Here is a 53,772-nt window from a genome sequence, read left to right as displayed (position 1 = left end):
CCTCGGATGCTGCCTGACCTGCTGTGCTTTTCCAGCAGCACACTCTCGACTACAAAACCCCTGTGGCGGTTACAGTAATTAGAGATTAGCTATTCCACAATACGTGAAGCATTTTGTGACTCCTTGAAGCTTTTCCATCATCGACAAAGCGTAAGTCAGGAGGGTGATTGAGTACTGACTATGGCCTGGTCGAGTGCAATTGCAATAATACCAAGAAGTAAACGACCACAGCTTTTTAGATTTTAATGTTTTCAGGACTAAGGATTGAAAAGCTGAAAAATTGACACTGACTTTAAAAAGGGGAGAATACACGGAGTTATTTGCAGCTTTAGACAAACATGTGAAACTCATTATTGTATTTGAAGTCATACCTGGTGCATAGGAAGATAGTTGTGGCTGTTGGAGATCAGTCACCTCAACTCTAGGGCATCTCTGCAGGAGTTCCTCAGGTAGTGACCTCAGCCCAAACATCTTCAGCTGCTTCACCAATGACCTCCCCTCCATCATAAGATCAAAAGTGGGGATGTTTGTCGATGATTGCACAATGTTCAGTACCATTCTCAGCTCCTCAGATACTGGAGCAGTCCATGTTCAAATGCAACAAGATCTGGACAATATCCAAGCTTGAGTTGACAACTGTCAATTAATGTTTGCCCCACACAAATCGCAGGCTATGACCATCACCCATAAGTGTCAATCTAACCATCACCACTTGACATTCAATGGTGTTATCATCACTGGATGCCCCATTATCAATATCCTGGGGTTACCATTGACAAGAAATTCAACTGGACTCACCACATAAACACAGTGGCTAAAGAGCAGGTCAGAGGCGAGAAACACTCCTGACTCCACAAAGTCTATGCACCATCTGAAAAGCAACAGTCAGGAGTCTGCTGAAATACTCCCCACTTGCCTGGATGAATGTAGCTCCAACAACACTCAACAAGCTTGACATTTTCCAGGACAAAGCAGCCAACTTGACTGGCAGTACATCCACAAACCTCCACTCCCCCCCACCACTGAAGCTCAGTAGCAGCAATGTCATATCCACAAGATGCACTGCAGAAGTTCACCAAAAATCCTCAGAAAGCACCTTCCAAACCCCACAAACTTCCACCTAGAAGGACAAGGGCAGCAAATATGTGGGAACACCCCCACCTTCAGGTTCCCCTCCAAGCCACTCACCATCCTGATTTGGAAATATATTACCGTTCTTTCACTGTCATTGGGTCAAAATCCTGGAATTCCCTCCCTAATGGTATTGTAAGTCAACCGACAGCAGATGGACTGCAACAGTTCAAGAAGGCAGCTTATCACCACCTTCTCAAGGGCACCTAGGGACAGGCAATAAATGCAGGGCCAGCCAGCAATATCTATATTCCGTGAATGAATAAAAGATGAAGTAACATTGCTTCTGTAGCACCAGGTCCTGACAAATTAGCACGACCTGGAAGCACTCAGGGTACCTTTACCCAGAGGCAGTTTTTAGATTGGCTTTTAGTTTGCAACAGTTGTGGGTTCAGGAGAGCTCAGCATTGCAACAAGCCTCTGATTGATTGGGTTTCAGTTTAAGACAGATTCTCGGGGAAGAGTGAACTACCACAAAGTCCAAGAAGATAATTGTATCAATCTTTCTCTATTCCTTTCTTTGTAAAGTTGCTTTCTCAAATTGTCCACCAAAAGAACAGGCGAAAATACATTCAGAAATACTGAAAGAAATAGCTAAAACCCAAAGACAACCAGAAAGATCCCAGATCCCAGTACTGTAAATCAAACACTGATTATCACTGTGCAAGCTATGTTGGGGCATCATTGAAGAAAAGAAAAGGACTGAAGAACAAATTCATCTAGTTTGGTGATTTTTGATTGCAGCAATGTTTTTCTGAAAACTTCTTTTTCTTCCTCCAATCACAATAGTTGTGTTTATTTCCCCCACTGTGTGTCTCTTTCATTTGCATGAGTGGGAGGTTAAAAGAGATAAAGTTTAAGTTACGCAAATTAAAACTCCTATTTTGTTACTGTACCTTTTAAAGAGTACTTTTATGTAACCGAGGACAACCTGGTATGCCTTGCTGTTATCCAAAAGGAGCAAACACACAGAGGATCTTCAGGAATTTCAATAACATTTAATGCTTGTGGAGATGCTGGGAATTAATGGGTCTTAATTTCCAGTGCACTACCCAATGGGTTGTGAAACGAAGAAGTAAATACCACCAGGATGAGGCCTGCCAATCCACAAACATAAATATCTATCCACACCATTAAAGACACAATGCAGCTGCAATGTACATTATCGAAAGGATGCAGAACAGGTTCTCAATAGTTCCTCCCAAATCTGCAACTCTCACCACCAAGAAGAGAAGAAATTGCATAGGAGCAATTACTTCATCTCCAAGTTCTCTTGCAAGACACACACTAGCCCAACTTCAGACAGTATATTGTCATTCCTTCAACATCACTTGGTCGGTATCCTGGAACTCCCACTTAACAAGCTCATAGAACAACTTCCACCTCAGGGGCAGCAACAATCCAGAATGAAAGGTCACAGCCTCCTACTTAAGGCAAACAAGAAAGGGACATTAAATGCTGATCTCTCGAGCAACATGCAAATCCCAAGAACTAAAAAAAAAACTCAATTAGTCAATGTAAACCTTATTTGTGAACTGGCACCAGATGCAAAATTGAACCTAATTCATCAAATTCACACCCATTACATTTTCTTTCCTGGAAGTTTGCTTGATTTGTTGAGACTGTACTTCAGACAAGCTCAAACATCACTTAAATGTATTCATTTTATTAATTAGATTGCTTGTTGAATTTCACAAGTTGTTTTAAAAGTGTAATCCTCAAAGCATTTAGCAGTCTTATACTTTTATTCTAGGCTTACCCATCAAACTAAGAAAGCTGTTGCAAATCTGAAACCAATTCCATGTGGAAGACATTAATTGGCAAGCAAATAACCAAAGCACTCAAACATGAGCTAATGAAGACTTGCACCAGACATTGGTTTCAGTCAGTTAATTACTACTGCCAAATCTTTGGATTTAAAGTTATGATCAAAAATACTTCAGCCTGTTTACAACTTGTTCCATTCTTGTTGTGCCCTGCCATGACTAGACACACTAGAAAATGATCTCCAGATAATTTGTTGCCAAACAATGGACACAAAATGTAAGCTTCTTTAGAGCGGTCAGTTGGAGACCAGAGTTAGGTGACTACAAGCTGAAGGAAACCAAGAAAATAATGGAGAAGCAGCCTTAAGTTCCATCAAAGGTTGCAAAAATAGTCATCAGTCAAATGATACAGTATTTAATGTCCAATGAGTGAAGAATATGATAATTTAATGAAAGAGGGGAAAAAAGCCTTAGTCATCTGGAGTGTATTTTCCAGCTTTAAATTTGGCCATAGGATACCTATTTCATTTGAGGTTGATTAACACCCAACATAAATGCCTCTGTGACAACAACAAAAATAATTTCAGTGGATGCCTCTGGTGTCCAAAGAGATGAGGTCAGAATTTCAAAGGAAAATGTATCCTTTGGGCTCTGATCTCTCAGGGACTCATTATGAAAAACAAGAAAAGAAAGGATGCAAAAATATTCTTCAACATAACAAGCTCATCCTTTTACATATCTTGCATCATGTTCCATGTGTATCTATGTACAAAAGAACTGATTTTACTGAAGAGTAAGAGATTCTGTATTTCCATGCAAAGAAATAAATTACCTACTTTTAAATTATCCATGACTCTGGGTAATGTAAAGATCTTTCATGCTTCATTACCATTCCTCAAACTTATTACTCGAAAACATGTTCATCTCTGGAAGTCTGGCTAACGTAGTAAAGCTCTAACTCCTGAAAGTTTGATTAGATTAGATTCCCTCCAGTGTGGCAACAGGCCCTTTGGCCCAACAAGTCCATACCGACCCTCTGAAGGGTAACCCACACAGACCCATTTCCCTAACACTAATGCACCTAACACTACAGGCAATTTAGCATAGCCAATGCATCTGGCCTGCACATCTTTGCGACAGTGAGAGGAAACTGGAGCACCCGGAGGAAACCCACGCAGACACGGGGAGAATGTGCAAACTCCACACAGACAGTCGCCCGAGGCTGGAATTGAACCTGGGACCTTGGTGCTGTGAGGCAGCAGTGCTAACCACTGAGCCACCATGCCACCCTTATTCTGATTACTTCCTGCAGAATGGTGATGATAGTATCGAAAACTCTGAATAATAACCTTAGCACAGAGCATATTAAAACAATTTGTTTAAACTTACAAACGTCCTTGAGATAGATCATTTTACTTCATAGCTTTGTTTGCAGCTTTCCATAAACAGGAAACTTTCAGTGAATGATCAATAGCATAATAAGTGAGAGTTGAATATTATAGATTGTAATGTTAGATTAATATCTTGCATGGTCACTGACCTTAGCTGAGACAAGCAGCACCTTACAAAGGAAATAACATTATGCAGCTACCACAAAACTATTATGTTGCTTTTTGGGGGCACCTATATTTGCAATTATTGAGAATGGTCAGGATGGTCTCATTCTAGTTACAATACTATTTCCAGTACATAATACTGAACACTGTCTGATGGATAGCCACAGTGGCTGTGGCTGGCACAGATCCAAGTAAGCTATGTTAATTCTGGTTTCCCTGCTATAGAAAGGACGTGTGAAACATGAAAGGATTTAGAAAAAAAATTGCCAGTGTTGGTGGGTCTGAGCTAGAGGGAAAGGCTGAATAGGCTGGGGCCATTTTTCCTAGAGCATTGGAGGCTGAGGGGTGACCTTTCGAAGTTTGTAAAATGATGAGGGGCATGGATAGAATGAATAGTCAAGGACTTTTCCTCAGGGCAAGGGAGTTCAAAACTTGAGGATATAGGTTTAAGGTGAGAGGGGAAAAATTTAAAAGAGGGAAGTTATTCACGCAGAGTAATTGGTGGAAGCTGATACAATGACATTTAAAAGGGATCTGGATGTGTATGTGAATAGTTAAGGGTTCAGAGGAATATGGGACAAATGCTGGCAAATTTGACCAGATTAATTTAGGATATTTGTCGGCATAGATGAGCTGGACCAAAAGGTCTGTTTCTGTGCTGCAAAGTTCTATGACTCTATGAGTCGATTGAATGCTTAATTTAAAGTATTCACTCAAATTGCAATTAAGGATCCTGACATTCTCCACTATTGACCTACAAACAGACATTTTTGGGTTTTACTCTCTGTCAAGAATGCCAATCGATCATTGATAGGATGAGATTTGCTTTTGAATTTCCTCCTTAAACCTTTCTATCTCCGCCTCCTCCTTCAAACCCCTCTTTTAGTAGGTTTTTGATCACTTGTTTTTATACCCAGTTTGGTTTGGTATCAACGTTTGTCTGATTACTTTTATGTGAAGTGCCTTACAGAAGGTTATGGTGTTAAAGTTGCTGCATAAATGTAGCTTATTTTTAATCTGCTGTTAGATATGGGAAAATGTTTCCATGACCAGAGTCCAGTGTTGCTAAAGTTGTACAATGGAAAATATGTGGCACAAGGTCATTCAGTTGTAATTGTTCTATTTGTACTTGGCTGCCTATATTCACAAGCTCACCACCTCTTTGTTTTTTTAAGGGCAATTAGGGAGGGTCAACAAAAATTGTCATTGCTACCAATGCCCACTTTCCATGAATATTTTTAAAAATTCTTAAGCAGAGGTAATGCCAGATAATTGTATGGGAATTAATGAGCAGACAGCCTTGCACAAGTTCCTATTTTTTGTCACCATGACTCTACTGCTTCCTTTTGAATTCTTCTGGTTTCCTGTCACAGTTGTGTTGGGACTCTGGAAGAAATCTCATTGTAATATGTCAGCTGTAAGATGCAAAGTAAACCACAAAATACAATGAATGGATGAGGACTATGAATCGAGATTGAATTGCAAATAAAAATTGTGTGAGTTTTCTAACCAGTTTACCAACCAGGCAATGAAGTAAAAATTACCACAAAACAGTCAAATCTTTCCCTTCCTGACATTAGCATCCAATGCTCTCATAACACGATGGAATGCTTGACTAAAGTTTAGGTTAAATGACTCACTTTCTAGAATTCTTCAAGAAGGTTCCTGGTCCTGTCAAAACCAAAGGCATAATGGGCTGAATGTTGTCATATTTTGGCTGCGTCAATTTTGTCAAACTTCCCCAAAGGGTTTTTTCCACCAGGCCCAATGAGGTTTCTCCCTATATCGTGTCAAACTTACCTCATTAAATACCTCATTACCCTGCATCATAGCATGCTTTCATCTTGTACTGGCATGCTTCTACCATTTACTGTTTCCATAAGAAACCGCCACTGCCAGGTTACTCCAGAACAGACTGGCATCCCTGGCACTAGCACTGTGTCAGCCTGGAGGTGCCCTGCATGTGATTGCCGTTCACTCTGCACATCATGGCAAAGAAGGGAATTGATGCCTCACTTTGTGGCAAGGGACAGTGAAGTCCTGAAAGACAGGTTGAGGAGGACTATTGCCTTTCTCAAAGTTGAGTAGGGGATGCACAACACCTGATCATGCCAGCTTAAGCCAAGGCTGCCATCCAGTTGGAGCACTCTCATCCATCTAGAGGAATGCCCAGCACTGCAGCAAGAAGACCATTCCCTCTCTGCCAAGGTAAGAGCCACTATCTCCTCTCTGATACCTCATGCTCGCGTGCTCTCTCTCTGTCTCTCTGCTATTGGTACCCATCTCTCATCAAGACTCAAAATTCTACCATCCTATTATCTGCATTTTCTCTTATTCACTATCGCCCACCTCCAAACCTTGCACTATTAAACATCTGTGCTGCCTATTCACTCATCAGGAATACCTCACCATTTTTCCCCAGCCTGCACCAACACCAGGTGCTGTGCCAACCACTTTGCTCCCACTCAATCCCTCTTATTTAAGGACAAAACAGTCCACAACAGCAGAAGAAGAAAAAATGGGCAATGGGCTGCCCAGCATTCAGCTGCTCACTCCTTGCAAGAAAAGAATTTCTAACTGGGACTGTTCCAAGTGGTCGACTGAGCAGAAACAAACCCGGGACTGGTTTGAAGGCTGCCCTTGACTTATTGAGCAGGGGCCCCTGACTGAAGACTGCCTCCTTTGAGGTGACTGAAGCCTCTCGAGAACCACAGCAAGCTTTCTGGCTTTGTGCCTGAGCTACATGGCAAGGCAGGGATGCTGTGACTATCCAGATAGGATCAAGGTGAATGAGCACTCAGAGCGTGAGTAAGTAGCTCTGAAATGCAGTCTTGGCCCAATCTGTGAGGTTTATAAAATCATGAGGGGCACGGATAGAAAGAGTAGCCAAGTTTTTTCCCCCGGGGTAAGGGACTCCAAAGCTACAAGGCATAGGTTTAAAGTGAGAGGGGAAAGATTTAAAAGGCACCTAAGGGGAAATGTTTTCACGCAGAGGGTGGTGCGTGTATGGAATGAGCTGCCAGATGAAGTGATAGAGGCTGGTACAATTACAGTAATTAAAAGGCATGTGGATGGTATATGACAAGGAAGGGTTTTGAGGGACATGGGCCAAATGCTGGCAAATAGAACTAGACTAATTTTGGATAACTGGTCAGCATGTACGAGTTGGACCAAAAGGGTCTATTTCTGTGCTGTACATCTATCTATGATTCTTGGAATGTTGTAAGTTATGAGCACCACATGAGTGACACCAACATATCGCAACTTGTACTTGAGTAAATGAACACATTATGGAGCTAGACAATGTTGTAATCTTGCTTTTCTAGACTCACCTTTCAATTTTTAAATGTAACACTCATTTCAGTTGCATTGTGACAGATTGAAGGAAATTCCAACCTGACTAGTTTTATCATGGCAGATTGAATGGCATTACTACGTATATTGGATATCTGCTCCCTTGTCCACTGTGCATTGGCACAGCATTATTCTACAGAATCAGCTCTTTGCAAATTGTGTAGATGTCTGGTGGAGGGTACCCTGCAGAGTCAAAGAGGGCAACTATTTAGCTTCTGCAAAACCACCTCAAAATCAGCAGTTGCAAATCTAGCAGCACTTTCACCAATCTTTTGTGTCTTGCACCATTTCTTTAATTAGGTCACACAGGACCAGGACTAGCCCATTCAGCCTTCTCTGCCATTCTAGATCATCTACCTCAGCACTATTTTCCCATGTTATCCCAGTGGTCTGAGAATTGGCAAATGGAGTTTAATTTAGAGAAGTGTGAGGTGTTGAATTTTGGTAAGGCAATTCAGCTCTGGACTTAATGGTAGGCCCCTGAGGACTGTTGCCATACAAAAAGACCTAGATATACAGGTGCATTGGGTCATGAATAAGGCATTTGGTAAGGTTGCCTTCATAGTTCAGTGCACTGAACATTAGGGTTGGGACATGATGTTGCAGCTATACAGGACGTTGGTGAGGCCACTTTTAGAATGTTCCATTCAATTCTGGTCTCCCTGCTATAGGAAAGACGTTGTCAAACTTGTAAAGATTCGTAAAAGATTTCCAAGGATGTTGCCAGGGTTGGAGGGTTTGAACTATAGGGAGAAGCTGAAAAGGCTGGGTTTTTTTAACGTAGAGAGACAGAGGCTGACTGAGGGGTGACCTTATAGAAGTTTAAAGAATCATGAGGGGCAAGGATAGAGTGAATAGTCCTGGTCATTTCCCCCTAGGGTAGGCGAGTCCAAAACTAGAGAGCACAGTTGAGTGGGGAAATATTTCAAAGAGATCAGAGGGGCAACTTTTTTTATGCAGAAGACCTGTTATGGAAAGACCTGTTAGAGGAGGTTGTGGAGGCTGATAAAATTACAACATTTAAAAAGCATCTGGATGGTTATATGGATAAAAGGGTATGGGCCAAATGCTGGCAACGGTATTTCATCAGTTACGGATATCTGGTCAGCACAGACAAATTGGACTGAAGGGTCTGTTTCTGTGCTGTATGACTCCATGACTCTATATCTCTTGATGTTATTAGTGATTAGTGATACATAAATCTCTATCTTGACTTGCTAATGACGGAGCTTCCACAGCCCTCTGTCCTGCCCCTTGAATGAAGAAATTCTCCTTCATCTCAGTCTGAGTGGCATGGTGGTTAGCACTGCTGCCTCACAGCACCAGAGACCTGGGTTCAATTCCCACCTCAGGTGACTGACTGTGTGGAGTTTGCACGTTCTCCCCGTGTCTGCGTGGGTTTCCTCCGGGTGCTCCAGTTTCCTCCCACAGTCCAAAGATGTGCAGGTTAGGTGAATTGGCCATGCTAAATTGCCCGTAGTGTTAGATAAGGGGTAAATGTAGGGCTATGGGTGGGTTGCGCTTCGGCGGGGCGGTATGGACTTGTTGGGCTGAAGGGCCTGTTTCCACACTGTAAGTAATCTAATCTAATCAGTCATAAATAGATTGTTTTTTGTTCTAAGATTTTGTCCTCTGGTTCAAGACCACAAAGATACAGAAAATCCTTTCTGCATCCAGTCTCCATTCATTCAAGAATTTTGTAAGTTTCAGTGAGATCACCCCTCATTCTTCTAAACTTCAAAGAATGTAGGCCTATTTCCTCAATCTCTCCCTACCAGAGAGTGTTACCATCAAGGAATCACTCTGGTGAAACAAAACCAAAAAGTACTGGAGAAACAAAGTAGGTGTGGCAGCATCTGAGGAGAGACAAAGAGTTAATGTCCAATGACTCTTCTTCAGAAGTAGAGACCATACCTGCTAAGTTTCTCCCACTTTCTTTTTTATTTCAGAATCCCAGCATCCACAGTAACTTTTATATTATTCTGCCTGTTATATTTAAGACCATAAGACATAGGAGTGGAAGTAAGGGCATTTGGCTCATCGAGTCCACTCCACCATTTAATCATGGCTGACAGGCATATCAACTTCACTTACCCGCACCCTCCCCGTATCCCTTAATTCTATGTAAGATCAAGAATTTATCAATCTTTGCCTTGAAGACACCCAATGTCCCAGCCTCCACTGCGCTCTGTGGCAATGAATCCCACAGGCCCACCACTCTCTGGCTGAAGAAAAGTCTCCTCATTTCCATTCTAAATTGACCCCCTCCAATTCTAAGGCTGTGCCCATGGGTCCTAGTCTCCCTGCCTAATACAAAACTGTTTGTATTACAGAAGAGGAAGTGTTAGGGGTCTTAATAACATAAAGGTGGATAAAGCTATGGGGCCTAATCAAGTGTATCCCAGAACCTTGTGGGAAGTTAGGGAAGAAATTGTAGGGCCCCCATCAGAGGTATTTGTATCATCTGCAAATCGTCATCAGCCACGAGTGATGTGCTAGAAAACTGGAGGGTGGCTAATATTGCGCCTTTATTTAAGAAAGGCTATAAGGTGAAGCCTATACACCTGAGAGTCTAAAGTCTGGGTAGTTAAGAAGGCATTTAGCATGCTTGTCTTCATTGCTCAACCATTCAGTACAGAAGTTGGGATGTCGTGTTGCAGTTGTACAGGATGTTGGCTGCCACTTTTGAAGTACTGTATACAGCTCTGGTCATTCTGCTATAGGAAGGATATTATTAAATTTGAGAGGGTTCAGAAAATATTTACAAGGATATTGCCAGGATTGGAGATTTGAAATATAAAGAGAGGCTGGATGGGCTGGGACTTTTTTTCACTGGAGCGCAGGAGGCTGAGGGGTGGGGTTATAGAGGTTTATAAAATCTTGGTGGACATAGATCAGGCAAATAGCCAAGGTAATTTCCCCAGGGTAGGGAGGTCCAAAATTTATGTGGAATAAATTATCAGATGAAGTGGTAGATGCAGGTACAATTACAACATTTAAAAGGTATTTGGACAGGAAGAAGAATAGAAAAGGTTTAGAGGGATATGGGCCAAATGCAGGCAAGGGGGACTGGTTTAGCTTGGGAAACTTGGTCAGCATGAATGAGTTGGACTGAAGGGTCTGTTTCTGTTCTGTATGACTCTATGAGGAAGGACACCTCAGTTACTTTGAATATCAATGCTTTATAATCTCTCACCATTTAAAATATACTCTGAATCTCTGTTTCTCCTACCAAAGTGGACAACCTCACACTTATCCACATTATATTCCATTGACCAATCTCTTGCCAATCACTCAACTTGTATAAACTTGTCTAAACTCCTTGAAGCCTCTTTACATTCTCTTCACAACTCACATTCCCCTCAATAATCACATTTCCAAGAAGTTTTATGTCACCTGCAAATTTGGAAATATTACATTTGGCCCCATGTCATTAGCATAGATTATGGACATTTGGGGTCAGACACCGATCCCCACAGTACCCCATTGCCTATTTATCATGAAACTTATTTCCAATCCAGCACAGCCAACTTCCTCCTTCTTGATTGCTCATGCTTACATTTAAGACGCTAAACACAGACTGAACAACATCTTTTTCAAACTTAATGGAAGACTATGAGACTATGGTCACTCTTACTTAAAGATTATCTTACAACAAAATTACTATTGAGCCCTTTACCATTGCATAGAACTAGATCCACAATAGCCTGTACCCTAATTGGTTTCTCAACATATTACTATGAATTATCAATATGTTATTGTAAAACTGTCAAATACATTACAGGAATGATTCATCCACAGCACAGATACTCTTTAGATTTACTAAGTCCATATTGAAGTCACCCTGATTACTTCATTCCCCTAATTACATGCACCTTGAATTTTCTTATTTGTACCTTCCCTGCAATATCGCTCCTGACTGATGGCCTATAAAGCATTCCTACCAATGTTGGCTGACACTTGCTGTTTCTATGTTTTTTTCTAATTAGGGATGCTTTCTCACTAACACACTGATTCTGTCCCCTACTATCAACACTACCCCAGCTCTTTCCCCTTTTTGCCTATCCCTCCTACATGTCAAATGCTTGCGGCTAGCAAATTCCCTTATTTGCCAGCAAAAATATAATCCCTTTAACCAACTGTCACAGCTGCAACCATTTCCCGACCCCTGCAGGCACTGAGCAAAAGCCAACTGACTCACTTGAATCTCTTTATGAATATTTAATCAGGCTGACATTGAGAAAATGGGCAAAGTCAGTTATGTGCAATTTTAGCAAGTACAAAATTCACTATGACTCAGTTCTGTGACAAGAAAATACATTTTATCTTCTCCCTTTAAGCAAATGCTCTTACAGAGGGATCACAATACCTTGTTGGTTAAAGAGTATGAGGGGTTTCAAATTAGCATGCTTGTCCCCTTGTCAGAACATAGACAATGCTATCTTGCAGATTACATCAAGACTGGAAGTGGCTACGAATCATAGACAATAGTTCAAATATATTGGACAAAATATAGTGAACAGATAAGATTGAATTTAATGTAGGCAATTGTAAATGTTGCACAAAGAAAGAATAAACAAATCATCTGTACCATGAATGAACAAAGAACATCTTAAATTTCACTATCGTTCCTGCCCATACCACCTCCACTGGCAATGCATTCCAGCCACCCACCACCCTCTGTGTAAAGAACTTTCCACGTAGATCTTCCCTAAACTTCTCCCCTCTCATTTTGAACTTGTGATGTCTAGTAATTGAGCCTCCACTCTGGGACAAAGTTTCTTGCTATCCACCCTGTCTACACCTCTCATGATTTTGTAGGCTTCAATTAGGTCCTCCCTCAACCTCCTCCTTTCCAATGAAAATAATCCTAATCTACTCAACCTTTCCTCAAAGCTAACACCCTCCATACCAGGCAAAATCCTGGTGAACTTCCTCTGCACCCTCTCCAAGGAATCCACATTATTTTGATAATGTGATGACCAGAACTGTACGCAGTATTCTAAATGTGGCCAAACCAAAGTCTTATACAACTGTACTATGACCTTGCAACTCTTGTGTTCAATACCCCATTCAATGTAGGCCTTCTTGACCAATCTACTGACCTGTATTGCCAACTTCAGGGAACAATGGACCTGAACACCCAGATCTCTTTGTATGTCAATTTTCCCCATTTACTGTATAGGTCACTCTGGAATTGCATCTTCCAAAATGCATCACCTCACATTTGTCTGGATTGAACTCCATCTGCCATTTCTCTGCCCAACTCTCAAATCGATCTATAGTCTGCTGTATTCTCTGACAGTTCCCTTCACTATCTGCTACTCCATCAATCTTAGTGTCATCTGCAAATTTGCTAATGAGGCAACCTACACCTTCTTCCAAATCATTTATGTATATCACAAACAACAGTGGTCCCAGCACAGATCCCTGTGGGAGACCACTGGTCACATGTCTCCATTTTGAGAAGTTCCCTTCTACTACTACTTTCTGTCTCCTGTTGCCCAACCAGTTCTCTATCCATTTAGCTAGAACACCCTGGACCCCATGTGACTTCACCTTCTTGATCAACCTACCACTAGGAACCTTATCAAACACCTTACTAAAGTCCAAGTTTATGACATCTACATCCCTTCCCTCATCAATCAACTTTGTCACTTCCTCAAAAATTTCTATTAGGTTTGTAAGACATGACCTTCCCTGCACAAAACCATGTTGCTTATCACTGATAAGCCCATTTTATTCCAAATGGGCATATATCCTATCCCTTAGTATCTTCTCCAGTAGCTTCCCTAGCACTGGCGGCAAGCTCACAGGTCTGTAATTACCTGGATTATCCCTGCTACCCTTCTTAAACAAGGGGATAACATTAGAAATGGTGCTGAAATACATATGTGAGAAGTTAAGAGACCAAGGAAATCAACATAGATCAGGTATCAAACATAACCAATCACACAAATCGTGATCAACAAGGTCAATATGATATTCAAATACGTACCTGAAACATTGGTAAATAAATCAAAAGATGTAATAATCAAATTTTATATTGGGCTTGTCAGAACACACATTGAATATTTTACCTAGTGCTGTTCTTAAAGAACAAAGGAAATATTTAAATACTGGAGGATTTGCTGAGAGCAGCCACAAGGCTGCATTATGAGGAAAACTTGGAGAAACTTGGGCTTTTCAATCTATAAAAGATGCATAAAGTTGTGATGGATACAGATGAAGTGAACTCAGAATATTACAGATAAATTTAATTCTATAATGGGGGGGGGCTACAGTTTCAAATCGAATAAAATGCAATTTCAGGGAAAATATTTAACATATAAAGTGGCCAACATCTGGAACAGACCTCCAGCTAAGGTCATCAAAGAAAAGAAAATCATGAAATGATTTACAAACAATTTGATACAAAGGTTGGGGAGATGTTCTTATTTCACCGCATGTGTGAATGAAAATGGTTCAATTGACTTTTCCCCTCTGTAACCATCTAGCGATCCATTTAGAAGTTTGGTTTCCACAAGAAATGGGGGATGCACGAAATAGGGAAGGGATCCCAATTGTCTTCCATATTGTCAGCAAAAGATCCACAGAATTTTTAAAAGTGACATTTACTGTATACACTTTTTTGGGATTGCATGGATTTCCTGTTGAAATTATAGCGCAAAATGAAGAAAAAAACAGCAGAGGTTAAACTATAGTGAGCCTCGAAAGTGGCTCCAACTGAATTGATGCAAATGCCTATATGAATTAAATTTAAGAAATATTAATCCATTCCTGAACTAACACTACAATAGATATCCACGTTGTCAGAAAACAGTTCAATACTTGTGGATGAACAATGCCAGTAATTAAATGTGTGGTTTGTGCTTTACTGGCTTGTAAACATGATACCAGCCACAGTTCTTAGAAAGATTCCATCCAGCCCAATAGAAAAAAAAATATTTTATTTGGCTGACTTGACAACGGTACTGGTCTCAGCTGAAAGTGGCAGAAGATAAAACAGGTGAAGGAATCAAAGTGGAAAATATTATACATGGACAAATTGTTGGACCCTAATGGAACACTGGATCAAATTAGCTTTGTACTTATGTTAGCTTCTGATTTTTGGTCTAGTTTCTTCAATTACTTATAAGCCAGGAAAGCACAACTATTTCAGTTCTCTGCTTCAAATCAGGTTATACCCATAGTTTCAAGATATCCATTTAAGGGGAGATAGTGGCATTGGGGCTTTTTTTTCCTTAGGGATATGGGTTTGAATGCCATTGTAGTACAATGAAACTTGAATTCAATGAAAATCTGGAATAAAAATCTAGTTTAACAGCTACCAAATAACCACAATTGTCATAAGAAATAAACATCTGGTTCATCCACATCCTTTAGGCAATTATATCTGCCTGGTTTGGCCTATATGTGACTTCAAAACTACAGCAAAATGGTTGACTCTTAACTGACCTCTGAGCAATTACGAATGGGTAACAAATGCTGGCCTCGCTAGCAGCACCCACTACCTGTGAACAAACTTTGAACTAAAACATGACTAGGGTAAAAAGGCAGCTCCTGAAGCCACCTCAATTGGAATTGGGATTGATCCCTGTGTTATTGGCACCAACCTAATTCATATTGGCCATCCAGCCAACAGCCCCTCAAAAGACCATTATTGCATTTGTAACTGTGGTTGTAAACAGGCAAATTCAATCTATTCATGTGCATGATTTTTTTTTAAGTATGGTAACAATAGTGAGCGTGGGTGAGACTCCATGGACCTATGAGAGAACATGCTGATTTCAAGAAATGCATGTTTGTGAGCCTTGGTTCAGTGGTATCACTTACATGTGAGAGTCATAAGGTTATGCAAGAATGAGACAACACCCAACATTTAACCAACTTATGTTCAATTTCAACTTTCTTCACCTCTAGTTTTGTGCCAGAGTTCAACGGGTATGGGTGTTCTACTACTGCAGTTGTTGGTTCAATCTTTGCTGATATTTCAATGCTGTTATAAAAAAGCTAAAACTGTCAGAGATGCTGTTACATAAAATGTTAAACCACCTGTCTGTTCAGTTGGTCACAAATGTAAACTCGGTGAGTAACTCACCTCCTGACTCCCCAAAGCCAGCAACACCATCTACAAGGCACAAGTCAGGAATGTGATGGAATACACCCCACTAGCATGGATGGAGGCAGCTCCAACAACACTCAAAAGGCTTGACACCATCCAGGATAAAGCAGGCGACTCGACTGGTACCACAACCACAAAACTCACTCCCTCCACCATTGATGCTCAGTGGCAGCAGAAGATCTACAAGATGCACTGCAGAAATTCACCAAGGATCCTCAGACAGCACCTTCCAAACTCATGACTACTTCCATCTCGAAGGACAAGGGGCAGCTGATACATGGGAACACCACCACTTGCAAGTTCCCCTGCAAGTTACTCACTATCCTGACTTGGAAATAAATCACCATTCCTTCACTGTTACTGGGTCAAAATCCTGCAATTCCCTCCTTAACAGCATAAGGCATAAAAACAGAAATTAGGCCATTTAGCCCATCAAGTCTGCTCTGCCATTCAATCATGGCTGATAAGTTTCTCAACCCTATTCGCCCACCTTCTCCCTGTAACTCTTGATCGCCATGACAATCAAGAACCTATCTATCTCAGTCTTAAATATACTCAATGACCTGGTCTCCACAGCCTTCTGTGGCAGTGAATTCCATAGTTTCACTACTCTCTGGCTGAAGTAGTTTCGCCCTATCTCCGTTTCAAAGGCCTTACCTTTACTCTAAAGCTGGGTCCTCAGGTCTTGCATATGGAAAAATCTTCCAAATATCCATTCTGTCTAGACCAATCAGTATTCTATCCTTCTAATCTCCATCGAGTATAGACCCAGAATCCTCAAACATTCCTCATATGTTAAGTTTTTCATTCCTGGGACCATCCTCTGAACATGCTCCAGTGTCCTTCCTGAGATATGGAGCCCAAAACTGTGTACAATACTCCAAATGTAGTTTGGCCAGAGTCTTAGGGAGCCTCAGAAGTACATTTCTGCAATTATATTTAAATCCTCTCAAAATAAATGCCATAATTGCATTTGCCTTCATAACTACTAACTCAATCTGCAAGATTACCTTGAGAGAATCCTGGATTAGAACCTGCAAGTATCTTTGTACTTCACACTTCTGATTTTGCCCCCCATTTAGAAAATAGTCCATGCCTCTATTCTTCTTACCAAAGTGCTGACCTCACACTTTCCCAAATTGTATTCAATCTGCCATTGCTTTGCCTGCTCTCCTAACCTGTCGAAACCCGTCTGCAGCCTCCCCACCTCAATACTACTGTCCCTCTACCTATCTTTGTTTCATCTGAAAATATAGCCGGAATGCCCTCAGTTCCTTCATCTAGATCATTACTGTATAAAGTGAAAGTTGTGGTCTAAGCACTGACCCTTGCGGAACACCACTTCTCACTGGCTGCCAACCTGAGAAAGACCCTTTTATCCCCATTCTTTGCTTTTCTGCCAGAAAGTCAATACTTGCACCTTTCCTCTAACACCATGGGCCCTTATCTTACTCAGCAGCCTCCTGTGCAGCACATTGTCAAAGGCCTCCTTGAAGTCCTGGTAGTTTACATTCATTGGCTCTCCTTGATCTAACCTGCTCATTACTTCCTCAAAGAAGTTTAGCAGATTTGTCAGGCATGACTTCCCCTTGATGAAATCATGCTGACTTTGCCCTATACTGCCATAAAATTCCAAGTATTCAGTAATCTCATCCTCCACAATCTTACCTACAACCAAGCATTCTGTGTCAACCCACAGCAGGTGGACTGCAGCAGTTCATCACAAACATGTCAAGGGCAACTCTGGCCAGTCAATAAATACTAGCCAGCCAGCAAAGCCCACATCCCATGAATGAATTCGAAAAATAAAATTTGAACAAGAATAGGGGGTCTTTGAATGTTGGCTGAAAGCATATAGCCTGCTCAAAAGCCACCCAGTAAAGATCAAAGGCTTAGTTATCTCACTGTTGTTTGTGACATTTTTTTGTGCACAAGTTAGTCACTGTGTTTGCTGGCATGGCAGTGACAACACTCCAAAAATAACGTATTGATTGTGAAGCACTTTTTTTATATATCTAGAAGATATGCAAGGTACGAAATACACAATTTCTTTCTTCAAAATGCTATAATTTGGTGAACATATTGACACCCAAAATGAGTACTTTACGACATAAAATGCATTTATACCTGGTTATCCTTACAGATCATTCTTTTTTACCAACTGTGCAAATTCACATTGCAAACTAGATGCTTAACGCCGCTTCATAGTCATGCAGGTTGCAAAATTGATTTCATCCTTTTCTGTCCACTTATGTGATTCCGTGTTATATCGAAAGACTTACTAATTAAATAATATAGCTAGAAGTTAATATTTTGTTGTCTTTGAAGTTATACTTACAATTAGTAAATTATTATTTTTTTCTAGTGGGTTTTAGAAGTTCAGCTCATAATCAGAATTGAAGATTTTAGGATGAATAGAAATATATTTGGGAAAGAAGAAAATAAAAATGGAACATACGAGAGCTGAACAAAATAAAGTAAATCTGCAAAATATTGTAATGGTGTTACAAACATAGAGAATTCATTTATTGGATAAAAGAGTTTTAGAGTTCTTGGACAACGTAGAGCACCAAACTAAAATATTTTTCTAAGATCAAATGGGTAGTTCCCTTGGCCAAACTGAATAAAGTACAGATTCCTTTTACATACAATCCATTCTCAGATCATTAAACCTAAAACAGCTACTTCAATTTTAACTTTAACTTCCTAGCTTAAAAATACATATCAGAAAGATTATTATAATTTCCAAGGATCATGTTGACTTGTCTAGATTGACAGGAAAAATAAAGGGCACTTTAACAACAAGTTAAAATGTGGATTGCACCCACACAAAACAATGCAAGCTGTCCCCACGCCAGCTGGTAATCAGAGCATAGCATTAGCTATCTCCCAGAAGACAGCATGCAGGAGAAATGTCAAGGCAGTTGAGTCAGATTTGACTCCTCGAGTCTTTCGGTGTGACAGCATTAACACAAAAGAATGAAGTTATGTGCCTATGCCTACTGCAATGTGAGTCTTGCAATCATATACTGGAAACTCATCAGCATCCCAAGGAAAGAAAGTGGGTGTTAAAAGAAAAATCTAGAAGTGTGGGAATTTGCAACATTCCCTCACCAGCAGGAAGTTTCCCCACGTAAAAGGAATGTAACCTATACGAAACAAGTAGCTTGAAATTACCCTGATTCATTCTGTAAAAACTAAGACTGAACTGAATTAGTAATTTTCCTGTTTTAAATTTGGTAATGCCTTGTTGTAATTAACTAGAGTACAAAACAAATCATTTGAAAATCAAATTTCTAAATCAAATAAATTTTAGTTGAGGATGTAAGTTTGTTTGCTGATCTGGTAGGTTTGTTCTCAGATGGTTCGTCACTATGCTAGGGAACATCAGCAGTGAGCCTCTGTTGAAACACTGGTGTTCTGTCCCACTTTCTATTTATGTATCTTGGTCTGTTCAGGTGGGTGATATCATTTCCGATTCTTTTTCTCAGAGGTAGTAAATGTTGTACAAATCAATGTGTTTATTGATGGAGTTCCGCTTTGAATGCCAGGCCTCTAAGAATTCCTGTGCATGTCTCTGTTTAGCCTGTCCTAGGATGGATGTGTTGTCCCAGTCGAAGTGGTGCCCTTCTTTGTCTGTGTGCGGTCATGTCTTTTGGTGGCTAGTTAGTACTCGTGTATCCTGGTGCTAGTTTTCTGCCTGTCTATCCAATGTAGTGTTTGTTGCTGTCCTTACATGGTATTTTGTATATGACATTTGATTTGCTAGTTGTTGGTATAGGGTCATTCAGGTTAATCAGTAGCTGTTTCAGTGCATTGGTAGGTTTGTGAGCTACATGATGCCAGGAGGTCAGAATAGTCTGGTAGTCATCTTTGAGATGTCTTTGAAGTATGGTAGTGTGGCTAGAGTTTCTGGGCGTGTTATGTCTTCTTGTTTGGGTTCTTTATTTAAGAATCAGCGGACTGTGTTTATCAACGAGGCACAAGTGAGGATTGCAGATGCTGGAAACCAGAGTCGAGATTAGAGTGGTGCTGGAAAAGCACAAGTCAGGCAGCATCCAAGGAGCAGGAAAATCGACGTTTCAGGCAAAAGCCCTTCTTTATTGGGTACCTGTTATTCTTGAACACGCTGCATAAGTAATCTTCTTCTGCTGCTCATAGCTCCTGAGCGCTGCAGTGTTTTGTGGCCCATTTAAATAATATCCTGATGCAGCTCCATTTATGGGTGTTGGGATGATTTCTCCTGTGGTTGAGTATCTGGTCTGTGTGTTTTGCTTTTATGTAGACGCTGGTCTGCAGCTTTCCATTGACTGTCCGTTCCACTGTGACATCTACGAAGGGGAGTCTGTTGTTGTTCTCTTCCTCTTTGGTGAGATCTATGCCAGTAAGGATGTCGTTAATGATAATGTACGTTTCCTCTAATTTGCTCCGTTTCATGATGACAAGGTGTCATCCACATAGCGGACCCAAAGTTTGGGGTGGGTCAAGAGGTCCAACCAGTCCATGCCGACCAGATATCCCAACCCAATCTAGTCCAACCTGCCAGCACCTGGCCCATATCCCTCTAAACTCTTCCTATTCATATACCCATCCAAATGCTTCTTAAATGTTGCAATTGTACCAGCCTCCACCACATCCATGCCCCTCATAATTTTGTAACCCTCTATAAGGTCACCCCTCAGCCTCTGATGCTCCAGGGAAAACAGCCCCAGCCTGTTCAGCCTCTCCCTGTTGCTCAGATCCTCCAACCCTGGCAACATCCTTGTAAATCTTTTCTGAACCCTTTCAAGTTTCACAACATCTTTCCGAGACCAGAATTGCACGCAATATTTCAACAGTGGCCTAACCAATGTCCTGTAGAGCCACAACATGACCTCCCAACTCCTGTACTCAATACTCTGACCAATAAAGGAAAGCATACCAAACACCTTCTTCACTATCTTATCTACCTGCGACTCTACGTTCAAGGAGCTATGAACCTGCACTCCAAGGTCTCTTTGTTCAGCAACACTGCCTAGGACCTTATCAGTAAGTGTATAAGTCCTGCTAAGATTTGCTTTCCCAAAATGCAGCATCTCACATTTATCTGAATTAAACTCCAACTGCCACTTCTCAGCCCATTGGCCCATCTGGTCCAGAACCTGTTGTAATCTGAGGTAACCCTCTTCACTGTCCACTACACCTCCAAATTTGGTGTCATCTGCAAACTTACTAACTGTACCTCTTATGCTCGCATCCAAATCATTTATGTAAATGACAAAAGGTAGAGGGCCCAGCACTGATGCTTGTGGCACTCCACTGGTCACAGGCCTCCAGTCTGAAAAACAACCCTCCACCACCACCCTCTGTCTTCTACCTTTGAGCCAGTTCTGTATCCAAATAGCTAGTTCTCCCTGTATTCAATAAGACCTAACCTTGCTAAACAGTCTCCCATGGGGAACCTTGTTGAACGCCTTACTGAAGTCCATATAGATCACATCTACTGCTCTACCCTCATCAATCCTCTTTGTTACTTCTTCAAAAACCTCAATCACGTTTGTGAGACATGATTTCCCACGCACAAAGCCATGGTGACTATCCCGAATCAGTCCTTGCCTTTCCAAATACATGTACATCCTGTCCCTCAGGATTCCCTCCAACAACTTGCCCACCACCAAGGTCAGGGTCACCGGTCTATAGTTCCCTGGCTTGTCCTTACCACCCTTCTTAAACAGTGGCACCACGTTTGCCAACCTCCTGTCTTCCGGCACTTTACCTGTGACTATCGATGATACAAATATATCAGCAAGAGGCTCAGCAATCACTTCACTAGCTTCCCACCGAGTTCTTGGGTACACCTGATCAGATCCTGGGGATTTATCCACCTTTAATTGTTTCAAGACATCCAGCACTTCCTCCTCTGTAATCTGGACATTTTGCAAGATGTCACCATCTATTTCCCTACAGTCTATATCTTCCATGTCCTTTTCCACAGTAAATACTGATGCAAAATATTCATTTAGTATCCCCTCCATTTTCTGTGGTTCCACACAAAGGCCACCTTGCTGATCTTTGAGGGGCCCTATTCTCTCCCTAGTTACCCTTTTGTCCTTAAAATATTTGTAAAAACCCTTTGGATTCTCCTTAATTCTATTTGCCAAAGCTATCCCATGTCCCTGTTTTGCCTTCCTGATTTCCCTCTTAAGTATACTCCTACTTTCTTTATACTCTTCTAAGGATTCACTCGATCTATCCTGTTTATAGCTAACATATGCTTCCTTCTTTTTCTTCACCAAACCCTCAATTTCTTTAGTCATCCAGCATTCCCTATACCTACCAGCCTTCCCTTTCAGGAATATACATTCTCTGGATTCTTGTTATCTCATTCCTGAAGGCTTCCCATTTTCCTGCGAACATCTGCCTCCAATCAGCTTTCAAAAGTTCTTGCCTAATACCGTCAAAATTGGCCTTTCTCCAATTTAGAACTTCAACTTTGGTCTATCCTTTTCCATCACTACTTTAAAACGAATAGAATTATGGTAGCTGGCCCCAAAATGCTCCCCTACTGACACCTCAGTCACCTGCCCTGCCCTGTTTCTCAAGAGTAGGTCAAGTTTTGCACCTTCTCTAGTTGGTACATCCACATACTGATTCAGAAAATTATCTTGCACACATTTAACAAATTCCTCTCCATCTAAACCTTTAACACTATGGCAGCCCCAGCCGATGTTTGGAAAGTTAAAATCCCCTACCATAACCATCCTATTATTCTTACAGATAGTTGAGATCTCCTTACAAGTTTGTTTCTCAATTTCCCTCTGACTATTGGGGGGTCTATAATACAATCCCAATAAGGTGATCATCCCTTTCTTATTTCTCAGTTCCACCCAAATAACTTCCCTGGATGTATTTCCCTCAGCACAGCTGTAATGCTATCCCTGAGCAAAAATGCCACTCCCCCTCCTCTCTAGCCTCCCTTTCTATCCTCCCTGTAGCAGTTGTATCCTGGAACATTAAGCTGCCAGTCCTGCCCATCCCTGAACAATGTTTCCATAATTGCTATGATACCCCAGTCCCATGTTTCTATCCTTACCCCGAGTTCATCTGCCTTCCCTGTTAGGCCCCTTGCATTGAAATAAATGCAGTTTAATTTATTCGTCCTACCTTGTCCCTGCCTGCCCTGACTGTTTGACTCACATCTGTTCTCAGCTGTACCCGTCTCAGATCGATCTCTTTCCTCACTATCTCCCTGGATCCCACCCCACCTTACTAGTTTAAATCCTCCCAAGCAGTTCTAGCAAGTTTCCCTGCCAGTATATTAGTCCCCTTCCAATTTAGGTACAATCCATTCTTGTACAGGTCACTTCTACCTCAAAAGAGATTCCAATGATCCAAAAATGTGAATCCTTCTCCCATACACCACCTCCTCAGCCATGCATTCATCTACTCTATCCTCCTGTTCCTGCCCTCACTAGCTCATAGCACTGGGAGTAATCCAGATATTACTACCCTTGAGGACCTCCTTTTTAAATTTTTGCCTCTCTGTAGACACCCTTCAGAGTCTCAACCTTTTCCATTCCAATGTCATTGGTTCCAATGAGGACAATGACCTCCTGCTGGCCCTCTCCCCTGAGCGAACATTCTGCACCCTCTCTGAGACATCCTTGATCCTGGCACCAGGAACAACACCCATTCTGCTTTTTCTCTGCTAGCCACAGAAATATCTGTCTGTACCTCTGACTAAATCCCCTAAAACAATTGATCTCTTGGAAGCTGATGTACCCCTCACTGCATTAGAGCCAGTCTCAATACCAGAAACTTGGCTGTTCGTGCTACGTTCCCCTGAGAATTCATCACCCCCTACATTTTCCAAAACAGCATACCTGTTTGAAATGGGTATATCCACAAAAGACTCCTGCCCTAGGTGCCGACCTCTCTTACCCTTCCTGGAATTAACCCCCCCCATCTATGTGACTGTATCTGAGACTTCCCCCCACCCCCTTCCTATAACTGCCATTCATCACATACAGTTGCTGTTGCAAATTCCTCATCACTTCTATCTGTCTCTCCAACCGTTCCACTCAATCTGATAAGATTCGCATCCAACAGCATTTATGGCAGATATAATCTGCAGTGACCCTTAAACTCTCTTTAAACTCCCACATTGAAGGTGGTGAGTAGTGAGACAAATGACTACTAGCTTGAGGATGCTGTCCTTGCTGATGGAGTTGGTGCTGTCTGGTGTTTAAGTCCTTGGCTCGGCTAGCAGTGAGGCCAGTGTTTCTTTGGCCAGGCTGATGTTAATTCATGTGAATAGGGTTGTTGCGTCAAAGGAGACCATGATTTCGTTATCTTCTACCTTGGTGCCTTTGATGATGTTCAAGAATTCTTGGGTGGAGTGGCATGAGTCTTCTACTAGGTATTTCAGTTTATGGCCAAGTTCCTTTGCTACTCTGTACATTTCGACAGGGCAACACATCCATCCAAGGACAGGCTAAACATAGCCATGCACAAGAAATCCGAGAGACTTGGCATTCGAAACGGAACTCCATCAACCAACACATCGATTTGGACCCCATTTACCAACCTCTGACCAAAAGAACTGGAAATGGTATCACCCATCTTAACAGATGAAAACGCTTAAATAGAAAGTGAGACAAAACACCAGCACTTCAACGGAAGCTCACTGATGATGTCACCTAGCATGGAGACGAAACTTCTGAGAACAAACCTACCAGCTCAACGAGCAACCGTACAACCTGAACCTCAACCTGAGCGACAAATCCTCTCAAAAATCACAAATCTTAGTTGTTTAGACAAACAATTTTATAGCTTTGAAAAATGAATATCAATAAGCTCTAATGTCTCTAACAATGCATTTTAATTATTTTGTTCTGCAGAAATTCTGCAAATCTCTGATGATTATTCCCCAATGATTTTGTTACGGATGAGGTGAGGAGGCACACTGAGGGCCAAACTTAGTTAGAAGGGGGATCAAACCCCATGATGGTGAAACGAACTTGAATCACATACTTGCCCATAGACAAGTGAGCGAACTAGTTCCCAACCACCCATATCAATAGTAAAATTTGATGTTTCAGGTTTAGAAGTACAGAAACAAATTGTTAAAATATGAACATTAGCATGAAACTATTGACAGAAATAGTTCACCATGGTTTCTGACCAACAAACGGAAGGTCTTGACTTGCTACCTCCAAAGCTTCAAAACAGGAAGTTGGTGTTTAACAGCCATCTCAGAAATACTTCAGCAACAGATATTTTGTCCACTTAATAGTGTGGCAACCTCCCAGGAAAAAGTAAAATAAAGGCAATTTAACAATGTAAACTAGTAGTGGGAAAGGATCCCTCTTGCTATTACGTACACTGCAAATCAACTCTATTGTCTACAGTTTAGCCTGAGAAACAAACCAATGGTTTTATATATAGCTTCCACTTAGGTTAGCAAAATAAAACAAAAAAATGCAATATTAAGTGATCTTTCAATTTACAGAATTGTTCAATATTTAAGGTTTTCTTTGAAGTATGTAATACACAAGATGAGATTTCCCAGAGGTTTCTTGATACCATTCTCCGCTCAAAACTATTATTGGTAATTAAAAGTGTAGATACTAATGTAATTGATTTTAAACAGGCAACTTAAAAAATCACAGAAAATACTTTACAAGAGGAGACTGAAAGCTTTGGGGTAAAATAATCTGTTTTTCATTGTCAGTCACTATTTCTTATGCAAATAGACTCAAGTAACATCAACTGGAAAATATACCAAGCAGCTGAGGTAACTCCAGATGTGGGTACAACAGCTGTTGCCAGTATTTCCCACTGGCACGTCAAACTCTTCGGATGTCCTGCCAAAACTAATGGGACGCATAGAAAACATCCACCCAAATACTCAGGAGAATTTCTAAACATGACACAAATTACATGAAATGTCACCTGATGCATTAGTCATCTGCATCATAGTAAAATGGACAACATTAATGCTGGTGTATCCAGCTGGTACAGTATCAGATGGACTAGTTAAAACTTATGAAGGAAAAGAGACATTCATTGAAAAAGAGTTTTAAAAAAAAAGCTGCTGGCAAAGTTATGGAAAGAACCATGCCTGGGAACAATTGATCTTTGATCCTTCTAAAAACAGCCTTTACGTCAGAAATAGGGAGCCCACTTCAATTACTCAAATGACTCAATGAGAGAAAACTAGCCAGAAAATCATTGTGATGAGCTAATATGTTCCCAGACGAAGATGCAATAGCATGTAACCTAGTCTGCTGTCTTTAAATTTGAAAAGTATTTCCTTAACAATATGATATTGGACTGACAATATGAATTGCTTCATTGATTTTAATGGTTATAATATGAATGTCAGATTTAAAACCTCCTTACATTTCTCATACTTCTTGTTAATTTCATATTCTTGTTCTTTCCAATGCAAAGAAATAGAGTTTATCATCAGTTATTATAACTTTAAAAAAAGGGGAAAAATAGCTAAGTGGGTCTTGAAATCATTCTGAAGACTTTGCCCACAAAACAATCTGCTCCAAACCTCACCCCCAACTTTCAAGTTACTTCACATACATAAATGTCAGACTTCCAAGATTTATGATACTTAGACATAGGTGATCCCTTATAAAAGATTTTGCTGCAGGAATCTCTACAACTTCTACAAGACAATGAGAAAATAATTCAAATGATTACTGTTCAAAGCTATTGATTTGTTTCTTTATCTTCAGTAATACTTCAATCTTACTGTTACTACAAGAATATCAGTGATCAGTTGACCTCCAGGAGGGCTGCAATTTTCAGCTTCTTCATTTGTCAACTGCAGTTCTCTGCTTGTTAAATAAATGGACAGGAAATTATAGGTTGGCAAGCATAAAAATGGCCAATCCCACTGTGATCTTTCGATTTTTCAATTTTAAATGCTGGCGTGGCTTCCTTGAGTTTTGGAGGCAGCCGAGATGAAAAGTTGTTCTAAACTAAAATTGCAGTAATTCAGAAAATTACAATGTTGACAACAACAGAGTAGCATGCAAGACAAAGGCATCCATGGTTTCAAAATCTGAACAGCTCATATAAGTAGTCTGATTAATGTGATATGTTTGTTTAAACTACATTGGCTCACAGTGAAAGTGTTAGATTTTAAAATTCTGACCCAAAATTCTAATCCCTCCATGATTTCACCCCATACTTTCTCAAAAATTTCCTCCAATCCCATTTCCTGCTGAGATATCTGTGCTCCTTTCAATTCAGTTCTCTAGTGTATCCCTGATTTTAGTCAATCCACCAATAGTGGGCATGCAGTGAGTTACCTAAGCCTCTGTTTTAAACTGTCCTCCCTGCCTCTCCACTTCACTTTCATTCTTTAAGAAATTCCTTCAAACCTAGCTCTTTGACCTAGATTTTGATTTTCTGACCTGATTTCGCCTATGTGGTTAAGGGTCAGATTTTGTTTTCCAATGATCCTCTTAAGTGCATTCAGATATTTCACACACATACACATATGTGTTTATATATATAACTCCTTTAATGTAATAAATTGTTGCTGTAAATATCTAAACAAAAAATGAATAAATTATTCGAACAAAACCTTTTCTTCAAAAGTGAAATTGGTACTGCGTTTTACAGGATATCCATCAAAATAAACAAAATTATTTCTTAAAAACACTTAATTTTGCTAAAATTCCACTCAAGAAATGACATTTGCAGAAAATCAGTACAAAAAACAAAGTACCGAGAATGTTGAAAATCTCAAATAAAAATACAGTCCTGGAGAAACTCAGTAGGTTCAGCAGCATCTGTGGAGAATTGAAAAGAGTTAATGCTTCAAGTCTACTAGTTCTTCTTTGGTTTCAATGAGCAGTCATACTGGACTTGAAACACTAATTTTGTTTTTCTCTCTTCACAGATGCTGCCAGACCTGAGTTTTTCCAACCAGTGGTTTTAAAAAAACATTTTATTTTCATAGAATTTCCCAAAATCTCCATGTTTCAATCCCTCCAGTCAGGTTTCTGCCATGGCACATTACTGAAACAGCTCTTATCACGTGACAAATGATACCTTGTAACACTGTGACAATGGTAAACACTTCCTCCTTGTCTTTCTGGACACGTTTGTTGGCTTTGATACTGTTGATCATATGACACACCTCCGACACCTCCCCACTGTCGTTCAAACGCAAAGAACTCATCTGGCTTCATTTTTATCCATCCAAATCATAGTTCGAATAACATTAGCAAAGGTATCACTTTCTGCTGTTTCAGCATGACTTCTGATGTCCCTTAATGATCCACCTTTGGCCACCTATTATTTCGCATCTGCAATGCCCATCAGTGACATCTTCTGAAAGCACAGTGTGGGTTTTCACACATATGTTGATGGCACTCATCACTTCTTCTCCTGGCAACTTCTGACACAAAAGCAGACAATCTGCAACCTTATTCTATATTTGACCCAAAGATGAACTGACCACATATGCATGTCATGTACTATTGCCAACTCTGTACCATCTTGGGACTTCATTAGCTCCACCTATCCCCTAATCCTTTAACATATCTGCACTGATCTAATTCAGACTCCTTAAGCATTTTCAATTTTCAGCCATAGTGGCTAAACTTTCAACTATGTAGACCCTACGCTCAGGAAATCCTTCTCCACCTCACCATCATTAAGAAACTCCTCAAAACTCAGGATGTTACCATGCTTTTGGTCATCCATCTGGCTTATCATATGGTTTGTTATGTCACTTTGCTTTATAAATTTCTGTGAAAAACCTTGTGTTACTTGAATTGCTCTAGAATAAAGGCTAGTGACTCGGGAAGCTTCTGTCATGACTAAAGAAAGTAATGGAGTGATTTGATTGAGTTTTTGAGAATGTGAAAGGAATTGATCAGGTGGTTAATGGGAAATCTTTTCAGCTGGTACAGCAGTTAGGACAAAGGGATATAACTATAAAATAATTGCCATGCTATTCAGAAGATGAATTAGGAAACATCTCTTTGTGCAAAGAGTGATAGTAGTTTGGAATTTTTCTCCCATAAGATGATGATGCTCGGTCAATTAATATTGTTAAATTCCAGACTGACAGATCTTTTCTTCTACTGGATTAGTGGTGCTGGAAGAGCACAGCAGTTCAGGCAGCATCCAACTAGCCAACGGTTTAAAAGGATATGCATCAAAAACGCAGAGTCATAGAAATGTACAGCACAGAAACAGACCCTTCGGTCCAACCCATCCATGCTGACCCGATATCCCAACACAATCTAGTCCCACCTGCCAGCACCTGGCCCATATATCTTCAAATCCTTCCTATTCATAGACCCATCCAAATGCCTTTTAAATGTTGCAATTGTACCAGGCTCCACCACTTCCTCTGGCAGCTCATTCCATATACACACCAACCCCTGCGTGAAAAAGCTGCCCCTTAGGTCTCTTTTATATCTTTGCCCTCTCACCCTAAACCTATGCCCTCTGGTTCTGGGCTCCCCCACCCCAGGAAAAAGACTTTGCCTTTTTATCCTATCCATGCCCTATGCATTTAGAAGACAATTAAGCCACTGATTGACAGAACAGTCTTGAAGACCTGAATGTCCTTCTCCTATGTTTACATTTCCAATGCAGACTCCAGCAAAATGAACGAACACTTTATGATCAGCCACCTTGCCATATAAGTTCGAATTACTTCATTATTAATTTGCTCAAATGTGAACACAATACATAATAGCTAAATTAAACAAAGCATTTCACTACATTCTGACCATGTGCAGCGCAAGTCACATTGTTCTCTGAGTTTCCAAACTGATACTGTCGGTTGGAGACGGAGGTGGTGGGAATTCTATAGATCCTGTGTTTAGCCTCCCATCACGAATAATAATTTCCTGATTTGGTTTGAACATTAATGGAGCAAATCCATCATCATCTGCTGTTAGAACAATCCAGTTAGAACCTACAAGTGAAAATAAAAAGATTACTTACAAGATGCTATTCGAAACAGTACCAAATAAGCTTTAATTGCTTAATGGCTACTAAGCAAGTAATGTTTGAAACAAAAAAGGTCAAAAATGGACCTGTAATGATCCTAGTTCCTACAATGTAACTTCATTATAAATTTTCTTTCAATCTCAATTTTTTTTCCTAGTTGGTCTGGTGCCAAACATTGCAAACAAAACATTATACATGATTGGCTTATGGTATTCTAATATTATCAATTTCACAGTGAATTAATATTGTTGCCTTTGATTTAATGTTTTAAGTTATCATGATGCTCAATCCAAAACTACTGCACATAAGTTGCCTGCAGCCATAATCATCCAAGTGGTGGTGTGACTCTAGTGTAGTCTGACACCTACAGCTGTCCCACCACTCAAGAAACTGGTATGTACATAAATCAGGATATAAACACGTTTTCAGTTTCCTTCTTGATTTACCCCTTGTAAAACTATGAAGATCAGCCAGCATGAAAGTAGAGTTAGGGATCTCCATTCCTGGGACAATTATCATCTCACAGTGGAATCAATGTGTGCTATGGAGATTAAGGTTAATGAACATTACCAGCAAGTTCATTTCTTAGGTCAATGCTTTTCAACATCTGTATGTCCAAGCTTATACCTTACAGGACTGCTAATAAATTCTAAACTTCATTATTTTGAAATGGATGGTGTGAAGCATGATTACAATGTGCCATTTTCTTTCACATGGTTTTTAATAAAAATTGATTTTTTTGGTCTGCTGTGCAATATATTAAAGTGTGTTCAGTACAAAGGCAGGTTGTTGGTGCACTGTTCACTGAGGCATCCACTTTATCAGTGATGCTGTGCCATTGCTTTCCATTTTCAGAAGAAGACTAGGTTCACATCAGCCAGGATCAGTACACGACCAGTGCTATTCTGATCTGTCCATGAGTCATTTAAATAACTGAGCTAATCAAACCTGCGTCTATCAGATGTGGTGCATCTAGTGCTTAGGTAAAAAAAAAGTTTGATGCTTTTGTGTGTTAGTTTAATTCTCATTTTCAGTCTAAATTGCTGGCTAGTATAAGTATACAGCAAGTCATCTGTTGGACCTCCTCAGGTTGACATAAAAGAAACTCAAAACACAGAGGTTGTGAAGGGGACACTGATGTTTGGGCAGGGTATCATTAACTCATATCTAGGTTTGTGTCCTGGAAAGGAGATTCCAATTTGGCTGCAGAGTATTAACACAAAACAGGAGAAAGTAGTAATGCATGGTAAGTCGATTGGAAGGTGAAAAGGATGTTACATACTGCCTCCTTTGCTGGGAGGCACAATTATATCCTAATGGTCAGTCATTGCTCACTTCATTTGGGCAGACCTCAAATAGAAAGCTGCTGACCCACCACAGTCCATGTGTTTCATTGGGTACTCTTAGCTTCTCGTGTCTGTTCAACCAATGGGCAGAATTCAATGTACCAGGCAAACAAAACAAAAAGATGCCGCCAACCTTTTGATTGGCAAATTGAAACATTCTGATCATGCAAGTAACACTGACTGACAGATGACTTGCAGCTGGTCAATAACACACCTAAGATCCCCCTGGTTGAGATGGAACCTGACAGGGTGACCATCGACAAAGCTTCATTATAAAAGACCAGGCTGGATGAAAACAGATTAAACAAAAACTATTACATGATCATCTGATAAAGGGAGCATTCAAAGCAAATGTGAGCAAGGTGTACATGTCACTGTAAGGAACTCACCATGCTAATTGATAAAGTCACAAAAATATTTCAGAACAAGTTCTCTCTACCTAACTCTCAGCTCAAACTGTTAACCTCATTGTATCGATGCTCCAAATGTTATACTGCACCAAAGGCAAAGAAACAGTTCTATCAAAAACTTCATCTGGCTATCAGCAGGATCACTAAGTCAGAATATTACTACCCACCAGGAGATTTCAACACAAGAATAGTTGCAGACCATGAAACATGACTTATGGAAGATGAAGTCAATCTGCAGAAGTGGAGAGAAGTATAAAAATATGAAAGAGAGACTCAGCAAAGGGTAAAAATACAGGCCATCTCACCATTTGCTGTAATTGTTTAAAAATGTATTAATTAAATCTCATCAGCTTCAATTTGTAGTATTATTTGCAGAAGTTGAGAGAGGAGAATAAATGCAAAATGCAAATGCATAATTTTGGAAAAGCAACAAAACACGGAGGAAAAGAAATGGAATGCAGAAAGGTAAGGTCTCTTCCACTGAGGGTGTAGCGCAGGGAGGATGTGGCCAACTATAGTACACTTTTTGATGACTCAGCTAAGCACAAACTGCAACTGAATTTGGGGACAGCAGCTCAGATAATAGAACAGTTTTTCAGTCAAGTGCAATTTTAAGGCTTACTATGGCTCAAATATATTTTTGTGCATCTCACCAGGAAAAAGAAAGATTGGACTATGTTGAACATTCTTGAATATGGCTCCTTGTGATTTCGCTTAAATTTTAAATACTGCTTTCTACTTATTGAATTTAATACAGATCTCCAAAGTATTTCCATTGTAAGTCAATGTGAGAATTAATTTCAATCTTTAGTAAGCAGTTACACTGTGACACAATTTTCCAATAACTAACCATTTCCACATTAAATGCCAGGCACTTTTTTTTATCTTTTCAATTTCTTGACTAAATAAAGTGGTTCATGTTAAGTTTGCATATGGTACCTGATAAAAGAAAATGTATTCCTGAAAGTTCAAACTAGCTGAAGCAAAAATCCTGAACTAATTTTAACTTCAAGATTATCCTGACAATCATATAACAATCAAATCAGTGAGATTACCTTTTACTGCTGCTTCGAAAAGGTGAAATAGCATTTGTTTGAATTGCTAGCTAAGGTAAGATCATAACTGTTAGCTAGATTAAGCAAAACTAATCAAATTTCTTTTAAACAAGGTTCATTTTAAATTAATTTGGAAAGGTAAACAGAGTCAGAACAATGTGAATTTAAAGTACTTGGAATCACACAGTGGACAAGAGATCCTTCAACCCATCAAATTGTGCATTGACACATAAGAACCATCTGACCTTCGACCTAATCCCATCGACCAGCACTTGGCCCATAACCTTGAATGTTAAGATATGCCAAGTGCTCATCCAGGTACTTTTTAAAGGATGTGAGGCAACTCACCTTTACCATCCTCCTATGCACAGTATTCCAGACCATCCCCACCCTCTGCGTAAAAACATTTTTCCTCACAACTACATTAAACCTCCTACATCTCACCTTGAACCCATGTCCCCTCGTGACTGACCCCTTCAACTACAGGAACAGCTGCTCCTTATCCACTCTCTCCATGCCCCTCATAATCTCATTGCACCTCAATTAGATCACTCCTTGGACTTCCCTGCTCCAAGAAAAACAGCCCAAGTCGACTTAACCTTTCCTCATAACTTAATGCTTCCATTCCAGACAACATCTGGGTGAATCTCCTTTGCACGCCCTCCAGTGCAATCACATCCTTCCTGTAATGTGGTGACCAGAACTGCATATAGTACTCTAACTGTGGTCTCACCAAAATTCTACACAACTCCATCATGGCTTCCCTGCTTTTGTCACCTATGCCGCGATTGAGAAATGCAAGTGTCCCATATGCCTTTCTCACTACCCTGCTAACTTGATTTTCTGCCTTCAGAGATCTAAGGACAAACACACCAAGGTTCCTTTGATCCACAGAACAATCTAGTGTCAAGCTGTTCTTTAAATACTTTCTTGTTAAACTATTCTTATCAAAGTCCATCACCTCACACTTTGCTGGGTTCAATTCCATCTGCACATTAATCTGTTTGACCATCCCATTTATACCTTCTTGTAGCCCAGGATACTTAACCTTACTCTTAACCACCAGACCAATCTCTGTCATGTGCAAATTTATTAATCCAACATCTGACACAATCAACTATGTCATTTATATAAATGATGAATAATAGGAGACCCAGCACAAACGCCTGTGGTGCGCCACTGGAGACTGACTTAATCATTAGAACAGCCTTCGGTCATCATCCTGTCTCCTACAACTGAGTCAATTACCCTGCATCCCATGTGGATTTGCCTTCTTGATAAGTCTCCTATGTGGGACCTGATCAAAGGCTTTGCTGAAATCCATATAAACTACATCAACTACACTCCCCTCATCGTCATGCCTGGTCACCTTCTCGAAACATTCAGTTAAATTTGTTCAGCATGACCTTCCTCTGATGAAGCCATGATGACTATCCTTGATCAAGTCTTGCCTCTCCAATTGGAGATAGATGCTCTCCTTCTGAATTTTCTCCAACAGAGTCCTTATTACTGACAAGAGACTCACTATTCTATAGTTCTCTGTCTTACCTCTAAAATCGTTTTTAAATATCAGAACAAATCAGCTGTTCTCCAATCCTCTGGCATCTCCTCCGTTGCCAGATAGGAATTAAAAATTGGGATCAGTGAGGAGTCAGGTTCAATCATAAGATGATGGAAAAATTGAGATTGAACAGAAAACATGAGCCAATAAATAACATTTGTAATCTTTTGAAAAAGGGACTAAAAATCATACACAAAAGTACAACGAACGTTTAGTTAAATGCTGGAGGCATGAGGAGTAAAATATCTGAACCAGAAGCAACTGGAGCAGAAGCAAAAATTGGTATTTTAGAAGTTGTGCAGACACTTCAGAATCTCAGGGTTATTTTACAGAATCATTGTGGTGTAGAAGGAGACTATGGAGTGGAAGGAACCTATCATGTCTGCACCATCTCCATTACTTAATCTGGTGGTCTTATCATCTAATACCAATCTCATATCTTTTCGCCATATCCCTGCACACCATTACGATCCAATGCTCTCTTGAATGCCTTGAATGAACCCACCTCCACCATATATTGGGGGTGGCACAGTAGCTAACACTGCTGCCTCACAGCACCAGGGTCCCAGGTTCAATTCCAGCCTCGGGTGACTGTCTGTGTGGCGTTTGCACATTCTCCCTGTGTCTGCGTGGATTTCCACCGGATGCTCCAGTTTCCTCCCACAGTCCAAAGATGTACAGGTTCGGTGAATTGGCCATGCTAAATTGCCCGTAGTATTAGATGCATTAGTCAGGAGTAAATGTAGGGGAATGGGTCTGGGTGGGTTGCTCTTTGGAGGGTTGGTGTGGACCTGTTGGGCCGAATGGCCTGTTTCCACACTGCACGGAATCTAATCTAACCTAATATTTCCAGGCAGTGCATTCCATACTCTAACAACTCACTGCGTGAAAGGGTTTCTTCTCATGTCACTCTTGCTTCATTTGCACATCACTTTAAATCTATCCCCTCTTATTTTTGTTTCTTTTACGAGCCGAAAGCTTGTACATTAAGACATAGTTTGTTTACGTCAGGCAGATTATCTTTGTCTCCTCAAGATATTAAGCATGCTAATGAGGAAAGTAAAATTTTAGCTGGATCCAAAATAAAAGGATTACACTAGCAAATTATTTATGACACAAGAGACCATACGTTTTTTGTGATGAAACTATACAATTGTATGTCAACAATGTTGCAATAACGAGATTAACTGGGAATACTCAATGAAAATAATAAAATGGATTGATTCCTTTTGTCAAAAGGGCAGACAGAAGAACCTAATTCCGATGTGTTGTGTTCACCGATAACACTTCAAACAATAATTTTCAAGCTGATAAATAATGGATTATATGACAGGAACCTCGAATTCAGACTAATTATATCCATTTTAATAGCTCGGAAGTTAGAAGTAATTGATCCTCTTAGGGTAAGTGACTAAAATTTTATCAAATTTCAGATCTGACAAACAGAACCACCAACTTGTTGGCAAAAAATATTTGAATACAAGAAAATATACTTAAATACAAGGAGCAAACTAAATAGTTGAATATGTGCTGTTGAAAAAGACAATAATGAAGAAAAGTGGAAAATCTTTGCAATTTTCTGCAATATAGAAGACACAAACATACTAGAGAAAGAAATATAATCTAATGGATCCATCGAATTTCTACATGTCTGGGAAAACCCAAGACCGAGAACCTGGGAGAAATGAGGATAGGGAAAGCATGCAGACAGCACCAGGGACATTCCCTCTCTTACGGATTCATTAAATGCCTGAATTAATGCTTCCAAATAAACCTGTTGGACTAAAACCTAGTGTTGTGTGATTTTTAACTTTGTACACCCCAGTCAACACCGGCACCTCCAAATCATTAAACTATATAAAACAGGATAATTAAAATGAAGAAAGGTAGTATGTTATGTATACCCTACAAAGAAGAAAAGCCTTGGGGGGAGAATAATAGATTCAACCGGATTAAAATTGATTTGGTGCATGAAGGGTATTGATAAAGAAGCAAAACCTATCATTTCGTACTGATATCAAAAGTAGTTAGGAAGAAAGTTAAAAGATTAACATGCTACAATTGAACACATGAATTAATAACAAAACTAGGCCATTGGAAATAATTGGTATGATAAGCACCAATAAAGATTTATTTCATTCTCTTGGGTTTGCTAACTTTCAATCCTAAAGAAGTTCTCCTGAATCCACTATTTCATTACAATTGCTAATATTATACATTTTTTTCCATTAACAGAATGCTATCTGATTGAGTCAAAAATTTAAACTCACCCCATTGTATGGAAGGAAATATAACATAACAGAAAAAGTGGTCAGTAATCAATACTATTCAAGATTATATAGTTCTGTATATTAGAAACAACAAATATACTAACTGCATTCAGTTCAGTAATTTTGCTTGGATTTACTTAAAATACATCAGATTGGAACAGTTCAAAACACTTCTGTTGTGGGCAAAGTCTTAGAGAGAATTGTAAGGGATAGGATTTATGCACATCTGGATAAGAATAATGTGATCAAGGATAGTCAGCATGGTTTTGTGAAGGGCAGGTCGTGCCTCACAAACCTTATTGAATTCTTTGAGAAGGTGACTAAGGAGGTAGATGAGGGGAAAGCGGTAGATGTGGTATATATGGATTTTAGTAAGGCGTTTGATAAGGTCCCCCATGGTAGGCTTCTGCAGAAAATACAGAGATATGGCATTGAGAGTGAGTTGGAGGTTTGGATTAGGAATTGGCTGGCTGGAAGAAGACAGAGGGTAGTAGTTGATGGCAAAGGTTCATCTTGGAGTGCCGTCACTAGTGGTGTTCCGCAAGGATCTGTTTTGGGACCATTGCTGTTTGTCATTTTTATAAATGACCTGGAGGAAAGGTTAGAAGGTTGGGTGAGCAAGTTTGCGGATGATACGAAAGTCGGAGGAATTGTAGACAGTGAGGAAGGATGTGGCAGGTTACAGCGGGATATAGAGAAGCTGCAGAGCTGGGCAGAAAGGTGGCAAATGGAGTTCAATGTAGCTAAGTGTGAGGTGATTCACTTTGGTAAGAGTAATAAAAAGATGGGGTACTGGGCTAATGGTCGGATACTTGGTAGTGTGGAAGAGCAGAGGGATCTTGGTGCCCATGTACACAGATCTCTGAAAGTTGCCACCCAGGTAAATAGTGCAGTGAAGAAGGCATATGGCGTACTGGCTTTTATTGGTAGAGGAATTGAGTTCCGGAGTCCTGAGGTCATGCTGCAGTTGTATAAGACTCTGGTGCGGCCGCATCTGGAATATTGTGTGCAGTTTTGGTCGCCATACTATAGGAAGGATGTGGAGGCACTGGAACGGGTGCAGAGGAAGTTTACCAGGATGTTGCCTGGTATGGTAGGAAGATCCTATGAGGAAAGGCTGAGGCACTTGGGGTTGTTTTCATTGGAGAAAAGAAGGTTTAGGGGTGACTTGATAGAGGTGTACAAGATGATTAGGGGGTTAGATAGGGTTGACAGTGAGAACCTTTTTCCACGTATGGAGTCAGCTATTACAAGGAGGCATAGCTTTAAATTAAGGGGGGGTAGATATAGGACTGATGTTAGGGGTAGGTTCTTCACTCAGCGAGTCGTAAGTTCATGGAATGCCCTGCCAGTAGCAGTAGTGGACTCTCCCTCTTTATGGGTATTTAAGCGGGCATTGGATAGGTATATGGAGGATAGTGGGTTAGTGTAGGTTAGGTGGGCTTTGATCGGCGCAACATCGAGGGCCGAAGGGCCTGTACTGCGCTGTATTCTTCTATGTTCTATGTTCTATGAAAGTTACAATACAATATCTGCAATAATATTTGACACGTTTATCAAATAATTGTGTGTGATTGTTTATTTCTGCAAAGTATTTTTAAATGAGTCTTTGTTGCTTACATCTGTGATTCTTCTGATGCCCACCATCACTTAGTTTATAATTTCCTGATCCTAACTGCCTCCTCCTCACTGTGGATGTCTAATCTTCGACACCACCAACACCCATCAGGATAATCCGAGGGCTCTAGCAATCTCCTTAAACAGAGGCCCAGATCTCTACCTGTCTGTTCTCATATTGAACAATTTATTTAACTTCACTGAATTCCTTCTGTTAGGTTGGTACTTTCATGGATCCAAGCTACCCCTTCCTTTTTTCAGGATATGTGGAACATTCCTTTTTCCAGTTTTCGAAAAGGGATGTGTCAACTTGGCACTAGGACTCCCCTCAAATTGTTCAACACACCTTGTGCACTCCCTTTACCTTGATCACCATTCTACCTGCTCCTCCCCTCAACTTCTATTTCTTCTCTAAATACAGATTAGCATACTCCTAGCCCACAGAGCATGGGATTCTCCCTAGCCCTCCTAAATGCAATGTTTTCTCCACAAGGATCATGAGTTGCAGCCCCCTGTTACAGATGGTCCTCATCTCCTGCTGCCAGGAGAAAGTGAGGAAGGGCTGATGCCCGAAACATCGATTCTCCTGTTCCTTGGATGCTGCCTAACTTGCTGCGCTTTTCCAGCAACACATTTTCAGCTCTGATCTCCTGCTGCCAACCAAGCTGTCTATTTGGCCAGCTGCTAAATAGAAGACTGGTACACTAAGTATTAACAAGGACCTCGAGATCCACAACCTGGTCTTACCTGGTCTCCACCTGTTTTTGCCTTCACCCACATCCATCTGCCTACTCAAAATACCAGGATCAAGGAATAGAGGAAACGTGAATAAATCTCTAACATCTAATTAGATTGTGATGTGAGGTATTGGAGTTTAAGGAAATAAGGCCAAAGAAAAATCAGAGGCCATACTCGATGCTTCCCAAAGTTTCTCCCACTGTATTTCCCACCTCAGGTGCAACCCTCAGTGAGAACAGTGAGAGTGAGAGCATGGGACAGGATTTGGAGCAAAAATCACTATGACAGCTGGAGGTGAGAAAATATGTCAGAGCAGTTTAGGGGAGAGGGTGGTTAAAGAAGGGGCTGAATTCTATGGTGCCATGGAGCTCAGGACCCTAACTCACGACCTCATTTGGGTTCCCAATACTACATTTGGGAAGCCATGCACTACATTGATAATAGTAACAACACTAGAAGGTAGAGTTTAATAAAATAATTAGAAACAAAAGTCTGGGAAACGATATTGACATGAAAGGTAGCTCCAAATAAAGGAAGAATAATAGTATGTCATAAATGAATGTTTGATTACTTGATGCTACAGTACTATTTACATTTGTTACTTGGAATAGCTGACAACCACTAAAATCAAGTAGGGAGTATTATCTAAAAATGCATGTGGACAACTGTCAATATTCTCAAAAGATGTTTCAATACAGTCATTGGTGGCAGACTCTTCTCACCTGGAGCTTTATAAATTTCTGTATACTATTTGAGAATACCTTTAATTCAAACACTAAAAAACTACTAACTGTCAAATAAATTAGATCAACCAATTGTCCTATTTGTTGAGGTCACAGGAATAAATATAAATGTCACATATTAAGGCATAATCGGATTTCAATTGTCAGCCTTAGCTCAGTAATCTCCAAAGACAATCTCAAGAATCTACTTCTATTCATAATAAACATACATTGCCTGAACTAGAAGATACAATTTCATGTAGTTGCAATGACTTGTGTTTTATCTGGTTCTGCAAACAATATAATTTTAAACAGCATACTGAAACATTACAAATCTAACTTATTTTAACTATTTTATCACACAAAAGGAATGTAATAATTAGAGTGTTCTAATTTAAATAATACAAGTTACCCATCCTTTGGAACAGCTGCTCTAAATTAAAAATGAAACAAGATTTTTGGAAATGTATTTCTTAAGAGTTTAAAATTGGAAAAAAAAGATACAACACAACAACCTGTGTACTTTTCAAACTCAACAGCATAATTATTGAAATACAGCTAAATATTATAAATCGAACAAAATGACTAGAAATTTGAAAACAGTCCCTCTGAAAATTAAGATCATCGAGTTATACAGCATGGAAACAGACCCTTTGGTCCAATCAGTCTATGCCGACCATAATCCCAAATTAATCTAATCTCACCTGCCTGCGCTTGGCCCATACCCCTCCAAACATTTCTTATTCATGTACTTTTCAAATGTCTTTTAAACATTGTAATTGTACCCGCATCTACCACTTCCTCTGGACGTTCATTCACACATGCATTAAAAAATTGCCCCGTATGTCTATTTTTAAAACTTTCTCCTCTCCCCTTAGAAAAAAATGCCCCCTTGCTTTAAAATCATATGATCTAAAAATTGGCTAAGGTTATTTGAATGAGTTTTGGATTACGTATTTGGGAGCTTTCAGTTCCATATAGATCTTTGATCTTCAAACTTTAATATTCTGTGGCATAGCACAGGAAATGGTTGACAATTTTTTTCCCACCTCCTCCTTGGAGGTCACTTGACATCTGCACAAAATGTCTGAATCCTGTTGCAAGTCACAGTTCATCTCCAGCTCATTGGATGATAAAACATCGTAGTGCCAGTGGTTGTGCCCACAAGGATTTCTGCCATCCACATGCAGATAAAGATACTGGTAATGGCTGATTCAGTGTGCATCATTCTGTGATGGCCCTAACCTTCAAACTTTCTTTTACCTTCAAGCCAAGAGTTTTCAACCTACGTTAACAAGTTACTGTGATAATTTAAAGACCCAAAAATGTTATTCATTAGCAGCATACTATTGGTGCTTTCTCCCATTATTAACAAAAAAAAAGTTAACTTGGTTTCTCCAGTTAGGGAAATAAGTGACTGATGCTGTACCATATAGTAATCTCTGGAAAATAAACGCACAAAGACATAGTGCATATGGGTGACAGATCCACCTTTTTATAAAATTATTGTTTCAGCACATAATGATACTTAAGGACTGAAAATCTTGTATCTCAGATTTGCCTAATACTTCTAATTCCAAAAATTGCTGTTGTCACCTCAGGAAGGCATCATACATTTTCTGTTTATAAACCAAGACTACTTACCATGAAACATTTCAACAGCAAAAACGTTAAAAACTTCCTGCACTGTATTCAGGCGAAGCCTGCCTTCACAAAGGGTAAATGCTCGTTTTTCATCCACAATAGTATTTTCTTGCAGTATTTTCTTCAAAAGCAAAGTTGATTTGAAAAAAAAGTTAAGTATTTCAAATATAATTTTCAAGCAAAAATCCAATGAATTTAACCATTAGCAATTGAATGTTTCATACAATTATGTAACTTGTGTTTCACTATATTCATCAAAATGTGCATATTTGCCACAGGATGTTACAATAGGTTATTTTTGGGCTATAGGCTCTTGAGACTGAATCCTGCCCAGACTGATACAACTTTTCTTTCTCCAATGCCTATGGTGGTCCTAATGAAAATTATTTGCAACCCCCTTCAGATTCGCAAATTTCTGTTGAATGCAACTGAGTTGAAGGGCAATTTCACTCAGCTAGGTCAGACAGTTGGCATGGTAAATGGAAATGTCATACAGCAGAAGTTTGTTAGTCTGAATTTAAGAAATATTGTAATTACCTGTATATAGAAAAGGGGATTTTATTCCTCACTTTATAATATATCTAACTGGTATGCAATGTTGAAACTGGATCCCAAATTGGAAGGATATTCCATTTACTAATTTTAATGAGTACATAAATAAATCAAAAACAAACTAAGTGTCACAGCAAAAATTTACTACTGAAATGTTAAGATTCAAAAGTAAAATATCATGGTGGCTTTTATAATGGATTTAATCATAGCTATTTTAATTGAATGGAAGAATTTTTTTTTCCCAATTTGCAAATTAACTTTGGGTGTTCAATCTGCTAATGACAGAGATGTACTGTCCAGATTTTTCCTGCTGTCTCCTTTGAATTGCTGCAGCCAACTGTAGGTTGACTGGCTTTGGGTGGTTTCCATAATTGCCTGACAAAAATGTCTGGTGAGCACAGTCTCAAATGACAGTTAGATTGATCATGCTGGAAACCATAGAGACAAGTCACAACACAGCACATTTTGAAAAGCACAATGTTAAGCTGCATTTAGAACATAAATAACATAATTGACTCTTAAACATAAAACACTTCACAATGAACATCTAAGCTTCAGCCATGTTTATGTTGACAACACCATGTAGAATAGAAAATCCTAAGTGTTAAGGGTGTTTTATCACTGAATACTGGCTTAACATAATTTTAAACATACTATAAAAAGAAATTGCATCGATAGTCACCAAGATTCAACTAATTACAGTAGTACTGCATACTACCAAAATAATATGCATCATAGGCCACATTTAAAATCATCAACGCTTATGCTGCCAAAAACCCAGTGAATAAGTTTATATCCAATTTTTCATTACTTGGATGTCCTTGTGACTAATATATTGATTAACATAGAGACATCACTCATTGATTGAGCTCTCAAGAAAGTCTGGCACAACAAATCATTTCATTTCATATGCATAACATGTTCTGAAATATTTGTATTAACTCTCTACACAAAAGCTTCCTATTATCGCAATTTTTTGTCATTTTCCACATTGAAGAGTTCTATCCATGTTTAGAATGGGAGTTTCTTCAATAAAACCAACCCTCAAACAGCATTGTGCAATCAAAGAACCAGATAATGATAAATTGCTCAAGCTTGCATCCAATGTTTATCAGTAATGTAAATATCAAATTCAAATCATAAGTCTAACTTTCTAAGAAAACAGATTAAATATAAATCAAGTTTTTTTTACTGTTAGAGTTTGGGCTTGATATTTTTGGCCCAAATTGTGACACCAAATTTCACAGAATTTTAACTTGTTCAAAATTAATTTGTTAAAGTTAGGCCTCAAGGTGAAAGTTAATAGGCATATACTTAAAATAGACTGTGCAGCTAACTTCCCAGATTATATCAGCACTATAAAAATTTTCCTGAAATTGTGCAGTCTGTTCATTTCTAACTCATTCTACAAAGTAGCTTTTCGCATATAATTTTGCAAACAGAATAATTTTTAAAAGCTTTTCCAAGGCAAAATACATATGAAGTACACATTTTTTAAAAAGAAAGAGCTTGCTTGTCAGACAGTGAATGATCTGACACATCATTTGTAGCTTTTGGTTTGCATTCCATAAATGATAGTATATTAAGAGGTGAGAGATGAGATAGACCAATAGAAATTGAACTCATAGGTTTTGCTCTTTGACAAAAGATATTAATTACCACTCATCTTTTGAGGAGAGATAAAGATGGAAAAGCAAATAAGGTTATGAAAGAGAACAACAGAATATAATTGAAAAAGGTGGTCACAGAGTGCTTCTTAGTTCAGTAATTGTTACTTCAATTCAAAGACACATGAAGGGTGGGGAAAGGATCTGGAATGTATGAGTGAGCACTTTTATTATTTCAAAATATACTTTATTCATAATATCAACCATAAGCACATGCAAATGTTCTAAATCATATGGTTACAGTCTTTGAAGAGAAAAAAAAATTAAAACATTGGAACTTTGATACTTTTCAGAGCTTCCCTTCAGATGCAAAAAAAAGCCATTTTCTGCTTATGAAAGAAACAACTTAAGTCTATTTTGAGGCATCGAAAGAATATGACAACTGAATGGACCACTGTTATACATTGACAGAAAGACCCTAGATGGCCGTCTTTCCCACTACGTCTTGGCAGCAGCTGCCCTGAGCTTGAGGATATCCCTCAGCACATAGTCCTGGTTGCTGGAACCTGCAACACTCAGTCAAGATCAACTCTTTATACTGGAAGACCAACAAGTTTCAGGATATCAAATATCTTTCACTGAGTTAATGGTCCTCCAGGTGCAGTCAATTTTTGTCTGTGTGCATCCGAGGGAATATCCCGTAAAGCACAGAGTCCTGCATGACAGAACTGCTCAGGGCAAACCTCGAAACAAACCACTGCATCTCTCTCTAAACCTTTCCTACAGAAATGTGTTAAGGGAGCTGGTTAGTCATCTCCAATGAAAAGCAGTTGACACCTGACAATTTGAATGTCAGTACCTTTGTATCCTCATCACTGCCAAAGAGAGGTGTAAGGTTTAGTTTATTGTGTAAAAATAAACTGATTTTCAGATATTGCATGCTTCAAAAGAAAATAATCAAGCTTACCGGATAAATCCTTCATGGGACAAAAATTTAATGCTGAATCTTATCCAGCATTATTTACATGTACACAGCCAAACATAAATAATGAGTTCATATTGAGAATAATTAGAACAATGAAACTTTTGAAAGATCCAGTTTCAGCCACTATAAATAAATACTTCAACCAGATCACACGACGTATCAACTTTCTTGAGCTTCAACAGTTCTTGGATTAAGTCTATCTTCTACACAGTAGTGGATCGAGATTCAAATTTTGAAGTCTTCATGTAACAGTGAATACATTAAATAAAACACAATTATGACTTCTAAACTAAAAGCATATGATAAGCACCTATATTTTGAAAGTATAGTTAACATTGTCAAAATAAATACCTGATAAATGACGTAAAGGATGGATGGATCAGATGAATAGGCTACTGAAGACTTTGTTCCATTTTTTGCATAATCTGATATTTGAGAAAGGCACTGCTTTATCTCTGTTAAGCTTTCAAATAATCTGTCCATTTTCTTAGACAGTTGTTCCAGTTTGTCATTTGCACTGTCACCAATATTTAGTGGAGTACTAGCAGGTGACTGGGTAACTTGGTCTCCATTAAATAAGACTGGGCTAATCAAATTCCTATTTGGTGTGCCAAGTCCATGATTATCTATGGATCTATTTACAGATTCAGCATTGTAGCTTAAGATCACTGCAGGTTCACTAGGTGAGACTTGTCCGGATTGTTTTGGCATACTTGCTTCTGAGCTCTGCTCACTACTACTGTTCTTTACTTCCTCAATCAATCTCTTTTTAATGTTTGGAAATTGAACTGCACTGTTTCCTGGCAATAATAGTTCTTTTCCTGTAAATCGCTCTTCCTTGGACAGATCTTCAAAATACTTCTTCATTCCAGAGATATTAATGCTAGGCTGCCCAAGTGTCTCTGATGATACAGAACCATCATCCAACAGTAGCTTTTTAGTCATAAGTCTGATTAAATAACGGTCTGAATTCGAAGATGGGAGAAAAGCAACATCATTAATTTTTTGCCTCCCAACTAAGAGTAATAGTAGTTTCTCAGTCAGAAAACACAAGCCCTTTGGCCGTTCATTTTTGTGCAACTGTATTTGCTGAATGTTGGGCATACTTGAAGGGGTCACTGAATACACTAATATTATATTACAATTATTTGACGATACAGCGATTGTACTTCGACAAGGGTCAAAACACACAATATCAGGGACCAGAATTCCAGGGATGCTTACTTTTCTAGTTATGGTCACCTTTCTCTCAAAAGTTACTAGAATCAGATATGAAGAGTCATGGCCACTTCCAGTAAGGCAATCCCTGCGCTTCAGGTGAATAAGGGGGCTGGGATCAGATTTGCGATGAGTTGCCAGAAGATGAGTCAGGTCTAAAGGACTAGATGTTGAAAGTATTGGGCCTTCTGCCAAAGACCTTGAGGAATCTACTGATTTTCTCCTCATGTTCATTGACTGGTTTTCTTCAACTGCCAACATTGTGGGTCTTGACATCAACGATCCAGTTTCTGACATAGGAGAAATATCGAAGGTAGCACCAGCATTCAGACTACAGATTTTATCAAGGGGCAATTCAGTTGTCACAACCACTTGAAAATCCAAACATGCCTCTATTGCACAGATGCGTCCTCCAACATCAAATATGGGGCAAAAATTACATGCGTGAAGAGTCTTTTGGTTATTATTCCAAATGTATGAATGAAGGGCACTGCCTACAGCAATCACTAGACGGTTCCCATCTGTAGTCCAACAGGCACAGTGAACCAAGCCACTACCTTTAATATCTGCTTTAACTCTACGGTTATCAATCTGTACTGCAAACAATACAGAGGCATCTCTCTTTGTTAATACCACCAAGACATCATATTTTGGATGCCACACACAGCCTTGTTGCAATATTGGAAAAATCTCTCCCAGTTCACAAGTTTGCGAAACCAAAAGCTTGTTGTGTTCCAAGGTGCTGTTTTGTAACTGCCATACTGTTACATGCTTTTTATGCTGCACAGCAAGCAATGCCAAAGCCCCTGTACAACAAACAGGACCCCAGTGAAGGCCACTGACGTGTTCAAAACTTCCAATGACATTGCTGTCGCCAAACTTGACCTCACCATTGACTAGGTAAATGGCAGTGAGAGCAACCTGTTTTCCATCTGTCCAGGCAATTCCATGAAGTGGATGAACAGCTTGATGTAATACATTAATTCCAGTCCGCAGTAATTTTGCTTTTCCAAGCTCCATGTTGATCATCTGAAGAATTCTAGAGGTAATTGAAAAAAAAATTAGCATCAAACCTGAACTAGCAGCATATTTTCTCCATATTACTTGCATAGACCTTAATGCTGTATACATATGATCAAGTCAAAGCAATTTCATCTGTTAATACCTGCAGTACCATTGAAGGAACGGCTCATTGAAATGATCAGCACAATCTGCTCCTACAGCACTCCGTCACCTATCTAAACCTCCTTCAATACAGCCGTCTAAAAGAAGAAAGCTGCAGCATTTAATCCATAATGACACCTGAGCTGATTATTCTTTTTAGTAGTCCAAGCTAAAAATGACAGATAATTGAGCCTCTCAGCAGAAATTACACTAATGAGTCACATGAATACTAAATGAGTTGCTTTCCCATTGCAAAAAGTATATCAGGAATGTATATTTCTTGGTGTTTCTTAAAGATTTAGAGGAAAAGAATATATTTCTTGGTGTTTAGTAAAGATTGAGGAAAATGGAAGCAACATAGAGCAAATTATGATCTAAATTGTTGAACTCAATATTGAGTCTGGAAGACTCTAAAGTGCCTAACTGAAGGATAAGGGGCTGTTCCTTAAGCTTATTTTATGCCTCACTGAAACACTGCAGTATGCAGAGGATAGATGTCAACATGAAAGCAGGGCGAAGAATTAAAACAACAGACTATCAAAGAATTGGGTCACGGTTGCACACTGACTACGTGTTCTGCAAAACTGGTTACCCGATCTGTGTTTGGTCTTCACAGTGTACAGGAGATCACATTATTAGAAGCAAACATAGCAGGCTGGATTGACGTCATGTAAATCACTACTTCATCTGGATGGAGCATTTAGGATCCTGGACAGTGAAGAGAGGTATTAAATGGTAGGGAGTTACGTATTTTGCATTTGCATGGAGAATTATTCATTAGATCAGATGGCGCAAATGACTAGTGTGGGTTCAATTCCCATTGGTTGAGGTATACTTGGGGCCTACCTCCTAAATTTGCACTTGAAAGTAGAAGGTGAAAACAAACCAAGGTAACTCAAGTTGAAGCATGAGCAGTCAATCGGCCAAGGACATAAAGGCAGAATACCTATACCATATCATATCATCATAACTATGGGATAGCCAAACCAGTTCCCATTCCTTACCTTTAAGATTATCACCACAATCAAACACACATCCATTGCTATAGATAGTCTGGTTAATTTGGTGTGTTTGCAAGAGGAATTAAACTACAGTACTGGAGAAATTTATGTTCTTTGACAAATAATAATGTTTAATATTTTATATCCACCTGAAGCAGCAGATTGGGACGCTTAAGATCTCATCAAAAAGTTGATACGTCTGAAAATGTATTTTAAATGGTAACCCTCACTCAATTTTTAAAAAAGATGTTGGGATGGCAAGGCAGCATTCGCAGCCCATATTTGAGCATGAGGGCATGTTGACTGGAACTAGGCCACCAACAGACAGGGATGTCCATAAAGGAAATCAGTGATTTTTGTTTAAGACAATAAAAGAGCTTTCATTTTCATTTTTATTTTTGACAAATTACAAAAATCTGATTTGTTTAAAATTAATCTTGCTATTTACCTTGATGAAATTCCAAGGCATAATCGAAAGTCTGCTAGCCAAGCACATAACCACGGTACTGATTTTAATAATTCAGTGGAGTTACTTTGATGTCCTATTGCCTCATTCTAATAATAAAAATGTTATTTAAACTTTAAGCAACACCAAGAGCTAAAATCTTTCATTCACAGTTCTTTCCAATCTTACTATTTAATAGTGCAGCTTGCATTGCCTCATACAGGGTATCAACACTCTATACATAAACTAGTCCAATATCCAGTAGCAGAATAGCAGAAATTTCTTCCAACTAAAAGCCATTATCTTTGATGCCTACTATAAATACTAATCCCTAGAAACTGACTTCATTCCTTTCCCTTGCAACTGAGGCTGATCAGTATTTAGTTATGTTTGATCTTGAGATAAACTACAAACTATATACCAAAATCACCTACCTTCATCACAGGAACATTACTCAACTCTGTCCCTGCCTCAATTTATGTGCTAGCAAAACCAGCATTTACTACTTCAACATTCTCCTGTCCAATCTTTCACCTTGCATTCTTCATCAAAATGACCGCATTTAAAAATCTGTTGCTGCATTCTAAAGTAGTCCTGTTCATCCATCACCACTGTTCTCTCTGACCTATAGTGGCTCCAAATATAGTAATGCCTTGATTTTTAAATCATTTTTAAAAACTCCCTCTATGGTCTTTTCCCTTACCTCTGTAACCTTCTCCAGTGCTCCAATTCTGTCTTTTTGCACATCCATATTATTTCCTCAGTCATTAAAGATCCTGCCTTTGGCTATCTGAACCAAAATATTCCACCTTTATTTCTCCATCCTGCATTAAGACATTCCTTAAAACTAAGCTCTAAGCAGGCTTTTAGTCATCTGTAATAACTAATTGAGTCAGTGTCAAATTTTACTTAATAACTATCATCTTGAGGTGTTTTATATTTAAAAAAAGCTGTACTAATGTTATGAAGTTACCGTAGCCCCCGCAGAACATTAAAACTGCATTCTCAGAGAGATAACTTGTGGTGTTTTAACCCAAGGGTCACCATGCCTCAGGCAAGGTGAGAGGTTGAGAAGGAGAGTCCTTCATGGTAACCTCAGTTAGTGCAGGAATTGAACCCACACAGAAATAACTGTGCATCTCAAACCAGCCATCCAGCCGACTGAGCTAACCAACTATTTTTTTAATATGAATAGTATATAAACAATCTTTAAAAACACTAATAACTAAATACATTAGAATAAGTTTAAAATCATGAGAGAAATCAGTAAAAAGAGAATCCTTCCTTCATTGGCAATCTTTTAATGATTTTATTGAATGGCAAAACAGACTCAATGGGCTGAATGGCCAAGTTCTGCTGCTACTTTGGACGGTCTTAACATACCGTCTATTCTACTAGTTTCCCAAATACTCTCTCAACAATAATTTCACACAATTTCAAGACACAATTCCTTTCAAGAACATGTTCATAATGGCAAACTTTGTTCCGAGGATCTGAAACAGAAATAGATTTCACAATTATCACTTCAAAAATAGAGATAGGAGGCTCATAAGCCATTTGAGGGTGCTAGCCTGTCAAGACCCAAGAAACAGGATTCAGGACAGCCCATTCCTGATGGAGGGCTTTTGCCTGAAATGTCGATTTTCCTGCTCCTCGGATGCTGCCTGAACTGCTGTGCTTTTCCACCACCACTCTAATCGTGACTCTAATCTCCAGCATCTGCAGTACCCACTTCTGCCCATTCAACCCTTTGTGCCTGCTGTTTCACTCAAGACACGTAGAAAAGCCCTTGAAGAGGAAAGGTTTGGAGGGATATGGGCCAGAAGCAGGCAGGTGGGACCAGTTTAGTTAGGGATTATGTTCAGCATGGTATGGTTGGACCAAAGGGTCTGTTTCCGTGCTGGCTGACTCACTGACTACAAATCTATGATTGTGGCTGATTATCCAACTGTGTCCTGATCCCACTTTCTCACCTTACCCTTTGCTCCCTTTTGCTCTATATCCAACTGCTTCTTGAAAACATTTTGATTTGGCCTCAACCTCTTTCTGAGACAGCAAATTCCACAGACCAAATACCCTCTGGGGGAAGAAACTTTTCATCTCAGCAAGAGATAACTTGCATTTATGCTGCGTTCTAGCACTTTGGGAAGCCTCAAAGCCAATGCAAGTGAGTTGCAACTAATCAGGGCTGGTGGAAAGTGAAGACTGGAGATTAGAGTATGGTGCTGGAGCAGCACAGCAAGTCAGGCAGGAGAAGGACGTTTGGGGCAAAAGCCCTTCACCTGGAACTAATCATGGCTGGTCGGTTCTTGCACAGCCAAGCCGCGCAAACAAGAAGATTAAATCACCAGCTGAATGATTTGTTGTTGTTGAGCAGGTGACCAAACAGCGCAGCCTGTTTGAGGTGCAACCCACCCGCACATGGCGGGGGAAGGGAAGCAGGTGACGCCGGGAACGAAACGAGAGAGTTGGGCGAAACCTGTTGCGTTTCGACGAGCCCGAGTGATGGCGGTGACACTCACCCGGCGACAGCCCCTCCCGAAGCCTCCCTCCCCTCACTACACCAACCCCCACCATCAAAATCGGAGGGGATTCAACTGCTCTGCCGCGGATTCCTCAACCGGAAGCTCGCCCCTAGCAACGGGCTTACTTCCGGTTTGGGGCATGGAGGGCTACACGCATGCGCGAAGGGCTGCTTCTGACAGAAGGGGAGTTTGGGTGAGGGACTGTGCCTGAGCTATTGGTAAAATACTGGCTATCTTCCCCCTCTCCGCCTCCATAATAAACCTCAACAATATGAGCAACTTTTAACAAAGAAAAAAGGAGCCAACGTATCGAGTTTTCTGCTTTTACATTGGTGATGGATGATCAGAGAGCTGCTAGCATTTATCAAACAGTTGGGAACATCTTGAAGTTAAGATAAGTTCAAACCACTTGAAAATAAAGTTAGAGCTGGATGGAGGAATTTGTTCCTTTTGTTTGTTAAACAAACTTCACATAATTAATGATTTTGGTGAGACATCTTGAATGTGAAAAGGAGAAAGCCAACACTAGGGATTAGATTACTTACAGTGTGGAAACAGGCCCTTCAACCCAACAAGTCCACACCGACCCTCTGAAGAGCAACCCACCCAGACTCATTCCCCAACACTACAAGCAATTTAGCATAGCCAATTCACCTAATCTGCATATCTTTGGACTGTGGGAGGAAACCTAAGCAGACACAGGGAGAATGTACAAACTGCACACAGACAGTTGCCCGAGGCTGGAATTGAACCCAGGTCTCTGGCGCTATGAGGCAGTAGTGCTAACCACTGAGTCACCATGCTGACCACTGCTCCACTTATTGGAGTTCACTACACCAATTAAAAAGAAGCAGTTTCATTTCTTTTGTGCTTTTCATGATCACTAAACATCTCAAAGCACCTAGCAGCCAATTATGAATTTTTGAAGGAAAGTTACTGTTCTAATGTAGGAGGTGTAGCAGTTATTTTGTGCTCAGCAAGTATCTACAAAGAAATGTGATAGTGAACAGTTTTTTGTGGTATTGACTGGGGGATAAACATTGATTGGCTCACTATAGATAGCCTCTTCCCCGCCCCACCCCACCTTTTCTTTGAAATAGTGCCATGGAGTTTTGTATATCCACCTTAGCAGGCAGAATGAGGCCTTCTTATCCGATATATGGCATCTCCAATAGTGCAATACTCCCACATATTGCACAAGAGTGTCAGCCTTCATTTTCTCCTCAAGCCCTCATTTACATCCCAGGTCTCCTTAAATTAGTTGTTATATCTTTTTATTAATATGCTTAAATTCCTGAACATTGTATTTGTTACCACATTCAAGAGGAGCAACAGAACTTTCACAAACAGAAAGATGTTTCAGATTTGGAAATACCTGTATAGTATTTTTGCAATGAACTAACCTTTATCTTGTTTACCACTAAAAGCTTTTTTGTTATTTACTTTTATAACAGAAAACTCAAAGCTAACAGGTGACTAACTGTATAAGATTGTAGTTCACTGGCTACTCTGCAGATATGTCCAGTGTCATTATGACAGCCTTGGTGTCATTCTTTGTTTTATAATGCTTATGTTAAGCATCTTGGGCCATTTCATTTTGTTAGATACATTCTATCAATGTGTTGCTGTAGATGTGCAGAATTCAACTGAGACAGTAATAACGTGTTACCATAATTCGACATCTGAAACTCTTTTCTCTTTGTGATAGCTTACAATCCATAAATACACAAGATGTACAGGGTGTAGGTTTGCTCGCTGAGCTGTAGATTTGATATCCAGATGTTTCACTAGGTAACATCATCATGATATCAAACCTACAGCTCAGCGAGCAAACCTACACCCTAAACCTCAACCTGAGCTACAAACCTTCACAAACCTTGCGAAAACCTATGGGCGCAACACGCTACAACTGGCCCGAAGATGGGAAAGGAAAGATGATATTACCTAGTCAGGTAATGAAACGTCTGGATATCAAACCTACAGCTCAGCGAGCAAACCTACACCCTAAACCTCAACCTGAGCTACAACCCTTCACAAACCTTGCGAACATAAGATGTACCTCCAGTTTCTCTGGTGATGTTTGGAATTTAAGTTCCCATTAACCCCCACTGATGGTGCTCCTGACCGGCAGTGGAAATAATGATTGCCATTAAAGGATAAAATCATTTTTGTAACTCAACCAAACTGTTTTGAGTGTTGGAGATGAGGTGGAATGAACTGTAGTTTCTTTAAGCTCAATGTTTCTAGCCAGATAATTGGGAGACCTTATCCTTGATTGAACAATTTATTGGCCACCTACTCGTTCACTAACTTGTGAAAATGAAAAAACATTTCGGCAGATTTTTGGACAGTGTTCCAAACTTTGCAGCTCTTCAGAAATGGCAGGTGGGATCTGGATATAGAGGTTTTGACCACATTTCTATCAGGACTGTTTTTTGCCAGCAGTGGAACGGGGATAGTTTGTGATTCATTAAGGATTCTGAACTCAATAAGGACATTAAAACTCTATGCTCAGTTCAAACAAACCCCACCTTGGCTGATAGTGTCTGATGATATAGGCATCAATGTCATTGTCAAGCAGCTACAGTCTATGTAACTACCATTATCTGAAGGTTTTTTTAAAAAATGGCCCACTCTTTAAACTTCAGGAAAAAATGCCTGAGAGTGTAAAAAAAAATCAACAACTCCCCTTCCACTCCGCCAAGGACATAAAAGTCCTGGGCTTCATCCACTGCCAAATTCTAGCCACCCGACGCCTGGAGGAAGAACGCCTTGGTACCCTCCAACCACACGGGATCAATGTCGATTTCACCAGTTTGCTCATCTCCCCTCCCCCTACCTTATACCAGATCCAAACCTCTAACTCTGCACCGCCCTCTTGAACTGTCCTCCCTGTCTATCTTCCTTCCCACATATCTGCTACACCCTCCACTCCAACCTATCACCATCACTCCCCACCTTCATCTATCGCATTCCCAGCTACCTTTTCCCCACCGCACTCCA

General features: G+C 39.8%; 1 protein-coding gene across 4 annotated transcripts; it reads right to left on the bottom strand.

Annotated features, from left to right (window-relative positions):
• Positions 1-26,491: 26,491 nt before the first annotated feature.
• wdcp (WD repeat and coiled coil containing) lies at positions 26,492-50,875 on the bottom strand. Of its 4 annotated transcripts, none has more exons than XM_072562089.1 (4): positions 50,767-50,875; positions 44,768-46,673; positions 41,273-41,393; positions 26,492-29,874 (listed from the first exon to the last, which is right to left on the bottom strand). In XM_072562089.1, exons 2-4 carry the CDS (start codon positions 46,661-46,663, stop codon positions 29,702-29,704), a joined length of 2,190 nt encoding a protein of 729 aa, XP_072418190.1. In that variant the 5' UTR covers positions 46,664-46,673; positions 50,767-50,875; the 3' UTR covers positions 26,492-29,701. The 4 variants fall into 4 exon arrangements, with proteins under 4 accessions (XP_072418190.1, XP_072418198.1, XP_072418195.1 ...); XM_072562097.1 differs by lacking the exon at positions 50,767-50,875 and adding an exon at positions 50,593-50,751; XM_072562094.1 differs by lacking the exon at positions 50,767-50,875 and adding an exon at positions 46,809-46,897.
• Between the last annotated feature and the right edge of the window lie 2,897 nt (positions 50,876-53,772).

This window comes from Chiloscyllium punctatum, chromosome 3 (genome assembly GCF_047496795.1).
Source record: "Chiloscyllium punctatum isolate Juve2018m chromosome 3, sChiPun1.3, whole genome shotgun sequence".
In the NCBI taxonomy this organism is placed as follows: Eukaryota; Metazoa; Chordata; class Chondrichthyes; order Orectolobiformes; family Hemiscylliidae; genus Chiloscyllium; species Chiloscyllium punctatum.
The sequence above is the reverse complement of the archived record's forward strand: the minus strand, read 5'-3'. Positions and strand labels throughout refer to the sequence as shown.

Bases quoted from the DNA above. Each gene is read 5' to 3' on its own strand.
- wdcp (XM_072562089.1), bottom strand. From the start codon at position 46,663: ATGATCAACATGGAGCTTGGAAAAGCAAAATTACTGCGGACTGGAATT. The intron at 41,394-44,767 runs GTATTTATTTTG...TTGCTTTTGAAG, and splicing joins TCCTTTACGTCATTTATCAG to AAAATACTGCAAGAAAATAC. The intron at 29,875-41,272 runs GTAAGTAGTCTT...TTTCACTTGTAG, and splicing joins TGCTGTTGAAATGTTTCATG to GTTCTAACTGGATTGTTCTA.